The sequence below is a fragment of the Chenopodium album genome, chromosome 9 (assembly GCF_948465745.1).
Source record: "Chenopodium album chromosome 9, dcCheAlbu1.1, whole genome shotgun sequence".
In the NCBI taxonomy this organism is placed as follows: Eukaryota; Viridiplantae; Streptophyta; class Magnoliopsida; order Caryophyllales; family Amaranthaceae; genus Chenopodium; species Chenopodium album.
In genome coordinates, this window is record NC_137842.1 from 3,744,772 (window position 1) to 3,816,860 (window position 72,089).

At 36.5% G+C, this 72,089-nt stretch overlaps 4 protein-coding genes across 8 annotated transcripts; 2 read left to right on the plus strand and 2 right to left on the minus strand.

The window, feature by feature from the left end:
* Positions 1–10,730: 10,730 nt before the first annotated feature.
* LOC145558278 (uncharacterized) lies at positions 10,731–15,071 on the plus strand. Its single transcript, XM_081619472.1, has 7 exons — positions 10,731–11,929; positions 13,108–13,224; positions 13,565–13,743; positions 13,835–13,928; positions 14,024–14,101; positions 14,254–14,355; positions 14,746–15,071. The coding sequence occupies exons 1-7, from the start codon at positions 11,453–11,455 to the stop codon at positions 14,872–14,874; spliced, it is 1,176 nt and encodes a 391-aa protein (XP_081475598.1). The 5' UTR covers positions 10,731–11,452; the 3' UTR covers positions 14,875–15,071.
* A 153-nt stretch (positions 15,072–15,224) lies between these two features.
* LOC145558277 (protein ENHANCED DOWNY MILDEW 2-like) lies at positions 15,225–31,134 on the minus strand. 4 transcript variants are annotated; one of them, XM_081619470.1, is made up of 20 exons: positions 31,008–31,134; positions 29,909–30,367; positions 29,697–29,793; positions 26,371–26,424; positions 26,155–26,291; positions 24,145–24,238; positions 23,957–24,055; positions 23,214–23,461; positions 23,049–23,138; positions 22,438–22,956; positions 22,223–22,367; positions 22,011–22,112; positions 20,657–20,749; positions 17,745–17,786; positions 17,374–17,484; positions 16,298–16,369; positions 16,095–16,213; positions 15,940–16,015; positions 15,628–15,844; positions 15,225–15,523 (listed from the first exon to the last, which is right to left on the minus strand). In XM_081619470.1, exons 2-20 carry the CDS (start codon positions 30,316–30,318, stop codon positions 15,492–15,494), a joined length of 2,757 nt encoding a protein of 918 aa, XP_081475596.1. In that variant the 5' UTR covers positions 30,319–30,367; positions 31,008–31,134; the 3' UTR covers positions 15,225–15,491. The 4 variants fall into 4 exon arrangements, with proteins under 4 accessions (XP_081475596.1, XP_081475595.1, XP_081475593.1 ...); XM_081619469.1 differs by having other exon boundaries at positions 15,225–15,528; XM_081619467.1 differs by having other exon boundaries at positions 15,225–15,844.
* A 2,672-nt stretch (positions 31,135–33,806) lies between these two features.
* Positions 33,807–40,735, plus strand: LOC145559411 (BTB/POZ domain-containing protein At2g04740-like). The gene is made up of 5 exons (XM_081620835.1): positions 33,807–34,467; positions 36,826–37,585; positions 37,958–37,994; positions 38,081–38,214; positions 40,155–40,735. Exons 1-5 carry the CDS (start codon positions 34,005–34,007, stop codon positions 40,486–40,488), a joined length of 1,728 nt encoding a protein of 575 aa, XP_081476961.1. The 5' UTR covers positions 33,807–34,004; the 3' UTR covers positions 40,489–40,735.
* Positions 40,736–48,424: 7,689 nt separating this feature from the next.
* On the minus strand, positions 48,425–56,617 carry LOC145559412 (fimbrin-4-like). Of its 2 annotated transcripts, XM_081620837.1 has the most exons (15): positions 56,564–56,617; positions 55,875–56,021; positions 55,564–55,734; positions 55,106–55,344; positions 54,823–54,994; positions 54,697–54,735; positions 54,504–54,572; positions 54,301–54,417; positions 52,734–52,945; positions 51,801–51,962; positions 51,530–51,729; positions 50,226–50,383; positions 49,986–50,082; positions 49,768–49,859; positions 48,425–49,217 (listed from the first exon to the last, which is right to left on the minus strand). In XM_081620837.1, the coding sequence occupies exons 2-15, from the start codon at positions 55,959–55,961 to the stop codon at positions 48,834–48,836; spliced, it is 2,199 nt and encodes a 732-aa protein (XP_081476963.1). In that variant the 5' UTR covers positions 55,962–56,021; positions 56,564–56,617; the 3' UTR covers positions 48,425–48,833. The 2 variants fall into 2 exon arrangements, with proteins under 2 accessions (XP_081476963.1, XP_081476964.1); XM_081620838.1 differs by having other exon boundaries at positions 55,875–56,575.
* Positions 56,618–72,089: the final 15,472 nt, after the last annotated feature.

Sequence of the window (72,089 nt, forward strand, 5' to 3'; positions counted from 1 at the left end):
ATGGAGGCAGTTCAGAGGTATTATATGTTGACTCGACCAAACTCGAAAGTGACCCCATTTAGAATTCGATATTTACATGGGTATAATAATTTACATGACTCAAATATGTACTGGACTCGATCCGTGTCAGGCCGACTAGTCCCAATCCAAACCTCAAACAATGACCTAAATTGATCCTTCTTATTATAAAATTGGATAGAATATATACATCGTAGGGCTTGTTCACATTTACTTAATTTCAGTTCAATTCAACTTCAATCAGTTCAGTTCAGTTTCTAATTTCCCTCTCTCATAAAATATTCATTTCAGCTCAGTTCAGTTCAGTTCAGCTCCATTCAGTTTAGTTCAGCTCAGTTCAATAAATGTGAACATGACCGTAATCTATCAATATAATAATAACACTAATCGATGCAAAAACCTTATCATGCAAAATACGTTAGGAGTATTACATAATTCAATAAGGAGTAGTGATATATTAACCCTAAAATAAGCATGAATATATTTCTTAAAAGGGAAAAGATATATGCAGCCCTAAGGACTGCATATAAGAAGATAAAATTGGAAAGAATTAACATAAAATTAACATTTATTTTGCTAATTTATTGGTGAATTGTTGATAAACTCCCAACTTAATGCTAAAAAAGGAAATATATTAAATGCTTATATGTACCCTTCTAAAATGATATTTCCTCTGTTCTTTTTTACTTGACCTGTTTCTTTTATCACGCTTGCCAATGCAAAACTTTAACGGTTAATAACTTCAATTCTCCATAATTAAAAAAATATAAAAGTTATATATTATGATAGTAGTTATTGAGACGAATTCAAAATGATCCAATATAAATATGTTTTTCCTTACATATTATTCACAAAACACGGTCAAAGGAGGGGTGAAAAATAGTGTAAAAGTCAAAGCGGGTCAAGTAAAAAAGAACGGAGGAAGTATAAGCTAAGTATAAAGTTTTTTTTTTTTTTTTTTAAGATCAAGGTGATCAAACATTGGGCCGAGATGGGCCTAGGTAAAAATTTTCACCCCCAACCCGTTGCGGGCTTTTAAAGCTATTTTGAGACTGGACTGATAGTTCAGCCTGACACCCCTAAATTTTATACAAAAATACTTGTCGATTGATATACTCCCTCCGTTTTTAAATATTTGTTCCATTTCTCTTGGACACGCATGCCGATGCTAATCTTTGATCACTAATATATTTAATTACCAATAAGTATAAATTTTAACAATTGAAAAATAATAATCTATTCATTGAGATGATTCTAACAAGTACCCACAAGACTATATTTTTTTTCTTATGTATAAATAATAAACATTAGTCAAAGTAGGACAAATAAATAGTGCAAAAAATAGAAATGGAGCAAGTACTACCTCCGTTAATAGTTATTTACAACAAAGGGGGGTAGCACGGACTCCTAGGCAAAACTTTTAAAGCATGATTATTGAAAATCAAGGGCTCTTGGTTAAGTATTAATCCTACTTTTTTTTTAAAAAAGTAAAAATAAATAAAAACCATAACCACCAAAACCCAGAACCAGAACCACCAGCAACACCACCGACAACCACCAGAATCACCTAACCCACCGATACTTAGAACCCAAAACCACCACCAAAACCACCGAAACACAACCACGAACCCAGCCAAAACCCCCGACACCCCACCACGAACCTAACAAACCACCCACGAACCCAACAAACCACCACAACCCACCCAAAACCACCACGAACCAAACAAATCCACCACGAACCCAACTAATTAACCAACACGAAACTCAGGCCACTCCACACGAACCAGATCTGAAACTCACGAAACCCTTACAACCACCCCCACGAAACTCAGACCACCCCCACAAACCAGATCTGAAACTAACTAACTCACGCAACCCCCACAAATCCACGACCAAAACCTAAACCCAAACCCACGAACTCGAACCCAAACCCACGAACTTTAACCCACGACCAGACCCATGAACTTGGACCCACGACCAGACCCACGAGGCCACGAACTCGGACCCAAACCCACGAACTCAAACCCACGACCAGACAAACCCAAATCGCAAGAGGAGAGAGAAGGGGGAAGATGAACAAAAAAGTAGAATTAGGAATTAAATTCTGTAGATTTCAATTGAAGAAGAGGTAGGGAGATGAATGGTTTTGATGAAGATGTATGATTTTTGGTGAAATTGATTATAATAATAAGATTCATTAGGTAAAGAATTAAATCAGGTTAGTAATTTAATTAGATGTCTAAGTTGTTTAAGTAAGGGTAATATGGTCATTTTGTTGGCAAAAAATTACTAAAAATGGAAAGAAAAAAAATTGTTGCACATAATAGATAACAACTGAAAATGACAAATGTTGTAAATAACCGTTAACGGAGGTAGTATTTAAAAACGGAGGGAGTATGTGTTAGCTTAGGTTTGCATTTATCACTAGATTATTACTACTCAAAAGAAAGTAGAAATAAAAAAATAAATAAATAAAAATAATAAAAAGTCATGAGATTTAGTGTAGATGGTAGTAATATTTGTATGGATCCGGTACATAGATGGGTCCACAAACGTTGAAAGGAACAAATAAGAATCAAAAAAAACTTTTTTTGGGACTACGTTGCTCCCTCAAATCAAGGCTAGTTTTCTTCATAGTACGTGAAAACCCATTAAATTATAATTAAGATTATTAATTACAAGTGTATAAAAAAACCATATAGTTGATTCATTTCATATGGGGTCATTTAATCACCCCTTTAAAATCATTGACTCTTTTGCTTAAATAAAAAATAATATATGTGAGAGAAAATTAAACAACATACAAAGCAAGTAGTACGTGTGAAACAAAAAGTCCTTCTTCTTCAATTTTTTCCTTACATTCATGCTTAGGAAACAACAATAATACCAACATTAACGGGAAAACTTTCGTCTTCATCTTCTTGGGAAACACCTTTTCATCTTCTAAATATTAATTACATCTTCTTTGTCTTAATTCTTTCTTATTTTATTATTTATATATGTAATAATAATAACTCATTCAAGTTATTTCTTTTTTCGACTTTTCAAGGATTCCTTTATATCTTATGTAAAGAGTGTATAGCACAAACAAATTTTTATAGGGTATGTGGTGTTGATATTATTAATTATGAAGATGAAGAAAAAGAAGGAAAAGAAGGAAAAGGTCGAACTGGAGAGGATCCTGATCCGTTTTTATGCACACACGCAATGCGTGTGTGCATGTTAAAGGAGGGCATGGTGGCTCGTAAATTGGTGGAGATTATTGTTGCTTTTCATCCTACGGAAACTTGATCGTTTTTTTGAGTTTCGGCCGCGGCGGCGTACATGGGAAAGCCAGGCATTGCTCTTCATGTTCTCCTTTGTTTCTAATTTTTTTCAAACTTTTTTCCTTATCCATCTATCATGTAGTTTATTTTGCAAAAAAATTTAAATGTATTTTTTCTATGGTTGATTTTGATTTATATTTTTCTTATCCATCTATCATGTAGATTTTTATTTTTTTTTAATAATTATATTTTTGTTAAGAAATAGTATTGGTTTTTTAAAAAATGATGTTCTTCTTAAGAAGTAGGTACATTTTTTTTTTTTTTTTTTTTTTTTTTGGATTAGGAAATAGGACAATAGTATTAGTTGTAACTTGTAACATTGGTCGGATACCGACGCTTTTTTTTTTTTTTTTTTTTTTTTTTTTTTTTTTTAAAAAAAAAATTAACACAATGTTTATTATTGAAATAAAGACATTGCTGGTTTTCCCTACTTTCAATTATTTTGTAACAATTGTACCTTATTATTTCATTCAATTCTTCCTTTCCAATAATGTTTTTGCATTGGTATGAATTGTACAATCATTCGATTTTTTTCTTCTTTTCATAGTATATCGTTTAGTGAGCATAAAGAGTATCTATGCTGAGTTGTTGACGAGATTCAATCTTAGGTAGTGTTTGTTAAATTGTTATAATAACTCAAAATTTTAGCCAACTAAAATACTGACGACTATGGTAATAACTAATAAGGATCCTTTTGCTAAAGATTGTTAATTTTTTTTCCTTTTATGGAAAAATAAGCATCTGGGTAGAGTTTGGCCATGGAGGAATTGAACCTTAGATAGAAAATGACCATTATCAAGTTTTTTAAATATTTTGCTAATATTGAGATCTGATTTAATGCTCATTAATTTTGCACTTGTATTCTTTACCTTAAAAAAATAATATTCGAGTATTATTTATCACAACTTGAATTTAGCTACCGTGTATGGCAGATTGGCAGGTAGGGCAAGTACTAAGGAAAAAAAGAAAAGACACCTTAACCACCTGAAGAACATTTTCATTGTTGTTGCAAATTGAGAATAGGATTTTATTTCTTCATGTTTGGTACAAATGTAGAAATGCAAAACATTGATGATTTTATATTATTATTCTTATCTAGATTGAATATATATTCAGGTCAATATATATAAATATGAAAGAAAAGTACTTTATCATTATTCATTAGAGGTGTTTATGGGTGGTTAACCGTACTGAAAGTATTTGGTCTTTTTGTAAATCATAATTAGGTCCTTACAGTTTTTTAATCCAATATTTACGGGTTAAATAGGAGTTGAGAAGGTTTATTTACTACAAAAATCCCCAATCACCGAGAAACTTACCAAGTGAGCTAACACTTTGTTGGTTTGACATAATGACGTGTGAGTGTATGAAATTTTTTATATTTTTATTTATTTTTTGGGTAAGGATAAAGACCCTGACCGTACCTCAACCCTCACGGTTTTTTTGATTCGGTATTTACGGGTTAGACACTTTGAGAGTGAGAGGGAAGGATAAAGGATCCCTATTCTCAAAGTGTTTTTAGTGGGAATTGAACCCCCAACCTTAAGATTAGAAGGTGATAATTTTAACTTGGTTTTATTTTTAGACACCTTTGCAAAAGACCTAAAAAAAAAAGGTGAGTGTATGAAAATGGGTTGATACAAATTGCAAAGAGTACGAAAATGAATCCATTATTGAGTAGTTTCTAACTTCCTACTTTTGACTTTGCTGCTTAATTGTATTGGGCTAATTGGCTATAAAGTACGACCTATTTCTTTAGTCTCTTGGGCCAGTCCAAAACAATAAATTTAAGACTTATTAAATCTGTTAATTAACATACAAACTATAGTGCCTCTTGAGGTCATATCCCATAATGATTAACCAGCTTGAATATTGAATATAAAATACTACCCCCGTTTTTTATTATGTGCAATAAAGAAATATTTTATAATCCCTTCGTTCTTATTTGTTAGTCACTTATTTTATTTTGGTGTTCCAAAATGTTAAAAGTTAGTCACATTTGCTTTTTTCAAGTACCATTGATATTAATTTTTTTTACCAAAATTCTCTCAAATTTGCTAAAAACCAAAAATATTTGTGCAAATTTAACTTTTCCATGTAAATTTTGCTTTACCATGTAGTTTAATTACTTTCTCTCTACTTTTATGCATACCCAATGTAATTTTATTTTTTCAATGTACTGTTGCTACTTCTTATTCATGTTTATTAATTCCCGTAAAATTGCCCAAAAGTGACTATCAAATAGGGACAGAGGGAGTATCTAACAAATAATACCCCTTTGTTGCACATAATAAGAAACGGATGTAATATATTTTTCAGGTTTTCCGTTAGTTAATTTTTAATTTTTGTCAAATAGTGTGTGTAAAAAAAAATAAAAAAATAAAAAAAATCCCTCCGTTTTTAAATACTTGCTCCACTTTTCTTTTTTTTTTTTTCCGCCGTTTTTAAATACTTGCTCCACTTTTTTTTTTTTTTTTTTTTCCGGCCGTTTTTAAATACTTACTCCATTTTCTTGTTTGGAAATCTTTTACAATATTTAATTAATTTTTCTCACCTAGTGGACCCAGCATATTATACTCCGTATTCTATTAATTTCATATTTTCTATACTCCAATTCTCTCAACTACTTTGATTCATTTTTCTCGTGGACCCAACATAAATCATACTTCGTATTATATTAATTTCATTTTTTTTAATACTCCAATTCTCTCAACTACTTTTGCTTTTTATAATTTTTTATTCTTCCCCTTACCCCAATACCTCCATTTTTTATTACTTTCTCCAAATTAACCTAAAAATCCGCTCATGGAGAAATGAAGCAAGTATTTAAAAACAGTTGAAAAAAGAAAAATAGAGCAAGTATTTAAAAACGAAGGAAGTATTATCTTTTTTCACTTTCTTGGTACCTGCAAAATCAACCCAAAAGAGTCGTTCTTTCAGGGACGGAGGAAGTATAATATAATCCCTCGATATCGAATTAGGTTAGACACTTTGAGAGGCAAGTTTAGCAGTTTAGGAGATAAATTTCCTAATAATTAAATCTCATTTGCTACCCATTTAACTTATCACCTAGCTTATTGGCATAATTTTAGTATTCTTTTTGTCAAGTATAACCCAAAACATATTTTCCATCTTTATTGCTCTTCAAAGTTTTGTTGAAAATAAAAGTTGTTCCTTTCCTTCAACCAAGCATGTCTAACACTTCCACTAAACTCCACTAAGTTATTGCCAAAAATAACGCATGAAAACACCAAATTTCACATGTCAATGCCCAATTCAACTTCACCTAATCATATCGAATCTTCTCATCATTCTTTCTTAGATTGTGTAATTTTCAAGTCTTTTTCTTGCCTTAATTTCTTTAGGGTGTTCATTTCAATTTAGTCGATATATGATAGTTGTGGTAGTGTGCCGATGAAGAGGCTTTGATAGCTAGCATTGATTACTAATAGTACTTCATGGAATGATGGAAACTTAGGATGATAGTAAGTTAGTAACAAAATCTATCATTTATCAACTTTTTTGCACATGTGGGATATGCATGGCGATATTGGAAAATTGTGAATTGACATTGCTTCAAAGCTATACATAGTTGGAATAAAGTAGGAATCTGCCAACAATTTCTAGACGTGTTATGTTCTTGAGTTAATATATCACAATTTTCAAGAAGGGTTTATAATTACAAGTGTTACTTAAATTGACTTATGTCGTAGTAGGTGATACAAAGTATTTAGTGCATGTTTGGCCTAGCTTCTACAAGTGCTTCTCAGCCAAAGAATCTAAAATTGGGCCAAACAGGGGTTCAAGGACAGCTAATTTCTGTTTCTCTAGAAGCCCAAAACAGCTCTTAAAGAGCTTAGAAACAGAAGCTCCAAATCCAAGCTTCTACTTTCAGTTTCTCGGGGAGCTGTTTATACCCATTTAATGAAACTTTTATTGGACGATAATACCCTCAAAAATTGTTAAAAGGACCTTATATCCTCTCTAAAAATAGGCCCTTTTGATTCTCTCTCTCCTCTGTCGTTTGTCTCCATAGATTTATCCACAAGTACCTTCTCTACAGCTGCTGCTAAAACCCCGAAGCATTACTGCTCGTCGGCCAGAAATTGGTGGTGGGTGGCGAAATTGAAGATTGTGGTGGCGAAATTGGTGCACAAGCAAAGAAATGGAGGAAGAGAGGAAGGACTGATGAAACAAATGAAACTCATGAAAGTTTAGATATTTTTAGGGTTGAACTTTAACAAGTGATAGACTTAAGAACAGCATTAGAGATCTCCATTAGTAATGGTGTCGTGGTGGTGGGAGGTATTAATGGCTCAAAGTAGCAGAGCACAAGCAGGGCTAAAGTTGAGAAATGTGAGAAAAAAAAATGGGTCTTTTATAATTTATGTTTTTAAAAAAAGATTAACATGAGTACTCATTTCATATTCCAATTAAAATTATTCTTCAATTGTTATTAATCTTCATTTATTAGATAAAAAATAATTTTTTTAAAAATTAAAAAACGTTAATCTTATTTCATAAAATAAACATTATTCTTCTTGAAAATAAACATTACTCTTCATTTTTTTGTCCATACTATGACATTTTTCAATAGGCCAAACAATGTAAAATTGTTTCTATTTCTCAAAAAGTCAAAAGCACTTCTAAAATTTTGTGGCCATACAAGTATGTTTCCCACAAGTGTTTCTTTTGAAACAGTTTCTAGAGAACTACTTCTAAGAAACAGAAAATGTTTTAAAGAAGCTTGGCCAAACAAACCCTTATTGTGAATTATTTATCCGAATTATTCCTTGCCAGTTAAGCTAGTGGTACTTCTAAATGGAAAACTTTGATAAGTTGATGGTTGCCATTTGCATGATGCAAAGGCTCAAAGCTAAGATGAGCATCTTGGTTTTAGATGAAAAATGTATGACCACAATGTTGATAAAGTTTATGACCATAAACTTTGATAAGGATCTAATGAATAATTATAATGCATAGACATCGTATGCAATTCTTTTTGGCATTCTCCTTTTACATTATGCTTAATTATTCTAAGATCTTTATGATATATTTGTGAAATCTTGGACCAAGTCCAAGAAAATACTTAAATAATTACAAGTAGATTGCAGTATTCCCAAGCTTTGTCTTGGTTGTACCAAGATACAGACGACGTAAGAGGAAGTAGTCTTACTTTAATTTATCCTTTTTTAATTATTATTTTTATTATTATTATTGTGAAATGGTCTAACTTTGCCACCAACTCGTGGGTTTTGCTTAATTAAAGTCATATGTTTCTTTTTAAAAAAAAAAAAAAAAAAAATGTTTTCATAGATATTTATAACAACTATATTTTTTCTTGGATTGAAGAATAAATAACAAATTCATTTTCCGATATCTCATATCTCTAACAATTTGTTAAAGTAGGAAAATAAATAATAATTTTGATTGAAGAATGGAAGTGTGAAGCATGGATGAAGACCATGTATGAAGTTGTTTATTATTGAAGTTTTTGTGCTCTGTTTGAATGCTATTGTTTCAAAATTGACTGATTTTGCATTGTTTAAGTGCAACACGAGTATTATGTCATGTGTAGAATGAAATTTTTCGTAATTTATTGATTGTTTTGGTATAGACTATAGAATAAGTACTTCCTCCGTTCTGTTAATATTGCAAGAAAGAGGAAATTACGCATCCCAAAACACATTTTATATGATAAATATCTATAATTGTGTACGAGTAAAAATTATAAAAAGTTGATATTGTGAAAGTATTAAATTAGACGAATCCAACAAGATCCCACTTGACTATATTTTGGTTAACGTATAACTCATATTATATGGTCAAACAAGAGCGATGAATAGTGCAAAAAGTCCATTGTTGCAATATTAATAGAACGGAGGAAGTATTACTTTAAATATATTAGTAAAAAAATAAATAAATAAAAAAAACCATTATTATTTTTAAGAATATTTTTTTTTTGGTAGGTACACTACAAGTTCATTGTGTTGTAGGCCAACGTAAATAATTAAGAGGTATGTAATATGTCTTTTTTCATAAAAATTATAACAAGAGATTTGATCTTGTTTTTTAGACATGTGCAATATATATGCTCTAAACTAACGACTAATTAAAAAAACCCTTTCTCATCCTTACATGTTACATATTGCTATGAAGATTGCTATGGATAGGAGTATGTTTTTTTTAAAAAAAAAAAAAAAAATTATTTATGAGTTTTAGTCTAAGCCTCTTAGCTAACATAAAAAATACAAAATAAGTTACGGAGTAAAAATAGGGGGGTTAAATTAAATTTCCTAAAATAATTAAACTAACTCATCTCAACAACACAATCACCTTGATGATGAAATTTTTGAAAATCACATCCTCTAATAATTAAGTTTTCAATGACACTAATAATACTCGTTACGTTGGTATAAAGTATATTAAATGGCATCGTTTAAATATCAACAAAAAACTGTGTTGATACCAACACAACTTATATTTCATGTAATTAAGAAGTACTTTACTAGCTACCAGTGATATCATCTAAGCACAATCTAATACCAATAAGCATTATTAGAGCGAGTTATAAGAGATTCAAGTTATTACATTAGTTGATGAGAATTTCTTGAAATATCTGATGTTAAATGATGAAAACATTAATTTATTGCTTATATCAGTTGTATACTACTTCACTACTTGTATGTAGAGGTGGCCATTGAGGTGGATTAATTTAGCCTACCCCATGTTTACTAGCTGACAGAGCTTGAAGCAACTCTGACTTGGAAGCAATCAATTTGATCCACCTAATTGGCTAATTGGGTGGAGTCATAGGTTGAACTTGCTATTCGCCAACTTGGTTCAAATTGGCTTATATTCATACCCGCTTAAGAGCTTTTATTTATTTTTTTCAAAAAGTAGTCTTAACCGATCCAAATCAAGTTAAAAACCGACATTGTTTCAGCTTATGTTAAAGACTAACCTAATTCATACAATAGCCACCATCCTTAGGGCCTGTTCACATTGACTGAACTCAGCTGAACTGAATTGAACTAAGCTCAGTTGAACTGAAAATAAACGTATGGGAACAGACCCTTAGTTACACAAAAGTCATATAAAAAAAAAAACAGTAAAATAACACATAAATTGTGACATTGGCTTAAGAAAATCATTTACCTTACTAGTAAAACTTTAACATAATTATGTTTTGGCCAAATCTCATTAAAATCATATATTTTGTATCCTGTTAAAAATTATAATTAGTCCTCATTTCAAAAATACTAATGATGTCATCAAATAGCTCCCCCACCAAAAAATTCAAGCTTTCTCAAATCTCAACGTTTGAAATTCTTGTCCTAACATAAATTTTAATAAAAAATTATCATAATTTATCTATTAAAAAAAAAAAAAAAAAAAAAAGGAAAAAAAGTAGTGAGCTGAAGGCTCCTCTAACAAGGGTGGTTGTCAAGAAAGATCGAAGCTGAATCTCCGTCGTGTACTCCTCACCTCTCTTTCTCTCTCCTCTCAATTCCCCGCATACTCCGCAGATTATCCTCTTCTTCTTATTATTACCCCCATTTTGCTCTTTTTCCTCTCAATTTTCTAGATTACCCAAGGAAAAAAAATTAATAAAAATCCCACCTTTTTTCCTTGTTTAGTTCTATTATCATCTTTTTTTAATTACCCTTAATTAATTCCCCATTTTCTTGGGATTATTTTGAATAAATTCCCTTTATTTTGTTGTTGATATTTATTGCTGAATTTTTTTGTCTTTATTTGTTTTGTTTTTGTTAGAAGGCTGTTCATTTCATATCCAATCATTTGAAATTGTGGATATAAAGGAAAGAATTGTACAGTAAATTTATTTTTTGGGGTCAATTTATCTGTTGTTAGATTGAATTTTTGCCCATTTTTGTGTGTGATTAGATCTTCTAGGAACATTCTTCTTCAATTTTGAATTTTTATCAAGTTTTAAGGGACCAAGTTTAGGGGTTTTTTCTTATCTGGGTATTGGAAATTCAAGCATTTTAGCTCAAAATTTGAACCCTTTTATCAAATCTAAACATTTGTATCCTTGAATTTGAACATCTTTGATCAATTCAGAAAACCCCAGAAAGAAAAAAAAAATGTATGCTACAGAAAGCAAAAGAAATATGTCATTTGAGTACCAGGCACAAATAATCAATTATAGGCCTAGTCTTCATACAAGGAGGGCAAATTTGACAGTAAAATTTCAAGATATTTATGGGTTTTCAGTTGAAGGGAATGTTGATGATGTGAATGTGTTGAATGAGGTGAGAGAAAAAGTGAGGGAACAAGGAAGGGTTTGGTGGGCATTGGAAGCTAGCAAAGGTGCTAATTGGTACCTTCATACTCAAGTCTCATCAACCCTAAAAGCATCCCTTAAATTATCAGCTTTAGCTAATGCAATCACATTAAAAAGGTTGATTAGGAAAGGGATTCCACCAGTTTTGAGGCCTAAGATCTGGTTTGCATTATCTGGTGCTGCTAAGAAGAAATCGACCGTGCCTGAGAGTTATTATGATGATCTTATTAAGGCGACCGAGGGCAAGGCCACGGCCGCTACCAAACAGATTGATCATGTGAGTTGAATTGGTTCTTTTTGGGCTGTGTTGATCAGTCTTACAGTTGGATTTTTTTTATTGTTATTGTTTATTTGCAGGGTGGATTTATTTTCTGTACATTGTAATCAAAATGAGTTGTTTTCTGTTGACTTTGATTTTGATTTTGATGTTAATATGTGTATTTAACTTTTTTAAGCATTATGCATTGTTCATAGCTGATTCTTTTAGTAAGGTTTTCTTATTTTTAATTTACAATCAACGTCAAATTAATGGACTAGTTGCTGGATGAGAACATGTGATTTCTTTGTATGGTATAATAGGTTAACTGTAGAATTTGCCTTATCGAGGTTTCTTTGTTTTGCACTTTGTCAAAGAAGACATGGACCAATCCATCTCCTTTCTCTTTTGTGTGTACTTCATGGTAATTGATGCCATGATGCATAGCATTCATTTGGTAAGATTTGTGTGATGATGTATCTTCACCCTAGTTATGTGTGATGAGCCATGGAAGGGGTAGTGGCATTCCATTGTGGTGAGGCATTCCTGTCATAGTTGGTGGTCATGAGGTTTTGTATGAGTTCTAGCTTGGTGAAGCTATAGATAGAATTTGATAGTCATGTTTATGGCATCACGCTATCACTTTAGTAATTTGCCTACAGGTCTCAAATTTGGAGCTCAGTGTATTTTTGTTGATATCGCTTTACTATAGTTGCAGTCTTGCGGTTCTGTCAGAGCAATTCAACTGATATAGAAGTGAAAGACAAGGGAACGGTTATCCTTGTGAACCCTTTTAATCCTCCAAATGCGTGCAAATCATGTACTAGTAGTTTGTAAATATGGTGGTGTAATTTTAGAGAAAATTAGTAACATCATTTTACAATTGTGATTTCATACATATATGTTGTTCACTCCCTCTAATAAGGGACAATATGAACTTAAAGTGCAGAGCCAAATAGTGTGGCTAGTAACTGGGTTGACAGCTTTCCTGTATGCACACATTACAAATTCATTGCATAACGGCGAATGAATTAGTATAGCAATTTAATTTTTTATATTTAATATCTCCTTGGCCATATATATGTCCATCGTCCATGGCATGAAAATGGGAAATGTGGCTATGCATTTTGATTTGAGTATATGTTGGAATATGTGTAAATACTTTTGCAGAATTCATGAAGTCTCCTATATATTTGCAGGACTTGCCTCGGACTTTTCCTGGCCACCCTTGGTTGGATACACCTGAGGGCCATGCAGCACTCCGGCGTGTTCTTGTTGGGTACTCTTTTCGTGATTCTTATGTTGGTTACTGTCAGGTGATTCTATTATCTCGTTTAATGTTGCAAAATAAGGGAATTGACATTGTTAGTGCTGGTACACTTCATGTTTCTCTCATTTTCGTATCATTCAATGATTCTTCAATTGAAGAATTTAGGCTGATTTTAATATTGTTTGTATGATTGTATCAATCGTCATGATTCTTCAATTGAAGCATTGATGCTGATTTTAATATTGTTTGTATTATTGTATTAATTGTCATAAACACACAACATTCATTTCTACTCCCTCCACTCCTTTATATGACAGAAAGGTGTCTTGTACTTGTAGAACCGTACTCCTGCTCCACATATTAACCTAGTTCATTTGGTGTTTCAGGGTTTGAACTATGTTGCAGCATTACTATTACTCGTTATGAAAACAGAGGAAGATGCCTTTTGGATGCTAGCTGTCCTGTTGGAAAATGTGTTAGTCAGTGACTGTTACTCAAATAACTTATCTGGGTGCCATGTTGAGCAAAGAGTATTTCAGGATTTACTCACTCAAAAGTATCCGAGGTACTATTGTATTTCCATTAGAAATTGATTGCCCTATGATATCAACTGTTTTGATTGTTTTCATAAAAAAATTTGAAACAAAAAATTGCAGGATAGCTACTCATTTGGAAGCCTTAGAATTTGATGTCTCCCTTGTTGCCACTGAATGGTTCTTGTGCCTCTTTTCAAAAAGCTTACCTTCAGAGGTTTGATCAAATAATTTTATCTTGTCTATCTGTTTTTCAATATTTAAAGTTTGTTCCCCCTCATAACTGCTACTCTTCTGGAGTCCATTCCACAGACAACTATGCGGGTGTGGGATGTTCTATTTTACGAGGGAGCTAAAGTTTTGTTCCACGTAGCTTTGGCTATATTTAAGGTGAGTCTGTCTTTACTTATCCTCTGTTCTATTAATATCTTAGTCTTCCAATTTTTGTTTGGAGGTCAAATCTCTATGAATTAGACATGGTTAGAGTGAGTTTGCGACGATATGATGAACAGATTCTTATACAGTATACTATTTACTTGCAGATGAAAGAGGATGAGTTGCTTCTGAGCCATCATGTTGGTGATGTAATAAGCATATTGCATAAAACTACTCACCACATGTTTGACCCTGATGATTTATTGACGGTAAGCTGAAGTTCGTACTGAATTTGCTTTTTGGAGTTGGCCATATCAGTTTTTAGCTTAAAATACTATGCTACTTAGATTCTTTCATTTTACCTTAACCTGTGTTGGATCTTCAACACTCCAACATATGCATTGCCACTCTCATTTGGGACCAAAAGATAACAGGGAAATCTTACATAAAATAGGGATGACACTTTCTTGACTCGAGTACAAGAGTCCATGCAAATTAGTCACTTGTTCATCCTGGAGTGAGTTGTCAATTAATCTGCAATCCCCGGGGCTTTCACTTCGACACGTCGACCTTAGTCTTGGGCTGTGCCAACACCATAAACCTAATTTTGAACCCTTTTTATCAATTTTGGATCCTGATTACTGGGCTACTTTGTGCAGGTGGCTTTTGATAAAATTGGTTCTATGACCAACACAATATCAAAGCAGAGGAAAAAGCAGGAACCTGCTGTCATGAAAGAACTTGATCAGAGATTTAGACGGCTGAATTCCCTTAACGATGCAAGTTAACTATCCAGTTGGCCTGTAGACCTAAAGTGTAATTGTACATGCCCCAGGCATAACTGCAAGTGCAACTATGACCGGAGGCATTTTGATGTTTGTAATATACAGCGTACATTTTCTGCAGAATTGTAGTTACATATTTTGTAAATTAACAGGTTGTAACAAAAAACTAATTACATCCCTAAAGAGGGCTGCTTCTAATATATGCCCCTTATTGGCTTGTTCATTTCTCACTAAGAGCAGCAAAGACATTGGGAAACAAGATGGAAACATTTTTTGTTCAACCACTTCAAATCCAGTTCTCTAGTTTGTCAAATGATGATTAAAAGAAAATCGTGTGCTTTTACGTAGCAAGTAACCAAGATGCTTGATATACTTGAAAAGACAACTTTAGCTTTACAAAATCGCCGTGGCCATACACAATGAATATTGATCGCAAAATAGGGTATAAGTGTGCATAGTTAGCAGAGTTGACAGACTTCACAGCTTATATAGTAGTTCGATAAATATGACATTTTCGCCAACTTTTTTTTACAAGGATCTAAGGGATTTACAAGTCAGCGAGTCAAGAGATGAAGTAACTTGGAGAATTGGTGGGAGAGATATCCATGTCCTCCAGATTGTCAACAGGAGTAACGCACACATTGGCTTCCAGCTGTCCTGCCACATTTGTTATCATTGGGTTATGATTATGTTCCGGAACATCATCTAACATGCGGGGAAGATCACCATACATATTCATCAGATGGGAGAAATCACCGTAACAATCTTGCTGCTCTTCGAGTATATAGTTCCAAGTAGGTGGGCGAGAGCATGGTATTTGACCAGAAATCTGAGAGTGTCCGCACCTGTAGGCAATTTCCCTGTGCTTTCTAGTCCAGTCAGGATGGCTCCAGAGATAAAGGGGAGGAGTAACATTGTTCCATTGTGATAGTTGCTTTTCACGAGTATCACAAGATCCAGGAAGGTAGAATGCCTGACAGCAAACAAATCAATTGCATACCACATACCTCAAAAGTCAAATCTAATAATGAATTAAGGAAAGAAATTAGACTACTTCAAACCACATACCTCGCCAGAGAGTAGATATGAATCCTCCCATATCAAATCATACCTTGTGCGGGTCGGGCCTTTCCCAGAATCAAGCCTACAATGACAATTTACTTTGACAGGGGAAAAAATGGAGTAAAGAAGAGATTCAGTAACAAGAAAACGCATGCCCATACCTCCGAGTTTCTGGTGGGACAATAAAAATGAGAAGCTTTGGGTTAAATTGAAGAGCCTTATCGATGAACTGGTTAGCCAGTGATGCCTTAACTCCGAAAGGAGGATTCAGCCCCATTATCTAGCCAACAGAAAAAGAATAAAGGCACAAGTTCAATGAACAATGAAAGAGTAAATAATATCAAGTCTGAGCCAGGCATTTCACCAGTCGAGAGCCTTCTGCCAGTTCTCCAGATTGAACACTAAACCAATCCCTTCGCTCAAAATTGAAATCATTCTGCAGTACGTTGAATAACAATAAGTCAACACAAAACAGTATCCATATTACAATTTTAATCATGCATAGTACTGACAGAAAAATAAAAATGGCCTCTGGATCAAGAACAGAGTGAATAAATCTTATGTGCATTCTGTTTCCTAAACCAGGTAACCTAGTAGAACAAAGAAAACAAAGAAACAGCTGATCTCATTCTTAATTAACATCTAACACAATATATACAAGACCCAGCCAATGATATTCTCATTCTTACCAGATTTTCCAGCTTACAAACAAAGCCCATGATTGATTAAACCTTAAGAAATAAGCCACGGTTAAAAAATTTCAACAACCCATATAACACAGCATTGTCAATTAGTCCAACCTTCCTAATAATGGCTTTACCACTGGAATTTAATCAACACCATAGAATTCTGGTCTTAAATCCAAATCCTAGGGAGAGGGGAATCGAGACAGTTCTCATTATCTTATCAGTATCATACTATTCAACCACTCAAAGGTCTGATATGGACAATTTTCCTTTATTTCACTTCATAGAGACATTTCTCTTTCAATTTCATTAATTCTATGATAAATTACAATTACTAAGGCTTTTGGAGCTAGGCACATTCCAAGCAACAATTTAAGCCATTTATACAAGCAGGCTAGCATCTACTAAACAATTATACATATAGAGGCTTCTACACTGGATACAAAATGCTGATTTTATTATTCCTCCCAGGCAAGCCATAAATAGTAAATGGGGGTGATAGGAGTCATAGGACGGCTGACATGTTTAATCTAGTATTATGAGCAGCTGTACTATTACCAAATGTGCAGATTATGTGAGAGAGTGGTGGTTTGTGGACTTTCTATGATATCATATTATGTACCAGAAAAGCAGTGTCTTGGCAACTATGTCTAGCTAGTCAAGACTGGAACTAATGACAATGGTCAGAGTACCAAATATCAACAGTATCAAGATGCCAATTATTAATTTATAAGTAATGGTAATGATTCCCCACCTTTGATGGAAAGAGATCGAAATTTTTGAAATAGCACTTCTTCCCAACATCATCCAGCTTCTTTTTCATCAAACAGCTGAATTCATTAGCACCACAGCAGAAGTCCACTATCTACAACACCATAGGCAATTCAAATTACATCAGCAACTCAGTGATGATACCAATAATCATATTAGGATCTACCATCTGACTAGCTAGACTGCTATAATGTTGCCTCAACTAGCTTTGCTTTGACTTTTAACCCTCTTCGCAATATTGACACCGCATATATACACAAGAGGTGCTGCTACATTTTTTTTTTTGTAGATTTTTTCAATGCTTGGAACTTGAGTACTAAATAAAGAAGGTGAGATTAAGGAAAGTATTCTCACCATATCACCGTCTTGGACATACCAATGTAGCCTTTCAACAATCTGGAAAAGTAATTAAAAAAAAAATGATTATGAGTAAGGGAATTTTTTTTATTTTTGGTACAGGGAGGAGGAGAGGGGGGGGGGGGGGGGGGGAGGGATGCTTTTATGTGATTTACAATACCATTAACAACCACATGGAAGCTGCAAGGGAGCAAAAGATGTGCTAATCAGAAATCAGGCATCAACGATAACATTTGTAGGTTCCAGCAGTAAAAGATCAAGGGGAGCCCTGCATGGATTTCTCCCCAATTTCAAATGAGCACAACAGATAGTGCATAAACTTAATACTCCAAACCTCATGTTTTATTTCAAATACGTTAACCACTCCCCTACACACAGATTGCCATCATCGTTATAAAAGACTATGCTCATGAATATGCAGCTATATGGGTAGTATAAACAGGAATCAATCTAACAAGGACAGGAAAACAGTAAGCCCTCAACATGTACTTTGCAGTGAAGACTTTGGTCTTAAGTTATATAAGGGGTCAAGGATCTTAAGGAAACCATCTGTCACAACAATGCTATAACAGCCACATTATATTTTATACACCTGAAGACTGAACCCACCAAAGTCTAACATTAAAACAGCCTTCACAAAAGGCACTTTACAACAGTATGGTGTGATCTGGAAAGAAAATTAATTCAAATATCATCATGGCTAGCCAATTAAAGCAGTTGTAATATATTTGTACACGTGTGTACATCATAGTCATGATGTCACATCAACAGCTAAAGTTAGTGCAGTGTATGAAGTTAATGTTTGTTAAGTCCAATGACAGCATATAAACCACTGCAGCCAGAATAAATATACACAAAAGGTGGACCAAGATACAAACAACTGACATGAAAAAATCAAGGAATTTTTTTAGAATGGCAAGAGAGGAAACTTTACGAGCTATTTTCTCACAAAAAACCTGCTGAGGTTAAGCTAATGGTTTCAGAAGCAGTTTTAATGTAAAAAGAATAAAGAAATTCATGAGATATATTCGAACAGCACAAAGGTGAAGCTGCTAAAACACAAACTCTATTTAACCTCATGCCACTCACTATACTTCTATGTTGTCCATCGCGAACGCAGAGAACAATGTGTTATAAAATTGTTAAATGTTGCCAAATTGTTAAAATCCCACCTCCTTTAGATATTTCAAGTGCTTTCCTAGACTATCATATAATTTTCCTAGGCCTTAGATTACCTTGTCATAATTATATCAATTCATTGTTCACAAGGAAAGCAATGTAAGTCCAAAAAGTTCTTTAGGGAGCAGTGAATAAGCTTCCTACTCAAAGTAGTGTTGCTTAATTATTTGTGTTGCATTGTAGACCTTTATAGATTATGTATTGCCAGACTTCGCCACTTGTTTAAAGCAAACACCCCCAGATTTCCCAAGAGTCCTAAAATAAATAAGTATTTGTTGTCGACTTGTGCCTTCCTTGACATGCTCGCCTTCACGACCCTCATCTCCGCTCTTTTCACCAATAGAAAATTAACTCAACACTTGCTTGTGTTGCCATGTGTTCACAAAATCCCTTTCAGCATTCAGTTTATGCCCTTGTCGCCAAATGTACATGAACACGCGTCAGTCAAAAGACTCAAAACACACTAAGACCATGTGACCACATGCAAGAACACTTGAGACCCAGAGGCAACCTCTTTTTAGCAGCTACCATCAGACACCACCGTCCTCACAAACAGACACACACGCACACAAATTATTTCCATGATTTCAGAAAAACAAAAACATACGAACCATAAGTTTCTACCTCAAAATTGTTCATTAATAAGGATAACATTTCAACGTAACACTGTAGCTGATGTAGATCTAAGTGATACAACAAGGCAACGACTTTAATTGTCAAGCTGATCTCACCAAAGAAAGAAAGTTCAGAAAACAATCTTAAGCAACTGAAAATATTCATAGACATCCACCCTTCAACTGGGTGTAGCAGTAAGTATTTATTAAAAAAATAAAAAAATAAAAATAAAAAACATGCAATCCCTATGAGCTCAAAAGACTAAGAAACCTAAGGACTTAAAGCTCACAAGCGCAAGGCCACACGCCAACTACAGATTAAAAAGGCTAACTAAAAGACAGGCCAAAATGTACAACCCATAATTTAAGATATATGATAAAACCATGTTAGCAAATAATCAAAAGAAAACAATAACAACAGATGAAAGCTCACAATTGCAAGCTCACATGCCTCTCTAAGCCTTGATCCAAACTTCCCAAGAGATTACAATCCAAAGCCCAATGTATTTAAGATCTCAAATGGCTCATTAGAAGGAACATAATTATAAATTGTGCTGATAAACCCTTCCACTTCTAGGAACTCTTGAAGCTTCTTGGTTCTCATCAGTAGCAAGCTTTCTAAAAATCTACTAGTAGTAACAAAAACACAAGTTCTACAAGAAAACAATCGTAGCAATACTATAATCTTTTCATTTAAAAGGTAAAAACACAGTCAAGGAAGGCCCTATAAACTGTTTCCAGACTTTCCACAGTTTCCCAAAATTATCAAAGTCATAGTAGTCATATATTCTAATTTGGTCAATGTGCTTCCAGAATAATGCACTACTGCAGTAAAGCATATTTATAACACATCTTGTACAAGTTCATTAAGTAATTAATGTAACAGTTTTAAAAAAATAAAATTAAAAAAAAAATTCTCATAAAATTTATACACAAAATTTATAACATTCCCTAATAAATTTCTCACAAAATTATACACAAAATCAGTATTATTCCTTCAATCATGACATTTGCAGTAAAATAGCAATTAGTTCACCTATATTCAGTTGTTTGTGAAAGTTAAAGTAGAAGAATCATCATAAAAGAGTTTTCTACTCTGGTAATAGAAGAACTTGCCTCTTGAAGCTTATCCGGTTTCGTGAAGTGTCGTCCATAGGATGAATAGGACATGCCATGTATAAAAGGTGCAAGATACACATTAAGCCTTTTCTGCAACCATATAGCCAATATATGTGCTTCAATTAGCATAAAATAGTTTACTTGAAATCAATCCCATTTAGACATTGTTCCTTTCGCCTTATTTATTACTCTGTTAAAATCAGACTAAATCAAACTAGTCTTACAAAATTCAGATCAAACCAAAACTTTGTATTTCCATTTGCATATTGTCATATACCTTTAATTACATACTTGCAAAAATTATATAAATAAGATTTTTGAAAAATACACATTGAGACGAATCTAACAATATCCCAATTGATAATGATGTTCTTATACATTCACATACAACTAAGGTCAAAGTTCAGGCAAATCAGACCAAACCAAAACAATTCAGATAACAGACCAGATCAGAATTTAAAAATTCTGTTCAAAACACATTTTTAGGTAAAGAGAACAAAGCCTTAGTCCCTTAAGCCATCATCTTACACTTGCCAAAGGAAATGAAGGTGCATGCAGATTAATAAGTCAGCGAGCAGAATGCCAACCTAATAATCAGGAGCAAGTTGGTGTAAACCTAGAGCAATATGGCAAGAGATTAAGATGCAAGGGTGATTTTCACAATGTCCATCTCAATTTATAACATAGAAACTTACACACTATCCATTGTAGATGGAATGCTACAGATGCACAATTGCAACTTGCAAGTTAGTTGAAGTCATTACCACACTTATTCATTCTAGTATACTAAAATCTGAAATGTAAAAAAATAAAAAGTGAAATCTAAATCAAATAAAGTTGTTTCAAGCAAAAGAAGGGGATGCTACAAAATTTCATGCAGTAGAAAAGTTTTTAAACATTCATTTTATCATCACCTTTACAAGGCGATTTCAGCAATATATAAATCACGATAAATGGGTAAGACACAGGCAGCAAGCTGGCATAAAAAAGCGTAGCCCGTAATTACCTGCATGTGAAAAAATATTTGATATTCACATCCCCACTTTACCCATCAGTTTTTGCCCAAAGTTTCCACATGGTAAGGGTACAAAGCAACAATAACACAAACCCATCCCCAAAGTCAAAACTTCACTCCAAGTTTATATTATTGTTGGTTGTTATTAAACAGATTTTTCATTTACATTGAATACTTTTGATTCCCAAAATAAGCAAAAGGTTATATCAGAGATTTACCGTAGCATCTACACATCAAATGTCATTTTGGCCTATAGTCCATTAACAAATACTAGTATCCCGGTAACAATATGCACAAACATGATTACTGAAAGGAAAGTTCATTAACAGTCCAAACCTTCCATATTGGGAGTTGGCAAAGCAATCCTGCGCTACAGTGGGTCTTTGCATCTTCAATAGTGCCGCCATCTTCAAGCTTCTTTAGGGCTGTTCGAATGGCCTGCAACATTTAAAAGGGGAAAAGAAAATTCAAAATGCCAGCAGACATCTTGACAGTTAAAAACAGGATCAGCAAACACTTTCAAGTTTCAACAGGTTCAGAAAATTTACCTTAACCGTGACCTCTACTTTCACCTTCGACAGAGTCTTATCTATAGGAATTTGAGAGGCCTTGTAATTGGAAGGAACAACCTGCTGCTTCTTGAATTCATCCTCATTAAAAGAAGTGTTGACATTTTCCATCAGAGCATTTATTCTACAGTAAAAATGACGTAAGTTTTTGAAGTACCAAAATTACATAGTAGCGTTAAGAACCAACCCTTCACCTTTTCTCTATTTGAATGTCAACAGGATTTGAGACGCATTGTTTCTCTAGCAGGGGCTTAGCTGAATGAACGGTATTGAGTTTCCTCCCAAATTTGTTAGCATTGCCAAGCTTCATCACATTTGGCTTCAGACTTTTCTCATAAATAAATTTATTTGTATCACGCACTGTTTTGCTTGTAGTTAATGTTGGCAAAAATTTAACTTGACGTCTTGAAGCAGAAGTCAGATTACTGAAGGTTGAATTCTTCTGTGCATCAGAACTAGGTTTGATACTACCTTTTCCGACTTGCCTAGTTGCATCACTCTCTTTAAAACTAGAACAATAAGCCTTATCAGCTTGTTTTCCATTCTTACGTTCAACAGTTTCAATAGAAGAATGGTACGGAATCAGTTTCCTTTTCTTAGGCAGGACATTCACTTTAGGCAAACAATTCTCTGATACACGTTTTCTCTCTTTACCAGGAAATAATATATGGTTCCTCAATGGGGTGCCAAGTGTTGGATCAATGTCATGGTCCCTGTCCAAAGTTTGGAGCAAATCAAAACACATACACAGAAACCACAGTTCAAATCTCAAATTTTGCACTAGAAAAAACAATAAATAACCTACATGCAATACATCAAAATACGTTTTAGCAAAAGACCATCCCAAGCTCTTTGTGGGATTCCATTCTCATCATCATCTTGAAAAGAAATTTCTCTGAAAAAAGCAAAATAAAGTTAAGTAATTATAAATCAAATTTTATACATAAAATAATCATTCAAAAATGAATACCTTGGTAAGCATTTCCTATGATATGATTTAGGACAACGTCTACAAACTGCAAATTGTAGGTCATCAATTTCTCTATCCTCTATGTGCTTACAAACAAAACATTTATGTACAGGACAAGCAAACGACTCTCCTGCAGCTATTTTTTTCTCAAGATCATCATCCTGGGTATCATTTCTCTTTTGTAGTTCTTTAGCAACACAACTAGGATGATAAAACCGGCCACAATTAGCAGCAATACAGGGGACAACCTGAAAGAAGTCGTGTTAGATGAACTAGGCTGTAAAGCTCAAAGTCGTGCCACACAAATAAAGATAAATTCAGTACTGTATATGCCCATTTTATTTATACGACAAGGTCATTACTCATTATAATACTAATGCACCCTAACAGGCTAATTTGAGGGCTGCAAGCCAGCAATAACACTACTATCCACCCTGTCTTCACCAAAGTACCAGATAACTTCAGAGCAGAGCGCCCAAAAAAATTAGATAAATAGGGTAGTTTATCAAATTTACATGAAAAGGGAAGAGAAAACTATAAAAATTTGAGTTGCATGCTATTAGTATTTAATCATATACATCTGTTTGACTAGTCACTCAACAAATTCTTGATACAGAGTCTTCAAAAACAAAATCCATGCTTTAAACAATTACAAGGCTGTTCATTTGACTTTACAACGACATTGCAGTATTATACCAAAGAACGAAAAAGAGAAGTCTAGTTAAAATTCCATAAAGACATACCTCTGGATTACAAGATAAATCAGATGAGCCTAACTTTCCACAAATAAAACATTGATGTTGCTGATATCGACAGTTTTTGCATTTAAATACAGGAATAGCCTGCAAAAAGAAACCAATTATAAAATATGCAAAATGATATTGCTAGTAGTTGGTCCATATAAGACCTTGAGTAGCAGAAAGTTGCCTACATTAACTTGTGCCATTGACAGACCAAGACTTTCACATAATCCCTCTCCAGAATCCTCGGTTGCATGGAAGGATCTCATACATCTCCCTTCACAGCTGTTAAAATGAAAAAAAAAAAAAAGAATTAAAAAAAAGAATACAACTGTCTGTTCTTCAGGAATTAAAAGCAATCATATGGCTTGAAGGATAAATATGAATAATTACTGAGTACCCTAGTAATTTATTTTTCTCATCTTAGATGAGGCAGATTTTCCAGGAAGAAGAGGAATGCATGACCCTATTTAACGGACAAAGTTTTGATTGATAACACCACAAATTACATACTTCATCCGTTTTATATTAGTTGACACGTTTAATTTTGGCACACAAACTTAGGAGAGGTGATACAAAAATACCCTGTTTATCTTACCCACCCCACAACTCCACCTGCCTATCCCCTTCATTTCAACTACCGTATCCTCAACTGAAGAACACCAACCACCAAGCCCACCACTACATCCTCTCTATTTTGCCCCTCCCTTCAATTTGCAACCACAAGACCCCACAGTCATTGAACCTTTTTTTCTGTAAAGGAAAAGTGAACCCAAGCCACAAATTAAAGTATTCGAACTTCATCTTCCTTAAACTTGTGGTGATAGTGGTGGTGATCGATGAGGGTTCCGATGCGTGGAGTTGAATGAGAATTTGATGATTGGGGTTTTAGCGATGGAGGTGGTGGTACGATAGAGCGACGCAGGGAGGAGAGTGAAGGTAGGATCCTTGCTGTCATCATTGGTTTTTTGCCATTTTAGTGTTAAAAGTTTAAATTACTCCTTGTTTGAGGAATCGAAGGAGCTAAATACTTGTGTGAATAGGACATAGAAGAAGAGAGGCGGCAACATGACTGGGATGATGGTGGTTGTGACTTTGTTAGGGAGGAGAGGGAAAACAGAGTAGTATTAACCTTATGATTGAGAGGAAGGAGAGAGAGTGTCAGCATTTAGTAAGGTGAAGGGAGAAGAGAGAATAAAAGCAATGGTATATTTGACATTATATCACACAAAACTTGCCCAAAATAAAAACATATCCACTAATTGCAAACTTCCCAAAGAAGAATATGTGTCACTGTGTCAACTAATAAAAAAACGGAGATAGTAGAAAATAGCGGAGTATGAAACAATTGTTTTCCAGATTGAGGAAAAAAACACATCATCATTCCAAAACCATGTGAATTTTACTCCACCAAGAAAATGATTTTGAATTTTGAATATTAAATCTTACATCTACCTAACCCCCCTCCTCACCTTCTTACCATCACTTAATCTCTACTAGTAGGTTCTCGTTCAGCCTTTTTTTATAAAAAAATCATTTTATCCGCTAAAATATGAGTTTTGACGAACTTATACAAGTGTATTTCAAATCAAAGACCTACACTTCCTCCGTAACAGAGGTAGGCCTAAAATAGAATGAAACAAAGTGAGTAGAACAACACAGAAAGGACGAAAATGGAAAGTGAATAAAACCAAAAAGAATGGAGATAGAGAAAGAGGTGAGAGATAGAGAGGAATAAATATTGCAACATGAGGTAGGGGAATGTATTTTAAGAAGAGGTGAGAGATCGAGAGGAATAAAGGAAGGGACCCATGTAATGATGAGAGAGAAAGAAAAGAGGAGCAAATAAAGAATTGTTGCAATATTTGTGAAACATCCTAAAATGGTAATTGTTGCAATATTTGTGGAACAAAGGAAGTATATTCTTTTGATATAAATTCAAAACTTGGACTCTTTCAAAACGTGTTAGCGGATCCTTAAATTTATAAATATTCCAAGTCTGACACCCGTACCTAAGTCCGACCATCCTAGTGGCCTAGCCTAAAGTGGTGAACATCATTATTAGCTGGGGATCAAAATGATAATTAGTCAAAACAGCATAAAATTAACAAAGTACACTCCAAAAATTGGAGTGAAAGTAGACGAGGCAAAGCAATAGTCAACATATACAAAATTATAGTCAGCAGTAAAGATATAAATACCTAAGAATATCCCCACCATTGTCACAAAGGGAGCAACATGTATCAAAGAAGTCATCGTAGTGAATTGAGTCATCAACCTCAAAAGGGTCATCCTCTTCATCAACAATAAAATCAGTCCTCTTCACAGGCAAGCCTTCCTAGTTAGACAAAGATAGATGTCATCATGTGTTAGATATACACATATAATAGAGTTTAAATTCAATATCTTGCACTGACCATTTGAAGCACTTTCCCCTTCTTAGGCTTTTCCAAAAGAATCCCAAGCATGTACTGTACAAGGAATTCATCACATAGGTTAAAGATATTTTCATCTTAAAAGAAATAAAGAAAAGGCAATTATGTCATCTAAAAAGAAATAAAGAAAAGGCAATTATGTCATCTTAGCAATTGTACAGTATTCAATCAGAAATGAAAGCATCTCTCAAAAATCCATAAAGACTGCAGCAGCACAATTTTCAGCAAATACAAGCACAAATTTCAAGACATCAAATGTTTAATTCTTTTGGCAAGCTTTATTCCTCTTGCAGAATTTACAGCAAATGCAAGCACAAATTTTATGATATCAAGTGTTTAACTCTTTAGACAAGCTTTTTCCTCTTCCAGAATTCACCTATTTTGAATTAATAGAAAGTTTCTTAGGGGTGTAAATGAATTTCAAAGCCTAATTAACTTAAAAACACCATCTCATTTTAATAGAGTGATAAAATAGAAAGAGAGAAACACAAGCTAGAATTTTGAAGTTTGATACTTAGAAGATACAATCCAATACAAGGACAAGCTTCCACTGATAGAATGCTAACCAGCAGAATTATCTTCACAATTCCTTTTTAAATAATCCCAAATATATACTCACCAAACACTTTCATTTTGGGTTGAAGACAACAATTCCAATAAGTTTTTTTACTCTTCTCTCCATCACATTAATCCTTTTTCACTCCACTCTAATACTTCCACTTACTTTTTTCACTTTATTACTTTCACAAATTTTGCAGCTCTATTTAGGGTTGTCAAAAGCTAACACGACATGACAACCCGATACAAACCCAACACGAAATAAGCGGGTTTGGGTCAAGAATTCTCGACCCGTTTAAATAATTGGGTCGACACGAACCCGGCACGTAATTAAATGGGTTAGGTTTGGGTTGAAATTTTCAACCCGAAACCGACACGCATAACCCGATTATGTAAATGGGTTGAACAACAACCCGTTAACACAAACCCGACACACTTAAACCGATTATTAAGTAGTAAAAGATACCTGATTTTTTATTCTAAACTTCTACTGTACTGATTTTGTAGAAAGCATTGGCGCTATTCTTAAATTTTGGTAATTGTTTGGCGGTTTAATTTGGCGGTCAAATAATTTTTTTTAACTTTTTTACATTTCCCTTTTTCACTTTAGAGGATTCTAGATAGGCTTACCCGTACTCAGTTATTCGAAGTGGAGCAGCAAGCACGGTTAAAACAAACTTAATCATATATGTAATCCATGAAATTAAGTACTGATGCATGTTTTAGAAGTTGTCATTTTGAAGGTTGGGACTTGGGACAACTCTTAGTATTGGTTGCGTTGCTAAAACCACTAGCTTTATATTCTTGTAGTATCTTTTGCCAAAATTAGTAACTTTAAGCTCTTGTAGTATCGTTAATGATGTATGTCTTTTTAATTACTATGTTGAATATTAATTAATTTATTATATATTATGTGGGTTAAAAGGTTACGCGAGTAACCCGTTTAATAAACGGGTTAGGTTTGAGTCAAGGGTTTTTTCAACCCGTTTAATAAATGGGTTAGGTGTTTAATATTGACACAATCACGAACACGACACGTTTGACAGCCCTAGCTCTATTCATGCTAAACAGTCTAGGCCGCACCCGCCATAGTCCACTTTATAAGTCCAAGATGGAAACCATGTGGCAATGAAGAGTAGCCCCTTAGCCTTATAGAGTAGACATAATTATCTTGTTTCAATGTGGGATACACATCCCAACACTTTTTACAGACTTTCAATGTGGAAACACTTCCACCCATATGGATTAGTTCATGAGCACAAAACTCCCGTACATGTGAGTTGTCCATAATGGCTAGATACCAACCCAACCCTACCTTAGCTCTAATACTATGTTAAACGAGTGTGGTCCACAACCACCACTATGTGTCCACTTTATAAGTCTAACATATATCCACCTCAAAACCTTATGGCAATGAGAGGAGTAATGCCTTAGCCTTATAAAATGGACACAGCTTTCTTCTTTCTTCAAAATGGGATACACCATACACATCATTAACACTTTTACACTCTTTCTATGTGGGAAAACACTTCCACTCAGATGTGGTTTGTTCATTGGCCCAACAATTCACTTAAACAAATGTTGTTTTAGAATATTAACTACTCCTAAAATCCTAATCTCCCTATTTACTTGAAAAAATATTGGAGACAAAAACGATTAACCCATCTCCACTGATTTGGCAATTCTTCCTATATATGGTCTAGAAGTGACAAGGCTCCTAGCATTGCATAATTTTCCCTTGGTTTAGAAAATCCCCACTAAAACAATAATCATCTTCAAAGATTATCAAGTCTTACTTTCTATCCATAAGTATGACACGACAAAAGCTACTCAAATTTATCAAATTAGATGCCATAAATGGGTTTCATATAGAAATCAACCTGCTGCAGATTAAAAGACAACTTGTTGAGGAGACAAGCACTAGATTTCAAAGTTGCTATCCCCTCCCAATGAAATTCCCAGCCTCAAAATGCCAAAACCAACTTCATAATGACTAAAAAACCCTGAATTGCCAAGCTCAAACAAGTCCACAAGCAAGAGACATCACAAGTAATTTTCTTTATGTAAAGAACTTTGAAATTCAAATAAAGCAACTCTATTTAACCTGGTTTCCCAAAATACTTGTCCTTGGACGAGAGCTTATACAAAATTCTTTTATCACACTGCCCATAAGGCTTTTGATCATTATGACAATGGTTAGAATTATATAAACCACCTAAAAAAAATCTAAAGCACTAATTAGATTGAGAGTAATGTGTTACTAGGGTAATAAAAGTCAAACAAAACAAAATGAATGTAAATATAAGGGAGGAGGAAAAAGTGATAGAGTGATTACAAGGAGTTTTATGTAATGGTGGTGTGGTGATACGTGAAGATAGAGGAACTATTACTTTCATTTTGGGGGTAATGGTTACACTAGGGGGAGGGTGGGTAATTATTATCCTCATTATGAGGTTAATGATTCCTCCACCTCTCTCTTTTCCTCATGCCACAAATACCTTACTTCATTTACAAACACCTTATATCCCTACAACACCACCTCTAAACTTATGTTTTTCAAAGCTTGACTTTTAATATCCCCTTTATTTATTACCCCCAATCCAAGCATGGCCTATATCTAAGTACAAAAGCTTTTAAAAGACAATCACTTAATCTAATGGCACAACTTATACACACAAATCCAAAGTCACTTGATATTGAACATGCAAGCAACTCAACATATACTAAAATAAGATTCAGATGAAGTATACCTCATTATCCAATAAGGTCTTATCACGTTCGGAGGCAAATCTTATTAGTGAAATATGATTCATACAGTCGTCTTCTGAAGGGGCAACCTCATACGTGCTGCAATACATGGCGATAAATATTATTTCTTGGGAATACATGATAATGAACACAATGGATATAATGAATACATGTTGCAAAAAGAAAGCTATAAAACCAAAGAAATCCCACAAACCTGAACACTTTTGACAAGTGGCACCATATAGAGTTTTCAGTAGCCTTTACATTATGTTTAACAAAATGAAGGCAATGGACCGTGATTAGTAGTGACCTAATTGTAGGCTCAAACAGCTTTTTTGGCTTCAGAAGTTTTACCCAAAAGTCACCCTTGCAAAAAACCGCAATCTCAGGCTGTACATAGGAAAGCTCGTATCTCCACGCTACAACTTGTTTAAAAACCTTTCTGAGGCCATCATCAGAAACACCAGTTAAGAACATCTGGAGATTCACAGTATCAACAGGCTTTTCCTTGGGCCAAAGAAGGGGCAAAAATGCAAATGAAACAAGTTCATTTTCCTGGTTTATGAATTGATAATCAGTCACACTCTCTGGGAAAATCTCACCCTCTTCATCCGAAGATTCCATCAAGAAAAATATATATAAGCTCCACTGTCTACTTCAAACAGGCCCGTCCCTGCGCCAAATTTGACTTCATAGCTAAATCAATAAATCCTAACATTTAAGGGTTCTGCAATACATTAGCAACCAAATTTGATTCAATTATCAAATAAGGCTCATACTATTAGGGATCTTTGATTCAATTATCAATTTCTTTTCTAACAACATAATCACTGATTATGATCTTTCATAATTTTAGTAATTAGAACCAATAGTTCACATTTTCGAACCCTCAACTTACTACACTGACAATTAGATTAAATCAAAGATAAACCCTAGACTATAAATGATGAGAAAAAACAGGAACAAAAAAATTCTTGAACAAATAAATTATTCATATTTTATAAAAAGGCGAAATTGATCATAACACTTAAAAAAAATGCAAAAAAATTACAGAGCATTACAGCAACAAAAACAAAGCAAAATCATGTAATATGCAACAATAAAAAATGGTGAAAGAACACAGAGATGGAATTGCTTGAAAATGAAACACATTGCACATAATCAACAAAAAAAAAAAAAAGGAAGCAGATGAAAATGCAGGAAATTACGAAGCACTTAAAAAAGAAACATAATTATGTGTGATCAAAAGCAAATATAGAAATTTAGAAAATTATAATCATCATAAGAAGTAAAAATAGGGAAGAGATTCATACTGAAGTTGAAAAATCGCAGAAAATTTGCAGCGGAAACCCTAGAAGAGAGAATGTGAAGAAGAAGTGAAGAATTCTGGAAAAATGAAATTGAACGTGGAATGACGAAGGAGTGGGAAGTTTAAGCAGGCTTTTGGTGTCATATTTCAGTGGCGTTGTACACGTGTACGAAGTAGTAAGTATAGTACGTACCAATTTTAAAATAAAATAAAATAAATTTTGCGTTGTTTTTTTAGTTTTCAGTTTTTTTTTTTTAAAAAAAAAAAAATCAAAAATAAGAAGTAAGAAAAAGGTTTTCTATTATCGATTTTTATAGCATACTAGATGTAAGCCCGTGCGGTGCACGGTTTTTAAACATTTCATTTTGTATACTTTTTTTTTGTAATTTCTTAATTTTTGTTTTTATTTTCTATTATATTATTTTAACATTAATTTAAGGTAAAATATTTTGTTAAGTTTTATAAATTGAAATAAATATTATCTCATTCATCGGATAGTTAGATAAAATCATTAAATTAAAATATAATAAAAAAGATAATTTTTGTTTTTTTTCATAATTTAAATCTTAAATTACTTTTTTTTGTTTTCAATTCTCAAATTTCATTTGTTAATTTTTTCTTAAATGGCGACTGAAAATTAAAATTCTTAACTAATATATAAATCTAATTTTTCATTGCTCGAAATATTACTTTTGCTTATGTGGCGCTCTCAATGCTCTCCAAAAATGCCTACTTTATTTATATATATTAGATTAGATTATTCATATGATTTTAAAAAACAAAATACCACAATAATGTGATGCCAAACAAAAAACCCAAATGCTTAACTCGTTTTTGGCCTCGAGGTTTTGGCACTTGCCCATTTTAGTATTTTACTGCGAGTACGAAATCAGATATATGAAATAGATTTGTGATTTAGAAAATTTTATTGATTGTGATTCAAGTGTAATTGCAATTCAAATTTTTTAATTTTTTTTTTAAAAATTAATCTATCTATATAAGTAAATTTGAAAACAAAGTTTTATTGAAACCAAAGTTTGTAAAAAAAAAAAAAATAAACAAAATTATACAATACATCGTAATATACAATGTATTAATACCCTAGTACCCATAACGTACATGTACATGTCATGTGCTCGGTATGGATACTATTGTCCAGTGAAATACTCGTTAAACTTGTTTTTGGACTATTGCTTCCATAGTTCCATGTTCTCCTAAAAAAAATGTTGTGTCTTTGTAATTCAAAATTTCAAAGTCAAAAACATTCAAGTTTTACATTCTACCCTCACTAAAATAAGTTTCGTCCTCAAAACTCAAAATCTAAAAAATTTTAGACCTAAATGGTTTGACTTACGATGGATTTTTCAAGCCTAACTTTTAGACCTATAGGAAAAATTAGCCTAAATATTCGAGATTCTTAGGCTAAAGGACCGATTTGGGATGTGGTTTTGAGTTAAACTTCGAGCGGGGCTCCAAAAAATGGTTTATTTATCACCTCTAATTTGACTTTGCAAAGTTAGATTAATTTGATATGTGAGAGGTTTCAATTTTATAAAGTGCTTCTTCTTACTAAAAGAAAAATAATAACAATAGATGTATTTGTGGTATTTTCTCTCATAAATAATGTGTGAATCCGAACGAATTTTGATACTAATATAAGTTAATGAACAGTTTATATAAATTATTGAACATATTTACTTTTGAAATTTAGATATAAGTTTTTTGACATTTCATATAAGTTTATGAAAATTCCATACAATTTATTAGCTACATCGGTTTTTGGGTGGGTGGATTCACAGTTGAAACAGACTCACCCAATACTTTATGTTTTCACTTTATGAATGAGAATCTCAAGGGGGGGATCAATGTGAAAAGGAAGGGAAATGAAATACATTAGAGAGAGAAAGCAAATTAACTATAAATTCTGATCCTTAAATGTGATGCTAGAAGTGTAATGGAAAAAAAGAGTTTTACAAAATCCAAGTTTCAATTTCCTTTAAAAAAATAAAAATTTAAGACATTTGTATTTTCTCAAGATTTGAAATTCATTTCAATTTGAATTGATTAAATTTTTAACACTAATTTTGTTTTTCGTTGACATTGTAGCATATGTATGTATGAGGAAAATTTTACTGTAGTAATTTTGAGATGATTGCATGTGTGGTCTTCCTAAGTTAAGCACCGTTTGAGTCTTATTGAAAATTATTTCACACAATTTTTGCCGATAAAACACTATGGCCATATATATGAGCTATATATATGCACTTATTAATTTTAAACACAAATTGATCGAGATATATATTAGTTAATTTAAATAGGAGTGAGTATCATAGTATATTAATTCAATTTAGTTTACAAAAAAAATAAAGGACCACTAAGGGCTTATTCATATTTACTGAACTGAATTGAACTGATTGGAGCTGAACTAAACTGAATAGAGCTGAAATAAATATTTTATGAGAGAAGAAAATTAGGAGTTGAACTAAACGTAACTTAACTGATAGGAGCTGAACTTAACTGAACTGAACTAATTGGAGTTGAACTGAAATTAAGCTGAAGTGAACAGGCCTTAAGACGGGGTTTCGCTAGCTGCCGCCGTTATTGATGGTGGTGGTTGATCAAATTGGTGGTGTTGGCTGACAACAATGGTCGTGGTGGTGGTATAAGGCGTAGGGCGCGAGAAGAAATGGGAGAGAATATAATCAGGGTGTAATGGTCCATTCACACCAAAATAACGACAGAGTTTGATTAATTTTGTGGGTGACGTTTAGCGATTCACTTTTGTTATCAAAAATCACAAATTCACAACAAACTACAATACTAAAATTCAATAAACCCCTGCATTTTGCCAGCTTCCTGCAACCATCATCCAAACCCAGAAAAACCCCACCATTTTCATCACTCTGCAAAATCCTCATCATCTTCTTCCCCTTAAACCCCTCAAAAACCCCACAATTTCATCTCTTACAAAACCCCATTTCAATCCAAAAACCCCATTTCAATGTCAAAACCAACCCCTCAAAGCAATGATCTCTCAAACATAGACCTAAGTCCAGAAGATTTCAATTCATCCCTTCCCATAAAGAAAGTCCCATATGGAGACGTATTCGAGGCGGCTCGAGCCGGAGACGTCGACCGCCTTCGATATCTCCTTGAATCTGGTGTTAATGTCAATGCCAGAGATCAGTGGGATTCAGTGGCACTTTACTATGCTTGTTTAGCTGGTCATCTTGAAGCTGCTCGTATGCTTCTTGAAAATGGCGCCATTTGTGATGAACATACTTTTGATGGTGATCGTTGTCATTATGCTGCCCTTAACTTGAAGGTTAGGAAGCTTCTTAAGGCGTTCGAGGCTCGCCCGCCTCCCCTTGGACCGCTTCAGGCCGCTTTGAGGGAGACTTTTCTTGGGTGTACCGCGAACCGGGATAATTTGGAACTGTCTGATAGTCAGCTTCAGTTTTCTGGTCAGTTTTTGTTTATCTGCTTTTGAATTGTGATTTTTATGAGTTTTTTTGCTTGATGTTTTTAGATTTTTTTTGATAAATTTATCAATGTTTTGCCTTTTTTGAGAATTATAGGAGTACGTGATTTGGATAAGATGATATATGATACAATATTAGTTGTTGGTTTGTTTGTGAAAAGCATGGTATGTTAAGATGTCAAATGAAGGACAATAACTTTAATCGACCCAAAATGGATTGTAAAAGATTGGGTGCTAAATTGTTGGTACTTTGGCAGTGGAAAGCTAGTTTCGTGGTGATACTATGCTTATCATATCCATTTGTTTGCCCATCTGATCAACAATTATTAGGGGAATGATACCTAGTTGAGGAGCCAAATAATGGGTTGGTTGTCTCACTAGTGCATACATATGAAGGTGTTGCCAATAAGTGAGAAAACTTTAGGAATGGATTTATTTGACTATGAACTATGAAAGCTTGGCATGAATAAAGTGGCAGCTGAATTTAGAATTTGATTGCAAACTTCAGTTCATGACATTCCATTCTTGGAGTTTTGCTGGAGAAACTAGTTATAGCTTTTCTATTCGTAGTACTTCCTTCGTTTCTTTTTAGTTGACAGGTTTCTTTAGTCACGTTTGCCAATGCACTTATTCAATCATTAATATCTTTAATTATTGATAAGCAAAAATTATGAAAAGTTGATATTTTGAAAGTATATAACGTGACGAATCTAACAAGATCCCACATGACTATATTTTTCTCATTACGTATAAAGCACAAAACACGGTCAAAGGGAGGTGTGTGAATAGTGTTAAAGTCAAAATGTGTCAACTAAATAAAAACGGAGGTAGTATTATAGAAGTGATACTTCCTCCATTCTTTTTTAATTGCAATGGTGGAGTTTTACACTTGCCAATGCACATTTTCTACCGTTACTAATTAAGTTAAAGTTATATAAAAGGCGATACTTGGAAAGTATATATCGAGAAAAATCAAACAAGTTCCACATTACTATGTTTCTTCTAACGTATAATTCACAAAAGACAGTCTAAGGAATTTATGTGAATAGTGTAAATATCCAAGTTCCAATTTTGTGATTAAAAAAGGAGGTAGTATCAGGTATTTTCTTGTGGTGCATCTGTACTTGGAAATGGCTGACTTCCTATGAACAGAATTGACAAATATGTTGATGTATTTTATAAGCAAGTAATTACATGGTTTCATCATTCTGTTGGAGAGGTGAGCAGAGGATGGGAAAGGTGATATTTGTTTAATAATATGAGTAATTAAGGCCAGGAATTGCTCTGTTTGCATACATTTTTCTGTGGACAACCAGACCTTGGGGAGTCAAACCTGTTTCCTAATTTAATTACAGTACTCCACATTTCTAATTCCATCAGGACAATTAAGTTATTACAGTTCAGGACTGGACGTACAGGGTGTGGTAAGGTTGTGGAGGGACCAAGGGAGGGTGGAATGATGTTTATTTTTCTCTTTCAAATTATAGTATTGATGAAGGTAATAGCCTGTGGAGGTCACAGTCCTTAACGCCTGAGCATCAGAACCTTTACTTGTAGAGATAAAATCAAAATTCTCATATTAAAAAAAATTACAGCTTTAATATGAACAAGAGAGAGAAAATTCTGGAATTTTGCACCTAAGATTCTTTTGCTCAGTTTGTGGATATTTTAAGGGTTTTTCTGAGGTCCTTGGTTCGACTATATGACCTATGGACTTGTCATAGATGTTTCCTGTAAAAACTATAAGGTATATTTTTGAAGAGATCTGTGCTCATTAGTTTTTGGTATTACACCTGGTTCCAGCCACCATCCTCTCCCAGAGCTCTCAGAGATAAAGAATGAGTAATCCCTCTGTTTCGTATTGATCGCAAATAATAGGGTGTTCACAAAGTTTAAGAAAATAGGGTGGGAGCCCAAAATAGGATTTTTTTTTTTTATAATATAAAGTATTGTTATTAGGAGAGAGAAATAATAACAAAAGTAGTGTAAGTGGGGTTGGTAGGAAAGAGAAATAGTAAATATTTGTGAAAGTGGGTTTAGTGGGAGAGAGAAATTATAAAATAATGGTGGGTCCTTTCCAAATATAGAAGTGTTGCAATTAATATGAAACGGATGTAAAAGGAAAGTGTTACAATTAATACGAAACGGAGGGAGTAATATTCAAATTAAATTTCTCCTTGATGTTCATGAATTGAAATACCATTTTCTCCCCAATACTCATTGCATCCTTGCTATTTGAACGCTTGTGGATGTTTTTGGTCATAAATTCTTCATGAAGTTGTATGCCATCTAACTTTTAGAATTAGGGTATTTGACATTCTGTTTATCTTTTGCTCTGCAGGCTCTTCGATGCTGGATGGACCCAATTACAATCACTTTCCTCCAGATATTGTATTTTATGTGCATGGTAGGCCCATAGAAGCTCATAGAGTAATTTTAAGTGCCCGGTCACCATACTTCAAAAAAAAATTTGAGACTGTTTGGAAGGATCGAAGAGAAGTACGATTCTCAAAGGAAAAACTATCTCACCCTGCTCTCTACAGCCTTCTCCACTTCTTTTATTCTGACCGGCTAGAGGTTGCAGTAGATGACATGGAAGACTTAGTCAGAATTTGCAGTGTGTGTCATTGTGAAGCATTACGGAGAGTAATTGAGAAAGAACTAAATCATCAAAGATTCACAGACTTCAAGGCTTTGCGAGAAGTAGACAGTTCTCAGAGACGTTTTATATTGCAGGGTTTGTCCCTTCCCGAGGAAGACCGTCTTCCTGCTGCTTTACATCATATTCTTCTACTCTCCTTGACCAATTCCTCTATGGAACAGGATTTTGATAATGTTGCTGATAGCTTAGTAACTTCTGTTGGTAGATTACAAATCCATGAGCATGAAGATGATCTTGCTGATATAACCGTTCGAGTTGATGGACGGGTTTTCCGTTGTCATCAAGTCATATTGGCTTCCAGATCAGAGTATTTCAAAACAAGAATATCCAGGATGGATGATTTCCTGGAGGTCAATGATGACTTGCTTAGTCATGCCCTTCCCTGTCTCGAAGAGCATGATCTAAGCCATGAGGCATTTGAGAAAATGATAGAATATATGTATGTGCTTTTTCTCCCATTTCTGCATTTTGCTGCACGTATACTTTGTTTAGTACTAATTGTGGTGAATTGCTTATTAGCGATCTAACTTATTGTAGGTTCGTGAAGGCTGTTACTAATTTCTTTGTACATACTACATATCACATGGTTGATTATGGTTATATGGTTTACTATTCATGTACTGGTAGTCGTTATTTTAGGGTGGGATTCGTATGCTGCTACATTAGACTTCTTGGATCCTTCTCTAATTTTAGTATGGTTGCATTTGACCGTTAGTCTACACAAGCATGGTCTGATTTGGCGAGTCCTGTTACGCACATTTCTTATCCTCTTTGGCATATGCTAATTTTGTACTCATCTCATTGGTTCAAGGTACACTGATGGTTTAAAAAATGTGGAACCTCGACAGGTAAGACCGTAAGATGCTTAAATTTTGAAACTTTTGTGTGTAGATTTTTTCCCTTTTCTGTAATTCTTGACATTTCATCTTATCAGGCTGAGGAATTATTTGATGCTGCTTCAAGATATCTGTTATTTCCCCTAAAGCGTGCTGTAGCTGATGCACTACTCCCACACCTAGAAATGGCCTCACCTTCGGAACTATGCCATTGGCTGCTATTAGCAGATATGTAAGTACTTCATTGTTAAAGTATCTCATATTCTTATCTTCACTAAGTACACCAGATGCATCAGCTCAAGTTTCATGCCTTGTTCCTTTGTCTGCCTGCAAGTTTTATTTATTTATTAGAATAAAGTATCGCAAAATGTATTATTAATGTGATTTGCATAGGGGATACTCATGGTTTACTAGAGATATAGTTATGACTTCCAGTTCAGATACTAGGTTGAACATTCACGCTAGACAATTGATGTCATGTGTGCCTAATGTGTCCTACATGGATACACTAAGCACACACAAGTATGTGTTTGATATGTTGATAAAAAAAATATGATCTTTTTTTGACAGGCTTGAAGGCGTGTTAATTATTACTATGTTTATTCCCCATAATGACTCGTGGACAATTCAAAGAATAAACCTATGGATTATGCTTTTATCACATGGCCAAGGCTGCCGCCTATCATAGTGTCTTGTTATTGTGATTTTGCAGATTTTAAAAAAACACATATAATACTATAGACTACTGTTGGTACTTGGTAGTAAGGTCATTTTGGGTTAATTAGGCTCTATTCTAATCGACTTATTATGTCTGAATTATTTTACTTGTAGTTAACTTATTTGAACTTATCTTGTCTAGTTGTCTGAAATAATTCAAAAAAATTCGAACAGATTAGGGCCTTAGGCTCATCTCAGGCAGTTCCAAATTTGTTACTTTTGGTTAAAATATCTTCATTTTGACCGTGCCAGGAAAAAAAAAAAAGTCTTTACTGTATTAATATAATAAAAAACTTTTGTATACATCCGGTTTACACTAATATTAGTGTACATCGAGCAGTATAGGGGTAACTTTAAGCCAATTTAGGGCAACTTTTTGCCTTTTTTTGGGTAACTTTGAACATAATATGATTTTTTTTATAAATCAAACAAGAAAAGTTTTATAAAGGTGATAAAATTACTTTCAATCACTAATAATTAAATTTTAGTCATTTAAAATGTGATTCTTTACCAATAAAACGTAGATTATTTTTATTTGTATTGGGTTACTTTTATACATATTAGGGTAACTTTTATTCATTTTAGGGGTAACTTTTGATCACTTTAAGAGAGATTTAAAATGGATGTACAATAATTATTGTACACCCGATTTTTTTAAAAGTTTGTGTAATATAATTCTTATCATCATTATTTATTGGATCTGATCTCAGGCCCCCTCCCACAAAACTTACTATTTCTTACTCGAAAGTACACTATTTGATTTGAGTTCGAATTATATTGAATTGGTATATTATCTTTTCTTGTCATACAGACATCAGTATGCATTATGTATCCATGTTATTTAGTTGAGATGTCTTGGTGGGTACTGCTACATGAACTGAGTTGAGTGATTCAATTTGTTGTTGTTCTGATATCTGACTAGCACGACAACCATGTAATCATAGATGTATCAGACATGGATACCTTTTTATGTTCCCTTTGAGAACCTGTGTAGTATTCTAAATGAAGAGAAATTCTCATAATTGGCTGTGGACATTGTATGAAAATTCAGTTATTCCTTGTAACATCCTTTCATGAACTTGAATCTCCATGTTCCTTTCTGTAACAAATCACAGCTAGGATGTCCTTGCGTCATATAACTTTTGCTCACTGCAATGTCTTCTCATCTTCCCTTCATTTGGGAAGGACATGCCTAGGCCTGGATCTGGGTTTGGGTTTTACCTTTGTCTGAGTTTGGTGGGTTTTAGAGCTAAGATTTCACTTTTCACTTTGTATTACTCTTTTTTCTGGTTTCTGTTGCAATTTAAAGGGTGATTAGTCTGTAGCTTCTTCACTAAGCTCTGCCTTATAAAAAGGAACCAAGAAAGGAAATTCTGGACGAATCTTTTTCACGTAGTATTAAACTAGCAGCTCAGTATCTATCTTGCTAACTTGGCTGCCTGCCTGCCTATACAGGTATGGTGTCCTGAAGATTAGGGAATACTGTCTGGATGCAATGGCATGTAACTTTGAGACATTTGCTGATACACGAGAATTCCGAGCCATGCTTTTGACTCTTCCTCCACCATCAGGAGACTCCTCCCTCCGAACCACTGCTCCTAGTGCCCCAGGAGCAGGAGGACACAGTGACCAGGGTAATATTCTTGATGATTTGCGAGAGAAGTGGCTTGAGATTGAAGCTGCCGAGCTGGATGAAAGAGATGAGAGTGCCTTGCTTTTTGACAAGCGACTTGAGATGCTGATGCAAACTGCGGAACAAGAACAAGAGATGTCTGATTCCATCGACTAGACAATAGATTGCTCAATGATGGTGTAATAGAAGTTTGTTATAATATTTCTTAACATGCAATTGTGAATACATAAATTGTTATCATAGTAATAGAAATCCCATCTGAGTGATGTTCAGGTGCACTCATAAGGCCGAAAGCTGCAGTGTCAGTAAGTAGTTATACTATGGCCAAAGTTAGGTTTAGTGACTTGTGCTTGTATACTCTCATCATTCTTTTTACCACGATACATGAAATGGAATATCTTAAGTTTATGCCGTTGCTTTTGATGAACAGAACCTGTATACACTCATGTCATCTCCCTCATTCTTCCATCCTCCATCAAAGGGAACTCCAATTTGTTCTAAAATTCTGTTTTTTTGAACATACAGAATATGGATGACAAAGTTTGAAGTTTTCATAGCTGTGTATTAATTATTACCTCGATTCCTTTTTGTTTGTACTAGAAGAATTTTTACCTTGAGAATTTATGATACATTATCAGAAATAATGTACGGAGTATTTGTTTGGTTTTGTCAACTTTTGTAGTATGGATTACCTCAGTTGAAGATAATAAAACCCAAGTATGTGCATCAAAAAGTGTGCAAAAGTCAAATGGGACAAAATCACAAATAAAAAGATATGAAAAGAGATCTTTTTTTTTTTTTTTGGTGTAAAGGAGTAATACTTTTTTTTTTTTTTTGATAAAAAAGGAGTAATACTTTTAAGTCTTCATAAATACTTTTATTGTTATAATTTATATATATATAGAGAGAGAGCAAAGGAAGTATTTTACTATCTGTAATATTATTGCACTACAGATGAAAATGAGAAAATGGGGTGAATTTACAAATGCATTTCACCGTGTATTTATAGTAGAAACATGCTACTTCTACTAGCTATACACAAGTCATACATAAATTACTAGGTTTGGAAAATATTGCCTATGCATTTAATGGTGTTGTCTAAAAGATCAATAATTGTGTGGCATTCACACAATGACACAAGTTATTTCATAACACTCCTCCTTGAATGTCCACACAAAGTTGAGTAAATGTTGTCTTATTAAAATCTTGCTAGGGAAAAGAAAAACAGTATTCTATTATATGCTGTAGTGTACTGCCTCATTAAAATCCTTGTCAGGAAAAACCCATTGGGATAAAAACCTGATCGAAGGGAAAAAGAGTGCAGTGCATATAATACTCTCCCTGATTTTAATGTAACTTATGAAGATGACGCATTCCAATCTTGTGAACCAACCGCTCAAAACTCTTTGAAGGTAAGGACTTTGTAAACAAGTCTGCAAAATTATCACATGATTGGATCTGTTGGACATTTATCTTCCCTTCCTTCTGTAAATCGTGTGTAAAGAACAATTTTGGTGATAGATGCTTTGTCCTATCACCTTTGATGTACCCGTCAATCACTTGCGCGATGCATGCAGTATTGTCTTCGTAAATGATGATTGGATTTTCAGTTACTTCTTTCATCCCACATTCTTCTTGAATATTGCCGATCATTGATCTTAGCCATACACACTCACGTCCTGCTTCATAAATGATTTGATGATGTCGCAGTCAAGGTTTGCTTTGTTGATTTCCAAGAAATTGCAGTTCCACCATAGGTGAACAGATATCCAGTTTGTGACTTGACATTTTGTGGGTCTGATAGATATCCAACATCTGCATATCCGATGAGGGTGGCATCTTGCCTTGATTGATAAAACAAACTAAGATCTTTCGTTCCTCGTAGATATCGCAATAAGTGTTTTACTCCTTTCCAGTGTCTCTTCGTTGGTGCGTTGCTAAACCTGGCTAACAAATTCACAGAAAAAGCTATGTCTGGTCTAGTATTGTTAGGTAGATACATTAGAGCCCCAATTGCACTTAGATATGGTACTTCAAGACCAAGGACATCCTCGTTTTCTTCTCGAGGTCTAAATGGATCATATTTCATATTCACAGACCGAACAATCATCAGGGTGTTTGTTGAGGTCGCTTTGTCCATGAAAAAACGTTTTAACACTCTTTCAGTGTAGTTAGACAGATGGACAAAAATACCATTATTTAAGTGCTCAATTTGCAATCCAAGACAAAATTTAGTTTGTCCAAGGTCTTTCATCTCAAATTCTTTCATCAAGTATTTTGTAGTTCTTTCAAGTTCATTTGGAGTTCCAATGATATTCAAGTCATCAACATAAACTGCAACAATTGCAAACCCTGATTGTGATCTCTTAATGAAAACACAAGGACTGATTTGATTATTCTTGAACTCTTCTTTCATAAGGTATTCACTAAGACGATTATACCACATCCTTCCAGACTGTTTTAATCCATAAAGTGACCTTTTTAATTTTATGGAAAGCAAATGTCTAGGCTTGTGGTTTTCTGGTAATTTTAGTCCATATGGGACTTTCATATAAATGTCTGTATCGAGTGACCCATATAAATATGCGGTCACTACATCCATTAATCGCATCTTTAGTCCTTCTGAGACTGTCAAGCTTACCAAAAATCTTAACGTAGTTGCATCAACTACGGGAGAATATGTCTCCTCATAATCAATCCCTGGAATTTGAGAAAAACCTTGGGCCACAAGTCTTGCCTTGTACCTAACAATTTCATTTTTCTCATTTCGTTTTCTCACAAATACCCATTTGTATCCAACTGGCTTTACACCTTCTGGTGTAAGGGTTATTTTGCCAAATACTTCTCATTTTTCGAGTGATCTTAACTCTGTCTGCATTGCCTCTTTCCACTTTGGCCAATCATGCCTGCAACGACATTCTTCCACTGTTCTTGGTTCACTATCATTTTCGTCAGATGTCATTTCAATTGCAATGGAATATGCAAATATATCATTTACGATAACATCATTTCTATTCCAATAATTCCTGGTAGAAACAAAATTTATTGAAGTTTCATTGTTATCGATGTCTTGGTCATCTTGTTCATCCCCTTTCGGATCATCATCTTTTTCTTTATTCTCATCTATATTTTGTCTTTCTTGATCTTCCGTAAGGGGAATATTGTTGATCTCATCAGATCTTTTAAGTTTTCTTGGTTTAGTGTCTTTTGAACCAAGTGGTCTTCCACGCTTTTAGCGTGCTAGAGATTCATTTTTCAGTGATCTTATCACCGGATGGAATTTCGATTCGTGCAGGGGCATTTTCAGCTGGTATATGTGATTTTGTCACTTTCTTTGTATCTATAAATGCATCAGGCAGCTGATTTGCAATGCTTTGTAAATGAACAATTTTCTAAACTTCTTGTTCACACATATTTTTTGGTGGATCAAACATTGACAATTGTGTTGCATTCCAAATGAGTTCTATTTCTTTCTTTCGTGGGTCCACTTTCTCTCCCCCTAAGGCCGGGAATATTGTCTAATTGAAATGACAATCGGCAAATCAAGCCGTAAATAAATCACCGGTCATTGGTTCAAGATATTTAATTATGGAGGGTGATTCAAACCCAACATAAATTCCCAGCCTTCTTTGTGGACCCATCTTCGTTCGTTGGGGTGGAGCAATAGGAACATACACCGCACAACCAAAAATTTTTAGATGTGAGACATTAGGTTCTCGACCAAAAACTAATTGTAGTGGTGAGAACTTATGATAAGCAGTTGGTCTCAATCTAATAAGAGTTGTCGCATGTATTATGGCATGACGCCAAGCAGATGAAGGCAATTTTGATCTCATCAATAATGGCCTTGTAATCAATTGTAGCCTCTTAATTAATGACTCAGCAAGGCCATTTTGTGTATGAACATGAGCTACTGGATGTTCTACAACAATTCCAATTGACATACAATAATCATTAAATGTTTGGGATATGATGTAAATTCCCCAACATTGTCAAGCCTTATTCTTTTTATTGTATGGTCTGGAAATTGTGTCCTTAATTTAATAATTTGAGCAAGAAGTTTTACAAAAGCAACATTTCAAATGGACAAGAGACTTACATGTGACCATCGAGTTGAGGCATTAATTAATACCATAAAATATCGGAATGGTCCACATGCAGGATTAATTGGTCCACAAATGTCTCCTTAAATCCTCTCTAAAAATGTTGGAGATTCAGTAGCAATTTTGTTCATAGATGGCCTTATTATTAATTTGCCAAGTGAACATGCAGAGCATGTTAATTCATCTGATCGAGGGATTTTGACATTCCTAATTGAATGTCCTACTGAATTTGCTATTATCTTGTGCATCATTCCTGTACCAGGATGACCCAAACGATCATGCCATAAAGTTAGCAGATTCTTATTATCTAACTTCTGGTTAGATATCGAATTTATTTCAACTGGTCGTATATCTATATGATATAACCCTGAAGAATATGCTGGCAATTTCTCATACACATGTTTCTTGCCATGTTTTTCTGCCGTGAGGCATAAATATTCCTTTTGATCCACTATCATTGTTTCTAAATGAAAACCATTTTGACGCACATCTTTAAATCTTATAAGATTTCTTCGAGATTTACTCGAATATAAAGCGTCATTAATGATTAATTTTGTTCCATTTGGGAGTATTATGCAAGCTTTTCCAGAACCTTCTATTAGCTTGGCTGACCAAGAAATGGTATTAACATTTGCTTGAAACAACTTTAACTTAGAAAAATATTTTCTATCCTTCAGAATAATGTGTGTTGTTCCACTGTCCAAAAGGCATTGAAATTTGGAACCAACTTTGGGCAGATCCATATCTTCATAAAATAATAAGTATAAGATTAGTTTAAGATAATTAAACTGGACAACCTTTATTAATAATGAAAAGTTAAAAGTACATAACTCGAACATGAAAAACATAAAAGAAAAGTACATAAATAAAACATAATACATATCATAGTAATTGATGAATTATCTAAACATGATTATTCTCTCCAAAGGTAAATTCACCACCAGCTTCACCATTGTCTATGAGGAAATCAGACACATCAAGGCTAGTTCCAGGGACATTTTCTTCATTAACGTAATTTGCTTCGGCATGTTTTTCTTTCCCTTTAATAGAAGCCTGGTAAAGTTCTACCAAATGTTTGACCGTACGACAAGTACGTCCCCAATGTCCAGTCATGCCACATCTATAACATGTGTCCTTTCCTTTTGTGGTGGCTTGATTTTTGTTTCCTTGTTGATGCCCCTTTGAGTGTTGTTTCTAGGGGAGAAATGGCCTCTACCACGGCCATGACCACGTCCACGGCCACGTCCGCGGAAATTTCCACGACCTCTGCCACGGTTATTATATTTTCCACGTCCACCTCTATGAGCAACATTTGTCTCGGGTGGATTTGAGCTTTCTACAACATATGTTTCATTGAATGCTTGAGACCCAGTTGGTCTTAGGTTGTGATTCTTCAACAGAAGATCATTATTCTTTTCAGCAACCAATAATGTAGAAATAAGCTTTGAATATTTTACAAAACCTCTTTCACGGTATTGATGTTGCAATACAATGTTGTTAGCATGGAATGTAGAGAGTGTTTTCTCTATCATTTACACTTCAGTGACTGGTTGATCACAATATCTCAATATTGATACAATTTAATATAGTGATGAATTATAATCACTGACAGATTTAAAATCCTGAAATCTCAGGTTTGTCCACTCAAACTGTGCTGAAGGAAGTAGTACCCTTTTGTGGTGGTCATATCTTCCTTTCAGGCTATCCCATAGTTCTTTGGAATTTTCCACCATTAAATACTCAGTTTTTAAACTGTTATGTAAATGATGCCTTAAGAGAACTATAGCTTTTGCTTTTTCTTGATCAGTAGGAACTTTAACCTGAGTAGGGGCATGTTTTTCGTTTTCTGGGATGGTAATTTCTTTGATTGTATGTTCCAATCCCTGAGCCTTTAAATTCATTTGGGCATCAACTGTCCATTCAAGATAATTATGGCCGGACAAGTCTAATACGTCAAATTGTCTTTTCATCAAGTCTCCCATTTTAACTACAATCAAATCGATAATTATTATTAAGCCAATTAAGCAAGTGATAATTAGAGTAATTATAATAATAATAAGCCATTTAAAACATATTTTGCTTCTCCCCCTTGGGTTAGTATTATGATTTACATAAAATTAAGCTAAAATAAAGCATGATAATTACGTTAGTTAAACAACAACAACAATAATAACAACAATAAAGATAATATTAACAATAAATACTACTACTATTCCTACCTCACAGACAACAATAACGACAACAATAATAATAATAATAATAATAATAATAATAATAATAATAATAATAATAACAATAACTACTACTATTCCTGCTGCAACTCATTTTTTTTACTAGGGTAGGCTTTGCTATAGCTAGAGGAGTGGGGGCCCAGATTGTATCTCGGCTTCCCACTAATTTATTGTAGGTTGTATGACTTTTTGTTTTTGAGATGATAATAATAATAATAATAATTAAAAAAAATAATAAATAATAATAATAATAATAATAATAATAATAATAATAATAATAATAATAATAATAATAATAATAATAATAATAATAATAATAATAATAATAATAATAATAATAATAACATACATTAATGATAAGACAAAAGGAACATTTATTATAACAAAATGCACTTATAATCTACCTAGAAGACAAAAAAACTTGAAGTACTACGGAGATTACATGCATTAATTCCCTTTGTCGAAAAAAACCGAGCGCTACTTATGTAAAATGATGAAAATCATCATTGCCATTAATAAAACTACTAGGGCCATAATTAAAACTAAGTATAGCTTTAATTTCCTTAAATCTTCTTCAAAGGTAATGGGGTGTGGTGGTTGTCGGTTGTCGATGGGGAACATGGTGCGTGGCCGGAGTGAATGTAGGAAGAAGAAGAGGAAATAATTTGGGTAAAGTTTAAGGAGGGGATAAGGTTTGTATGGTGAAATAAGGGGGTTGTAATCCGCTTTTATAGGGGGGTGAATTATCCATTGTAGTTTTACACAACTGTAAAAATATCACACAATGTTCTAATAGACTGGTAAAATAATTGTAATCAAACTATTAATATTTATAAACGGAAATAAGTATCACACTGGGATGCAAGCCGTAGTGGTCCCAGAACCCTAATCTATTCATGAGGTCAAGGGTTCGAAACTGAAAAAAACATAAAAAGTGTGTAATCTAAAATTAAATAAATATAAAGATGTGAGTGTGTAATCTAAAATTAAATAAATATAAAGATGTGAGTTTCTGGTATAGAGGATCCCATATGGGCAACTATAGAGCATACTCCTCAAAATATATTTTGTGAAAGAAATTGAAATCTTTCTAAAATTGGATAATCGGTATAAGTATACCTGATTGAAGATGGTGCTGATAACATGTTATAATTTATATATATAGAGAGAGAGCAAAGGAAGTATTTTACTATCTGTAATATTATTGCACTACAGATGAAAATAAGAAAATGGGGTGAATTTGCAAATGCATTTCACTGTGTATCTATAGTAGAAGCATGCTACTTCTACTAGCTATACACAAGTCATACATAGATTACTAGGTTTGGAAAATATTGCCTATTCATTTAATGGTGTTGTCTAAAAGATCAATAATTGTATGACATTCACACAATGACACAAGTTACTTCATAACATTTATGATTTTTTTTTTTTTACACATTATAGAGTAATAAATTTAAGTTCTACTCACTTATTATAGACACGCAATTTAAGAAATTGTTGAAGAATGTGAGTGAGTGTAAGATAAAGTAAGAGGGAAAATGTAAAAAGGTGAGTTTGTGTAAGACAAAGGTGAATAAAGTAAGAAAGTGTGAAAATGTACAATTATTATGGCATTTGAAGGGTATAAGATGGTATCATGGTAAAAGGGGTATAAAAGAAAACAGTAAAGTGAGTAGAGCTTAAAAAAAGGGCCTAAAATGAAAAGTGAGTAGAACAAAAAAGATTGAATGGGAGTACATCGTCATCATACTTCTCCGACTGTTTAAGTTCTTAAAAATTTTACTACAAAAATCTAAGTGAAAGATAAAACGATATCACATGAAATGTTTTCCTAGTATAAACTTTATGCATATAATTAATACAATAATTGTAGCCACGATGTATATTTTTATCTAATCCACAAAGCTTCTTTCAAAAAAAATTAAAATAAATCTAATTCACAAAGCTTTCAAGTTTACATGAGCAAATACCCTTCTTTTCTATTGTTTACAAGCATTGTGAAAAACAAGTGTGTATTTTTCCTATATCCAAAACAAAATTTGATTTTCTTTTTTTCAGATACTTTTCCTTTTCTAAAATTTGTTTAATTTTATATTTTACGTTCAATTAAGCCCAGAAAAGACAAAAATCGAGGCAGACACAAAAAATATTTTCTGCACTAACTTCATTTCTCCTTTGGCTGGTCCACTACTGATTGGGATGCCTCAGCAGAGTCTATTGAACCTTCAGCAGCAGAAGGGGAAGCCTGAGTAGGATAGGTTGAATCTTCAACAGCAGCAGGGGAAGCTGGGTCGGTTGAATCTTCAACAGCAGTTGGGGAAGCCTCAGCAGGGCCAGTCAAATCATCAACAGCGGTAGGGGAGGCATCTTCAGGGTCGATTGAATCTTCAGCAGCGGTAGGGGAAACATCTTCCAGGTCAATTGAATCTTCAGCAGCTGTAGGGGATGCATCTTCAGTTTCTTCGAGAACAGCCAGCTGCCCTGGTTTTTTCTGAAGGCTCCAGTACATGATGCTTGCTGTTAAGGTGAGTATCATCTTCTGATTTACCTGTCAAAGAAATGCATTGCATAGTAAGATAACATCTGATTCTGAAGCTACAAATTTTTGTTATTTCTGGCTACCTAACGAAAGACCAAATTGAGAGAAATGAGGATTGAAGCACACAATTCCAGCATACGCACGAAAAGAGAAAAATTCTAAATAGGATGAATTAGTACTGAATATAAATTAAAAAATTAAAAAAATAAAAAACTTCCGAGTTTCTGACAGAATCAGCTTAAAACAAAGAAACTGAAATGGACTGGCTATATCGACCAGGGTACTCCATCCAAGCACAGTTTGTCAAAGACAACGATGTTCCTGAAACTAGGTAATCAGGATTTGGCCTAAATCAAAATTGACATGACCTGAAAAGTAATATGGCGGAGATTGGTTGAATCCCCTATCTAAAATAATAGACAATAAATATGATCATGACCCAAACCGAACTTGATCCGGATGGCCTGCTCGTCACCATTAAACAAAACTATAATCATAAGGTTAAATTGATGAGAAGTAACAAAAAGTTAGCGCCAAGTTAATGGACTCCAGCTCTCACCTCTACGATATCCTCAGGCAACAAAAATATAGAGCATCCAAGCTTTCTGGCAACACTGATTATGTAAGAAGCATTCAGCTTCTTATCCTCATCTGCAGTCACAGAAAATTTATTCAATAGCATTAAATTTTGTACCTCTTTCAAAAACACAAAACTATGCATAGAATCATATTTTAAAGAATAGCATTGAACATCAGTCCACATAGAGACAAAAGTACCATTTTCGCCTTTGGTTACAACTGTCCAATCAACCACTCTTGGCTCCACTGCACTAAGAAGTTCCAGGAAAAATATCCCACTAGATAGACTTTTATCCTGAATAAAAAATTCAGATTCGAGTGTAAAAGATCAATTCATCTCAGTTGTATGTCATTCAACTTCTAATTAGTTTGGTTACCAAAAAAAAAATGATATATGAAGTATAATCTTGTAACCAAAAACCACTGTAGCATACGTACTTTGAAGCTATCTATCTGAGAAGATTTCCCTGAACTCTTGACCTTTTTGTTTGCCCATTCAAGAATATGTGCATCTGTAATCTCTCTCCCTTGTGAGAAAGATCTCAAATTTTTCAGTAGTTGGAGCATTGTAAACCTCATCAACTGCCAGAGAAAAGCTGAAAAATATAACATTTGTATAGGTTAGTTGCTAGGTTTCAAAGATCCAAACTAATGCATTATGATGTAGTGTGTCATTTTGTGGTTATCAAGCTTAGAAATATGCAATAAAATCTCACACAACTACTTGGCTTCATTAAAAGCTAAGGAAACAGTATTTTTTGTTAGTCAATCAACAAGAAAAAGAGATATTATGGGTTATGAACAGCTTGACATCAGTTCTGTCATACACTCACACCATCTTTGCAATTATGAAATGGTTCCTTTATCCCAAATCAAAGTACTCAATTATAGACATCTATATCTTTCCCACAGAAAATTAAGGGTATAAAACCACAAGTCATACACGGAAAGATATAGAGAGAGAACCAGCAAGTACTCCAATTATACACATCTATATCTTTCTACAAATTTTCATGTTTTTCTCATGATGCAGCATACAAGAGAGAATCTTTTAAAGAATGGTAGAATAATTGCTTCGCACAAGTATACTGTCCAAACCAGAGAGAAACAGACTACAATTAAATCAATAGGTCAAGGTTTAAAGATAGCAGGATACGAAATAGCATCATATGCAGTGCACCAGTAAAATGAGCAAAAGCAGAGCTTTGCCCCCCCCCCCCCCCCCCCCCCCCCTCCAAAAAAAAAAAAAAAAAAAAAAAGGGAGAGTAGGCCTTTGGTTTTTTACAAGTTAAATTAGCTCAGAACAAACTTTTAAAGCAGCTATTAATTCACTCTCTTCACTTTGGTTAGATGAGTAAAAGAGGTTCCACTTCAATACCAAAATTTCTAGTATCAGTGCAGAGTTTCTAATCAGCAATATCTTTTCATTTACTGGAAAGCCATAAGAACTGGTGGGTAAGGCACTAAGGCCTCTACTAGAGACAGCATAAGGTACTATCAGTTTTAGAAAGTAAACAAAAAGTTAGAATGTACTCCATGTCTCCATCTCCAAAAACTCAAAACAAAGATAAGAAAAAAATCTATTGAATCCAAAAGCCTATACCAAAGCCCTCAAGACAGTATTCCATATGATCAACAAGATACATGCTGAAGCGTTAAAGTTGACAGTATGGCTGCAACCATCTCCAAGAACTCATATTCTAATCAAAAGGATATGGAGAAAATGGTAAATGCAAGCTAACCTATAATGAGCTTTTTATTTCCTTGTACAATATCATTTCCAGCAACGTTAACTAGGGAGAAGTTCAATCTTTTTCCAATATCAATAACTTGATTGCAATTTTCAACTTTCTTGAATGGCATCTTGATAGGAGGTTTATTAGCATGTCTCCAGTTGACTGATCCTGGGAAAACTTTATCCAATACTTCCAAAAGCACCCATCTGCAAAGGAGGATAAAATATCAGCCTAGTCATACTATTTTATATACGACAGCACAAGACAAGAAGCTTACCCTTGTCTAACGTCCTCAAACAAATTATTGACATATGATGAAACTCCAAGACTATTAATCCAGAGTCGAAAGCATCTCTCTTCCCTCGAAGTTTCCAAGTCATCATCTAAAACATTAGTGAGGGAGATCTTCTCTGTATCAACCTCAGCAGTCAGACCATTTCTGCAAAGCCAAGTCACAACCTCTTAACAAGCATTCAACAATTGCATTTGCAAAACTGAGTCATGGCACAGACTCACAGAGTAAAGAAAGAAGAGAGAGAGAGAGAGAGAGAAGAAATTGAAAAGATCCTTGCATCCAATTTTCCATTTTCTACACGTAAGACTGTGCAATGATGATGAATGTCAAAAAGCTCTAAGGTATCTATGATAAGGCTTTCTTTTCCAAATGCAAACGAAACCAACTCTCTCCTCTCCTCCTTTAAATCACCAAAACGAAAGTAATAACATTTTGCCAAATAATAATAAAAAAGAATATGCCATTAAACTAAACCTGGTGATATACCAGTTCAACTTCCATTTGGCACATCAACTATGAAAACCATGTCAAAGCCATGATTTACTTCATTGTGGTTTTTGAGTGAAAAAAAAAACATCGACTTCAGTGTTCAGTCTCTAAGAATATACTCCAATTTTGGGAAACCAGGTTACATTAAGAGACAACAAAGTAGCTTTATATGTAGTGATGGACATAGTATTTCCAAACAGTTTGGAAATATGAAAAACTGCTTACCAACAAATGAGATGAAATTTTAAAATAGTACCTATGACCTGATTTCAACTACTTAAAGCTTGGTGCAAAATATTATTATAGACATAAGTACAAAAGTTGGTTGGGGCTAAACTGAAATAAGCTAAGAGGAGAAAGTGGACACAAATAATTACACGTGCTAAACTAAACTATTCAAAGAAAGATAGTGGGCAAAACAATTACCTGTGTTGGAAAATTTGAGCAACAAATGTAAGATTTAAATTGGTTGATCCCTCTACAATATCCTTTGGACTGATATATCTATTACAATCCAATTTCCCTGCTTGTTCCACGATCAGTTTTGCTCTTTGAGTAGGATCTTTAGTTTCCAAAGTAGAGTTGGTTTTGTGTTCAGGTGCAAGTACATTTAGTAAATGAGCATAAGCTTCACCATCCTGGACAAGTAAAATTTGTTTGACCATTTAGTGTGTTAAACAATTATTATAATATTGCTGCTCATCTAGTCTGAGATAACTATAAGATGCAGCTTCATATATACCCATCAACTGTATATATGATACATCTTTATAATTTCATGTAGCATTGCTTCAGTTCCTTCCAACTGACATATAATTAAATTTGACATTCCAAGGAAAAATGCAAATATCAAAATTTTAGCTTAGGTCAGGGAATATTGCAATAAAGAAATATAACAGATTGATTGCACAAGATTTCAAAACTGGCTTTCCCCAGATGCAACAACTCGTTGATGTTTCATGATGCATAAGAATCTCTGCCAATCATTAATACACAGAAGAAAACCCCTTCCAATCTCAGTTTGCACCATGTTATTAACTCATTACCCAATGCCTGTAACAAGGCTTCTACCTCAGGCAGGGCACAAAGGAATTAAAATGTACTGTACATGACCTTCTACCTGCAACTGCAGCTAAGTAGCTTCCTTCCAATCTCAAAACAATTACTGAACATTCTATCACCTTTAGCAACAGGACACATAACCAGACAAGCAGCCCAGTAATTTTGATGAAATATTTTAGTTACATTTCTAGGCTGAGTCATATTACGAATAATTTCCACGCTTCCACATTATGCTCCAGAAAATTTTCCAATACTATAAATGATAATCCGAAATTCCGAACTGCACACTATGTCCTTAAGGAACATGATGAAGTGTATGTCCATCAGATCATCACATACTAAGCAATGAGAAGTTTGAATAAGCTGTTTCTCCTAGACTATACATGATAGTGCTTAACATAATTGCAGCACAAATTAACAACAAACGAAAAGTAGTACATTGGAAAAAGTATTTCAACAGTTAGCCCCAGATGCCACTCATCCCACTAGTCACCGGTCTATAATAAGGGTTACCAGATTTCACTACAGGAAAGGGTAAAGAATCTTAATGAATAAAAAAGGGTAATTTCTCCTCGAGAAATACAGAATGGGCAGCCTATACTTTTTAGTTCAAAGATCTAACTCCCATAAGGAACTAGATTTATCACCGGGTAGTTGAAAGTTAATGAAAAGCTTGTAAAATAGTTTCTTTCATGCACCTAGTTTGTAAATATTTCATGTTTCCAGAAATAACCTACTCTTCCCCGACCTTCCCCTTGATTTTACAGATTATCCTACTAACTTATTAACCACCATAAAGTCTAGGAAGCTAGATTGAACCATCCTCAGGTAAACAACATAAACTACTGACTAATTTACTATAAAGCAAAAATAACAGATATTTAAGTTCTGTCAAATAGAAAATCACTTTCAGGGTCATTAAAGAGCTCACCTTTAAATCAGTGGAGAAATTTGTCACCTCCTTTTTGTATCCTGATTTCTTCAGCTGGAAGTTCATCCATTTCAACAAGACCTTATCTGGTGGCAAATTCATGAGCTCCTCCACATCCTGCAAAACAGTTTACGCAATCATAAACCTGATGGCTAGATGCAAATATATAACCACTGTTTGAAGATGTCAAAGAAGCTTCAGACCTGATTATCCTCCACCAACTCCACAAGTTGAGGCGTCTTCTTCAAATTAAGGTCAGCTAGCAATTGAATCTGATTCCCAAAAAAATTTATGAGCATTGCATTAATCGAGCAATACTATAGTAAGCTAATCCTAGTTTGTGAGACATAATTCCAATGAGTATGAAGTAAGAGAGGCTAAAGACCTTAATAATACCTTAATAATTTGAGAAATCAATCCCATAACCAGATGACGCTACATGATGACAATTAAATGTATCAGCATCGGTAAATTTTATTCAAATGTACCAAGAAATGCAACAACAAATTGTTAAGAACTTACTCGTCCCTCCACCAAGTCCTGCGTGCCAATGTTAACAACAGTGCAGCCTATAGCCTTTGCGGAATTAAGACAAAGTGTGTGGTTCTCATTTCTCTCCCAAGGATTTTGCGTTTTTTTGGTGTTTATTGCTCTTTCATCTATCGTCCCAGGCACAGCAAGATTAATCAACTTACTGCAGAAAGACGTAACGTTTTAAAGCTTTCCAACAAATAATAACAAAGATTACAAACTAAAATCAGCTATAAACTGATGCAAAGAACATCCAGGAGCCATGAGTGTATACCAAAGAAGAACTCCATCTTTGACAAGTTCAAATAGCTGGTTTGTTTTTGGGTCTATAGGAAGATATTTCTTCAAGAAGGGATCCTCCGCCAGATGATTGTTAATGTGTGTAACATATGATTCCTTCTCTGACTCACTAATGACATGGAAATGGGTGGTGGTTGATTGTCTGAGTATGGAAGTAGCTCGTTTATAACCAGTACCTTTCCCACTAGCTCGGCCTTGAAAACCAAGATATTCCTGCTCAATGCCACAGAAACTTCAAATGATTTTAACTCCTTACATATAATGGCATTGCAATTGATTAACCAACTAAGAAAAAACACATAAACAACAGAATGTCATTCCATATAACGATTTGTAGTCATAGTAACTAACTAACTACCATAGAAAAAAATGACAAATATTTGTCTATGGAAAATTCTGCAATACAGCATGATTACATACAAGGGAACTTACCCTTAGGAAAGATTCGAAATCAATCTCGTGTGTCAAGTCGGGATATGAATCCTCCAATGCAGCTCTCACTTCATTCTCCGTATACATCCCATTAATACCCTTAAGTTTTGCAAAAACTGGTGGCAAATCCGACACCGTAACATGACCAGATTGCAACTTTAACGCAGAAAACTGAAACCAAACCCACAATATTAATGTCATCAATCAAGCAAACATATCATCTACATTAATTAATCAAATAACAACATCTTATACTACAACAACATCAACGATGATCAAATTAACAACAGTCAAGTCAAAGAATTCAAAACCTTAGACTTGAGGCTGCGAAGCTCCACTTGGGTAAATTGACTTTGTAACCGAGGATCAGAAACAAGTACACCCTCAAACCCAGACATCTTTGAAATGTGCCAACTTTTTACTCTTTTATTGTTCAATCGTCAATTATATCATCAAAACTGTAATTAACCCACCATTCTTCATCATCATCACAATTACAATAAATGCATAAAATCAAATGCAAGAAATCAAAATCAAAGAATTATACGGAGTATAATCAATAAAAACCCATTTGTGAAGTAAATTTTATAAACTGACAAATTACATTATATCTCATTATAAACCATATTCAATCATCATCAAAACTGCAAATAGCCCACCATCATCAAAAACACAATAAATGTAACCACAATTAAATGCAAACACTTTAGAAAATCAAATTCAAAGAATAAAAAAAATTAAAAATAATAATCACCCATTAAAAAAAAAAAAAAAAAAAAAAGGCAAATTACCCATTTCAAAATTTCAATACCCATATAAACAAATTGATGATTCATCTTACGAAAAAAAACAAAAACAACCCAATGAAGAAAATTGAAGAAGTTTAGAGAGAGAAAATAAAAAAACAAACCTTGTCATTCAGAATGCAATGCTAGAAATGGAGGAGAGAGAAAGAAAAGAAGAGATAAAAACGTAAGAATAAGGACTATAAAAAGCTCACCATTTTTGTTCCTTGGAGATTAAGGACTCTGTTGATTTCGCATGACAAGGAATTTAATTAATTTATTTAATTATATATTAACTAGACCAATTCAAGATGAGGTTCCATGGTGTATGCTGTTCGCAGATGATATCGTTTTGGTGGATGAGACTAAGGATGGGGTTAATGTCAAGTTGGAGCAATGGAGGCAAAGGTTGGAATCTAGAGGGTTTAAGCTAAGTCGGAGTAAGACTGAATATTTGGTATGTCGTTTTGGCACTCAGAGGGGGACAAGCAATGAAGTAGTGAGTTTGGATGGAAAGGATTTGACCATGAGTGAATGTTTTAAGTACCTAGGGTCGATCATCCAGAAGAATGGTGACATTGATCAAGACGTGACCCACAGGATTAAGTCAGGGTGGCTTAAATGGAGAGCGGCCACGGGAGTGCTATGCGACCGCAGCATTCCCTTAAAGTTGAAGGGAAAATTCTACAGGACTGCCATAAGACCAGTGTTGCTCTATGGTACAGAATGTTGGGCTTCTAAGAAAGAGCATATTAAAAAGATGGAGGTTACGGAAATGCGCATGTTAAGGTGGATGTGTGGAAACACTTTAAGAGATAGAATCAGAAATGAGGTTATTCGCAAGAAAGTAGGTGTGGCGGGCATTGTAGATAAATTAAGGGAAAATCGTCTGCGTTGGTTTGGACATGTAAGACGGAGACCCGAGGGTGCACCGGTGCGAAGAGTGGAAGAGTGGGACCATGGAGGGATTAAACGAGGAAGAGGGAGACCAAAGATGACTTGGTTGGAAGGAGTGAGGAAGGATATGAAGTGCATGGATTTACGTGAGGATGAAGTTTTGGATCGTAAGGGATGGAGGAGAAAGATTTATGTTGATGACTACACGGAATAATCAAATTTGGTTCATGTTAGCCGACCCCACTTTTGGGATTAAGGCTTTGATTGATTGATTGATTGATATTTAATTATATATTATATAAAAATTATAGTTTGATGCTTCCAAGTTATTTTGGGAAGAAAATTTGAATAAATGTTTGACAAATTAAAACAAAAAAATGTTGGTTTTTTTTGTTTTTGGGAACGTCTTTCCTACATGTGTGGACGGTGGGGGCGTGGGGTGATGTGGTGTGGTGTGGTGGGCCGTGCATTTTTATTTTTTTTTAATTCGGTTGGACGTGTTTAGATGTTCTATGTTGTTTCCAAACCATTTTCTTCTTTCATTTCTAATGTTTTTGTCTATTTTTTTTTTTTTTTTTTTTGAACGGATGTTTTTGTCTATATAATTGTGTTGTTAAAGGTTTATCAATATGAAGTCTTTTAATCACTCAAAGGAGAAGTAAAGAAGAAGTAAAAATGGGATGAGTAAATTGTAGTATTGCATCGGCAACATGGCTTATATAGCCAAGAGCTTTACATATAATGTCATACAAGTTCACAAGTCTTTGGACTTGTGTGAACATTGTGAAATCAAATCAAATAATAGGCATTCACATTTATCTTCTAACACTCCCCCTTGAATGCCCATACTTATTATACAGAAAAAGTATATGTTGTCTCATTAAAAACCTTGCTAGGTAAAACTCTAAGGGATAAAAACCATAGCTAGGGAAAAAGAGTACAACGATAGTGTATTATATGTTTTGGTATACTGCCTCGTTAAAAACCTTGTCAGGAAAAACCCAGTGGGATAAAAACCTGATCGAAGAGAAAAAGAGTGCAGTACATATAATACTCCCCCTGATTTCAGCATAGTTCACGAAGATGTCGCATTCCGATTTTGTGAACTAATTGCTCAAATTTCTTCGAAGGAAGTGATTTGGTGAACAGGTCGGCAAGATTGTTACAAGACTGAATTTGCTGGATATTTATTTCCTCGTCCTTTTGCAGATCATGTGTGAAGAACAGTTTTGGGGCAATATGTTTCGTTTTATCTCCCTTAATATATCCTTCAGTTACTTGAGCGATACATGTTGTATTGTCTTCAAAGATGATGGTTGGATTTCCTGTTATTGCGTTCATTCCACACTCCTTTTGGATATTACCGAACATCGACCTCAGCCATACACATTCTCGTCCTGCTTCATAAAGAGCTATTAAATCTGCATGATTTGATGATGTCGCGGTCAATGTCTGCTTTGTTGATTTCCATGATATTGCAGTGCCGCCATAAGTGAACACATATCCATTTTGTGACTTGGCGTTTTGAGGATCTGATAAGTATCCAGCGTCTGCATACCCAATGAGAGCAGTATCTTGTTTTGGTTGGTAATATAAACCAAGGTCTTGTGTCCCTCGTAGGTAGCGGAGTAAGTGTCGAACTCCCTTCCAATGCCTATATGTTGGTGCATTGCTGTGCCTGGCTAACAAGTTCACAGAGAAAGCTATGTCGGGTCTAGTATTGTTAGCTAAGTACATTAAGGCTCCAATTGCACTTAAGTATGGTACTTTTGGACCCAGAATCTCTTCATTTTCTTCTCGGGGTCTGAATGGATCATTTTTCATATTCAAAGAACGAACAATCATTGGGAAGTTGGTTGGAGTTGCTTTGTCCATGAAGAATCTTTTCAAAACTCTTTCTGTATAGTTTGATTGATGGACAAAAATACCATGACTCAAGTGCTCAATTTGCAGTCCAAGGCAAAATTTAGTTTTCCCAAGGTCTTTCATCTCAAATTCTTTCATCAAGTATTTTGCAGTTTTCTCGAGTTCATTTGGGGTTCCGATGATATTTAAATCATCAACATAAACTGCAATGATAGTGAATCCTGATTGTGATCGCTTTATGAAAACACAGGGACTAACTTGGTTGTTTTAGAATCCTTCTCTCATAAGGTATTCACTCAGACGGTTATACCACATCCTTCCAGATTGTTTTAATCCATAAAGTGACCTTTTTAGTTTTATGGAAAGCAATTGTTTAGGCTTGTGGTTTTCTGGTAGTTTTAGTCCTTCGGGGACTTTCATGTAAATGTCCGTATCGAGTGACCCATACAAATACGCAGTCACTACATCCATTAATCGCATTTGCAGTCCTTTTGTGACTGTCAAACTTACCAGAAATCTTAATGTGGTTGCATCAACCACTGGAGAATATGTTTCTTCATAATCAATCCCTGGAATTTGAGAAAATCCTTGGGCTACAAGTCTTGCCTTGTATCTAACTATTTCATTTTTCTCATTACGTTTTCTCACAAATACCCATTTGTATCCAACGGGTTTTACACTTGCTGGTGTAAGGATTATATTTCCAAAAACTTCTCGTTTTTCAAGTGACTTTAACTCAGCCAGCATTGCCTCCTTCCACTTTGGCCAATCACTCCTACGTCGACATTCTTCTACTGTTCTTGGTTCAACATCATTTTCATCAGACACAATGTCGATTGCGATGGAATTTGCAAATGTTTCATCCACGATAACATCTTTCCTATTCCATTGAGTCTTGGTAGAGACGTAATTCATTGAAATCTCATTGTTATCGATGTTTTGAACATCTTGTTCATTTCTTGTAGGGTTGTCTTCTTGTTCGTCCCCTTTTGAATTATCATCATTTTCTTTACTTTCATCCACATTTGGTCTTTCTTGACCTTCTGGCGGGGGAACATCATTAGTCTCATTTTCTATTCCATCCAATCTTTTCAATTTTCTTGGCTAAGAATCTTTTGAACCAAGTGGTCTACCACGCTTTCTGCGTGCTTGAGATTCACTTTCTATGGCCTTATTACCAGTTGGAATTTCGATACGTGCAGGGGCATTTTCTGCTGGTATATGTGATTTTGTCACCTTCTTTGTGTCTACAAATGCATCATGCAATTGATTTGCAACACTTTGTAAATGAACAATTTTCTTGACTTCTTGTTCACACATATTTGTTCGTGGGTCTAACATCAACAGTTGTGTTACATTCCAAATAAGTTCTATTTTTTTCTCACGTGGGTCCACTTTCTCTCCCCCTAAGGCTGGGAATACTGTTTCATTAAAGTGACAGTCCGCAAATCTAGCCGTAAATAAGTCACCAGTCAATGGTTCAAGATATTTAATTATAGAAGGGGATTCAAATCCGACATAAATTCCCAGTCTTCTTTGTGGACCCATTTTTGTTCGTTGGGGTGGAGCAATGGGAACATATACAGCACAACCAAAGATTTTTAGATGTGAGATACTTGGTTCTCGACCACAAACAAGTTGTAGTGGTGAGAATTTATGATAAGCTGTAGGTCTCAATCTAATTAGTGCTGCTGCATGTATTATAGCATGTCCCCAAGCAGATGATGGCAATTTTGACCTCATTAATAATGGCCTTGCAATCAATTGTAATCTCTTAATTAGTGATTCAGCTAGACCATTTTGTGTATGAACATGAGCTACTGGGTGTTCAACATCAATTCCAATTGACATACAATAATCATTAAATGTTTGGGATGTAAATTCTCCAGCATTGTCAAGTCTTATTTTCTTTATTGTATGATCTGGGAATTGTGCTCTTAATTTGATGATTTGGGCAAGTAATTTTGCAAAGGCAACATTTCTACTTGAAAGTAGACTAACATGTGACCATCGTGTAGAAGCATCAATTAAAACCATGAAATATCGAAATGGTCCACATGTTGGATTAATTGGCCCACATATATCTCCCTGAATTCTTTCCAAGAATTTTGGAGATTCAGTAGCAATTTTGTTCATAGATGGCCTTATTATTAATTTGCCAAGTGAACATGCAGAGCATGTTAATTCATCTGATCGGGGAATTTTGACATTTCTTATTGAATGTCCAACTGAATGTGCTATTATTCTTTGCATCATCCCATTTGCTGGATGTCCCAAACGATCATGCCATAAAATAATCAAATGTTTGTTACCTAACTTCTGGTTAGATACTGTTTAGGGTATTTATACCCTAGACACGTGGACCAATGAGAGGACGCCACGTGTCGAGGTCAGGATGGCCCACGTGGCTCAACATCCTCTTGACACTTGGCGCCCTCAGATATGCCTCTGAAATGGCGGCCTTCAAGGGCCCAAATCCCTAGGAGCGCCGTAAAACGGCGCAGCCCACTAAAATCTAGGTCAAGTGACCTTGATAGGGGCACATTCTCCAACGACCCTATAAATAGGGAGATATTCCCCCATTTTGGGGAGACATTCAATCATTTATTACACCTGCATTCTCTTACATCAGAGAAAGACCTGAGCTTGGAATCCGAGCAGATACCCACCTAAATTTCCGTTTTCTTTATTCCGTTTCAAGTTACTAACTTGACCGTCGGAGGCGGAGCTCCAACCACCCGGAGTCTCCGTTATTTTGCAGGTACAGCTCAGTCGGATCAGACTTCGTGACGTAACTCTCCCAAGGGACAAAAACACCCAAAACATTTGGCGCCGTCTGTGGGGAGAGTACCTCGAAGATGGTTCAAGAGTCTGTGCCACCCCCAACCGTCTGGGCGAAGACCCAGAAGTCTTTACAGACCATGAGGATGAAGATCCTCAGGTCGAAACCTTTACAGCCGAAGACGACTCACTCAGAATCAAGCGCATCCGGCCCAGAGACACTCTGGAGCGGGGTGCCTCCCAGGCGGGTCCAAGCCGACCCTCTGGGCAGCCGGAAGGGGAAACCCAAACGGCCGCTGGATCAACCCCTGTCACCCGAGACGAACTCATGAGAGTCATGACAAGTTTCAAGGGTGAAATTAAAGAGCTGATCACCAAAAGCCGGGCTGGCCCAAGTAAAGGTCAGTCGGCGAAGAAGACTCCTACAGAGAAGGGGAAGTCAGTCAGAGACCGGCAGCCCACTCCTCATCCAAAGGAGAAGGCAGTCGGGACCATTGATTGGTAAAAAATTCTCCTTCCTAAGAGGAACAACAACAACACCCGCCGGACTCAACAGCCGGTGGGAAGCAAAAAAGCAACTCTTGATGCCCGGGAGATCATCAACCGGAAGAGAAACCAATCGCTGTCTGAGTCGGCTTCAACGTCGAACTTTCCAGACAGCTTCAACAACATTTCTGCAGGGAGTGCACCCTCCATGCATGAGAGCCAGACAGGCGGTAATACCTTTCATTCTGGCCCCCACATGATTGGAGCTGTACCGTATGTGCCTACTCAGGTTTACGGCCAGTATCCTCCTCACTTCATGCAGCCGGCTCTCTTTGGAGGTCAGGTGGCATATCCAAATGTCCAGCCATTGGACTGGCAACTTCGTCTGCTGCGCCTGGGTGAACAGCCTTCTGCGTTCACCCGGGAGATAACCAAGGCAGCCCAGCCGCCCAAGGTTAAGAATGTATTGGTTGGTACCTATGATGGTACCACCAATCCGGAAGACCACCTCATGGCTTACACCAACCTCATGTATCTGCAGGGGTTGGATGATGCCACTTGGTGTCGGTGTTTCCCGGCTACATTGAAGGGCATTGCCCAACAATGGTTTGGTAATCTGCCAGCCTGGTCCATCGATAGCTTTAGGAAGCTAGCCTTCCTGTTTGCTTCCAACTTCTCAATGAACATCCCTGCTAAGAAAACAAGCCTTGATTTGAGCACTATTAAGCAGGGAGAGAGAGAAGGGTTGCGCTCATATGTCAGGCGGTTCAATCTGATCAGAATTCAGATTCAGGGACTGTCTGATGAGGTAGCTTTTACAGACTTTTTCAAAGGTCTGAGAGACGGGTCGACCTTTAAGTTCGACCTAGTCAGAAAAGGGGCTTTCACCTTACAGGCGGCCCTGAGGGAGGCGGAGAGCTACATTCAAGCTACCGACCTCTGCTCGCCTGGCAGCTAGTCGGATTCTAAGAAGTCCGATAAGCAGAAAGACAACCGGCCTGCTCAGCCGGCTAAAAAGAAAGAAGAGAGCAAAAAGAGAAAAGAAATCTGGCGGTTAGTGATTCTGACCAGCCGTCCCAGAAGAAGAAGAAAGAGTTTAAACCGTACGTCCCCAAGTACGAGTTTAACAAGGACTGCAATTCCATCCTCATGGAAATTAAGGACCGGCTGTCCCTAGAGAAGCCGAATCCAATGAAAAGTTCCATTCAATCAAGGAACAAAAATAAATTTTGCCAATACCATGAGGAAGTTGGCCATGACACAAACGACTGTTTCAGTCTTCAAAGGGCGTTGGACCGTCTGGCTGACAAAGGAATGCTGAAGTCCTATATTTCTAAGTCCCCAGCCGGGGCAAAGAAGAAGAATAAGGGCCAGTCCTCTAAGACTACCCCCAGCCTGCTAGTAGCTCGGATACCGACAAGGAGCCGGTCTACACAATAGCAGGCGGGTTCTCTTGTGGTGGCCCTACCATCCGGGGCACCAAGAGCCATCTTCGAAAGATGGACAAGGATGATGATGAGCAGGCGTCTGCAAGCACCTCCTTCCCAGACGTCTTGATCACTAAGAAGGACAGGGGCAGCGTCCGCCGTCCGCATGATGACCCGGTTGTCATTGAATGTAAGGTTGCCAACCAACTGGTAGGAAGAATCCTTATTGACACCGACATCTCATCAGACATCATCAGCCTCCGGTGCTTGCAAAAGCTGAAATACAATGTCAGCAGCATGCATCCGGTCACCCACCCCTTGGTTGGTTTTGGGGGTGGGATGGTCTACCCAGCCGGAAGAATTAACTTACCCATCCGGCTGGGAGAGAAGGGCCAAGGACGACATATTGTCGTCAGATTCTTGGTCGTTGAGGAGTTGACCGCCTACAACATTATCCTTGGCCGGCCAACCCTCAACGTAGCCAAGGCAGTAATCATCCCATCTCTCATGCTCATCAAGTATGAGAGGGATGACGGCGCTGTTGGTTCCTTGAATGGGGATCAGAAGACGGCCCGGGAGTGCTATCTCTCAACCGTCAAAGATATCGTGGCCCCAGGCGTCCAGGAGCCAATAGACCTTGACAATGTCAAGGAGGCCGATCCATCACCAGCCCCACCAGCAGCCGGAAAGAAAAGAAAGGCACCTATGCTGGTGGAGGTGAAGAAGGAGAAAAAATAGCAATCACTGACCGGTGAGCGGTCAGATGAGCTCCGTCCCCAACCGGCTGGTGAACATATTGACATACCTCTGGACGACAGCCGTCCGGAGCGTACCGTGAAGGTTGGGACGGTTGCCTTTGCTAAGTTAGGTGCAGACTTGCACCTTCTGCTGAAAGAATTCAAAGACATTTTTGCCTTTGAAGTGGAAGAGATGCCAGGCGTCAGCCCGGATCTTGCTGTCCACAAACTCGCTGTGGACCCTAAAAAGAAGCCCATCCGGCAAAAGAAAAGAAATCACGGCGAGGAAAGAAGTCAGGTCGATTCAACAGCCGGGCATGCCTTGATGAGCTTTATGGATGCCTATTCCGGCTTCCATCAGATACCCCTGTGGAAGAAAGATCGAGAAAAGACGACCTTCGTCACTGATCAGGGCTATTCTGTTACACGGTGATGCCGTTTGGTTTGAAAAATTGCGCCTGCTACGTTCCAACGGATGATTAATACTGTCTTTATTAATCAAATTGGGAGGAATGTAGAGGCATACATTGATGACATGATAGTCAAATCCAAACAGCAGGCAGATCACCTTGCTGATCTCCGAGAAACCTTCACCACACTCAGGCGGCATAAGGTCATGTTGAATCCTAAGAAATGCGTCTTTGGTGTTGAGTCTGGGAAGTTTCTCGGATTCCTGATTGATCAAAGGGGGATAGAGGCTAACCCTGAGAAGATACAGGCGGTGATTGACATGAAGTCACCCCGCACTGTCAAGGAAGCATAGAGACTAACCGGTTGCTTGGCTGCCCTGGGGAGATTCCTCAGCCGGTCAAGTGATAAATGCCTTTACTTCTTCCAAGCAATCAGGAAGAAGACCAGATTTGAATAGAGGGATGAGGCTGAGGCGGCCTTGCAACGGCTGAAAGAATACCTCCACTCTTTGCCAAGACTTGTTAGTCCACTGCCTAGGGAGGTGTTATACATGTACTTAGCCGTCTCAGATCATGCCCTCAGTGCCGTTCTCCTTGCTGAGAGAGACGGTGTTCAGCTTTCGGTCTATTTCATTAGCCATGTCTTAAAAAATGCTGAGCTCCGGTACCCCATGGTAGAAAAATTTGGCCTTGCCCTGTATATGGCTTTCAAGAAATTGGAACCGTATTTCCTGGCTCATCCGGTGGTAATCTACACCGACCAGCCCCTCAAGCGGCCTATGTCTACTTTGGAGTCATCCGACAGAATGTTGAAATGGGCTATTGAAATGCAAAGTCTAGAAATCACTTTTGAACCTAGAAAAGCAGTGAAAGGTCAGGCATTTGCCGACTTCATTGTTGAAATGACACGACCGGTGCAACCGGATAATGTTGACCAGGTTTGGAAAGTGTATGTAGACGAAAGCTCAACGAAGAACGGCTGCGGTGCAGGAATTATATATAAGTCCCCTGAGGGGGACAAATTTGAATATGCACTGCGGTTTAAGTTTCAAGCCTCAAATAACGAGGCGGAATATGAAGCCCTGCTAGCCGGAATCCGCATGTGTAAGGCAGCAGGGGCAACTAAAATTGATGCATATTCTGATTCACAGTTGGTCGTCAGCTAGTATGAGGGAGCATATGAGGCTACTCATCCGGCTATGATCAAATATCTTCAAGCAGTCAAAGAAGAGACTGGGACACTTGAGGAATTCCGCCTGAATCAAGTGCCCAGGTCAGATAACAACCAGGCGGATGCGTTGTCTAAATTGGCTTCTTCCGCCGGCTGTGATACTCCTCGGTCGGTCTTTTGGGAAGTTCTTGAAAAAAGAAGCATACATGAAAAGCCCATTGGAACCTTAGACCGAAGCTCTACCTGGATGGATGGCATCCGGGCATATTTAGCAGACGGCAAGCTTCCTGATTCATCACAGGAGGCAGCCGTCCTGAAAAAGCGAGCAGCAAACTTCGAGTTGAGAAATGGAGAACTCTTCAAGGCAGGTTTCCTCAAACCTTTATTGAAGTGTGTTACCCTAGAAAAGGGGAAAGAAATTCTCGAAGAATTGCATGCCGGATACCCCAAGCAAACGGCCAAGTTGAAGCCTTCAACAAACTCATCTCAGACGGCATAAAAAAGAAAATTGAAAGAGCCGGTGATTTATGGGCAAAGGAATTAATTCATGTCCTGTGGGCCATCCGGACTACTGCTAAAGGGGCAACCGGAGAAACCCCATTTCTTATGGTATACGGTGCTGAAGCCGTCTTGCCCATTGAGCATTATGAGCCGACTCTCAGAGTTATGCTCTATGATGAAGAGGCAAATTGGGAGGCCATGCGGCTGGCATTGGACTCCCTCCCGGAACGCAGGGGCAACGCTGCCCTGCGCCATGAGATATACCGTCTGAGAATGACCAGGGCTTATAACAAGAAAGTGCACAAGCGTCCCCTGAAAGTGGATGACTTCGTGTTACGAAAAATGGAGGCAACCGGTAGGGCCAATGAGGCTGGGAAGCTAACCCCTAATTGGGAAGGCCCCTACCGGATTTATGAAGAAGTCAGGAACGGCACCTACCGTCTAGAAACTCCGGACGGTCGCCGCCTGCCTAGAACTTGGAATGTAGACAATCTAAAAAAGTACTACTTCTGAGAATGTATAATTTTTGTAAACAGTAAGTCAATTAATGAAAATTCAGGCTTTGTTTGCAAAATTATTTTTTCCATTTTTATTGTTCGTCCGCCGGGGTAATACCCAGACGGACCCTGTGTTTAACTTACTAAGTTTGATACTTAGTTTAGTTGAATATTATAACTGCAGTCCGCCTGGGTAAGACCCAGACGGACTCTTTATTTATTTAATTACGTTTGATAGTGTAATTTAATAATTGCTGGACCGCCTGGGTAATACTCAGACGGACTATTCGTTCAACAAACTAAGTTCGATATTTAGTGTAAATCCAATGTTGTAATTATGCTCGGCCAATGATCCGATTAAAAAACTAAGCACAAAAACGCTTAGTAGCTATACAACCGGTCTCAAACAAGACCAAAGGCCAATATGGCCGGATGGTTGCTTATTTTATAAAACCGCCTGTCCCAACATGGACAAAGGCGTCCGGCGACACCCCTCCGGGTGTAATCGTCGCAGAGAACAGACTATTTGTCGGTTCTACGTACCCATGCAGACGACCAAAATTGAACGACCAAATTGGTCAACTCATAGTCGTCTGACCAGAATAATCTATGAAGAACGATTAACTGAGTATCGGATGCTCTGAGGCATCAGTCGGTCATCGGTTGAAATTCTTACTTGGGTTATTTATTCCAAAGTTGCACTCATTTCCCCTATTGGGGCAAAAGATTGTGTAATGGCTACGCGTTAACCCCAGACGGAATATAACCGCCTAGGTAAGAAGCTCAAAGAACCCACTTTTATGGTCGGCTGTGCACTTGGTTTGGGGCAATCACCATTGTGATTGATTGGCCTAAAAACACTCCATACTTCTCCTAGTATCAAGTGTTTTCAAGCCAGTCAATCAGCTTGAAATAAAACCAACCACACAGCCGCCCAGGGGCAAGAGCACCCGGATTGCAAATTGCCGTATGCTTTTTTAAGTTAGGAAAAATATTAAAGAATTGCAAATAGATGCAAAATTCAAATTGAAAAACTCAAACACAAACATATATAAACACCGACTGAGTCGGAATACTTCATTAAATATTAAGAATGGCACAAAGGCCAGAATAAATGTTAGCCGGAATCACATCCGGTGAAGAAACCAAAAATCAATTGTTGACCCAACCCCATGGTTGGTAAAGATACAAGATTACACGGCATACAAGCCGGTAGAGAAAATGGTTGGCATACTGCCGCAGAAGTTGGGGAGGCCCGCCTAAGGCTGAGGTTGATGCTGCTCCGGCTGAGTCTGGCTGTCTTGGCCTTCGTTATGATCATCCGCCGCCGGCTCCTCGTCATCAGAGACTTCATATCCCTGCTCAGCAGCCCAGTCTTTGAAGCGAGGCGGTGGAGCATCACCCAGTTGCTGGGCATCATACACCGCAGTGGCGTAATCATACCTCAGCTTATAGACCTCAAAGTCTATTTCTGGGTAAAGGAGGCTCCAGGTGATCTTCAGTCGGGCCAAGTTGTCCCGCTCATTCTCCTCAGTCAGCCGGGTCTGCTCTTGGGCCAGCTCGTCCGACTGCTTGTTGAGCAGATTGATGAGCTCGACCCTCAGGCGGTTATTATCTGTTCGGAGTTGGGCATTCTCTTTGTCAGCATCTTCCAATGCCTTGAGATCTGATTTGGCATCTTTCAGCTTCTTATCAAGGTCATCAGCCCGGCTGTTAGCTTCATCGTTTGCAGCCGTCAAACTTCGGATCAGCTCCTCCTGTTTCAACTCTACTGCTTTAATCTTTAAATTACACATATAATCAGAATGTTCAGCAAAGTTGAGGTTTTCTAGGGCCCTCTGTTTGGCGTCATTTACCTCTTCTTGCTTCCGCCTTAAGGGGCCCCGTAGACTGTCCACTCTCACCATATCCCGAGACAATAACAGCCGGTTTATGAGTTACTTAGCCAAATTAAAGATAAAAGATATCAGGGTAGAAGGATTTTTTACCTCAGCCAGAGAACCCATTATCCGGTCGAAGTCCACGACCTGCAGATCAGGTATGGAGTTCTTCTCAGACCGGGTGAGGGTCCTCACCATCCGCTTTGCAAAGCTTGCAAGATCCGGCTCGTCAAAAGTCAGATCTGCATCAAAAGTAGCGCTTTGTGAGATAGAAGCAGCGTAGTCGGCATTCATCCGTTGCCGGCTGCTTACCGACCCTTTTGAAGGATCAACCTTGGTCTTGACTCTCATAAAATCAAGTGGCCAAGGTATTTCAGTTCGTTCCTTACCTTGGGCTTCCGGATGGGTCTCCGGCTTTTTCTCCTCCCCAGTGGTTGCCGCACCGCTTGCAACCTCAGGTGGCTCGCCACCCTTTGATTTCGTAGAGACATCCGGCGCTTTCTGTTGTGAGCGTTCTGAGCTTTCGCTCAGTTTCCTCAGTACAACAGGGGATTTGCCCCCAGTCGTTGGACGACCGAATTGGGCAGATGTTTGTTTCTGGGGGGATCCTTCCTGGCGGCTTTCGCAGCCGGAGTCTTCTCCAGATCATCTCCTTGCCTTTTGAGCATCTTGGAGAATGATCGTGGAATTCCCTTGACGGACTCCTGAGAGATAAACAAAGGGTAAGTATACCCAACCGGTAAAAAAAAAAATGCAAACACATAAGGTCAGGCGGTCTTACCCCGCCTTTCTTAGAATCCTTAGCCTCGACGACTGCTTTCTTGGCAAGTGCAGACTCTTTGCGCAGCAGCGCTGCAGACTTGGCTGGAGTTTTTGCCTGGTCAACCATCCTCAAGGCTTCGTCTGCAAGAACAAGAATCTAAAGTTAGAGAAAATTAAGGCAAGTACGCAATGAAAATAAAATAACAATCATTCCGGATGGGAAGTATTCTACCCCTTGGAAACATGGTACTTAGCCCGCAGGCGGACAAGAAGCACTCGTCCTTGAAGAAGTCCGGATGGGGAATCCAGTTTTTGGGTACAATAATATGAGTCCCATCCCCCATGGGCTCAGTTGTTGTTTCAAAGAATCCCGGCTCCATTATTTGCTCCCGGGCCTTAGTAGATAGTGCCGGGAGAGGGCATTTGCGTCCAAGGAGAGCCGGCTCAGTATTGTATAGGCGCAGTGTCCGGTTGTGTCTTAGGGTGGGGGAGGAAATCAAATAAAACTTCTCCTTCCACCCGGACCATTTGGACACTTTGTCCAAAGTCATTAAGTATTGGGGCAAGGTAGTCAGAGTATACCATGCCCCATGGCCGCCTGGAGCCTTGCTCAAATAGTGCATGTGAGCAAAGGCAGAGAAACTGGGGTTCAAGTTCTGAAACTCGCAGGCGGCGACGTAACTTAAGATATTCACCCACGAGTTAGGGGTGAGCTGCCAAACCCCCAGATCGTACCCCTTGAGGATTTTCCTAATCCCGGGGTGGAGGGGTAACCGGAGGCCGGCTTCGATAACCGCCTCGTAGCAGATGAAGTAATCATCTGCATGGTCAATGTCGTCACTCCAGGCCATTACAGCATCAGTCGGAGGGACAATAACCTCCCAACCCCTTCCAAAGGGATGTTTCTCTTTAAAGGCCCTGAACCCGCTATTAAGAAGGGCAATGTTACTCGGCAGCATCCGGGTCTTTTTGGGGTTGGGATTGTCAGCAACCTTGGGCGGCTGCTGATAGTCAGCCGCAAAATCACCCTGGTCGGAGCCGGAAGATTCGGCTCTTGATCCTTGGCCGGCCTCAGCACCGCCGGCTTCGTTAGAGGAGGCGGCTCCCTCGCCGTCTACCTCTCTTATCCTAAAGCTCCCGGAGGTAGAGGGAGCCTCTTCGTCAGATCCGCTCTCCTCCCAATCCCTCTGTTCCCCTTCCGGGAAGACCTCGTCGGCTGACACTCTCATAGTGCGCCGGCTCTTAGACCGCCTGGCCGTTTGTTTCGTTCTGGCCATTGTGTCCTGCACAGACACAGAGAGGGAGGAATTCGGAGATGAGCATATTGGTTCCGGCAGTCCAGAAGAGGCACCCCCTGTTCTAAACTCAGCCGTTCCTGGGGATCGGCTGAGTGTCCTAGGCAGTGCCGAGTGAGTGGATTGGGAACTCATTTATATTCTCTAAAAAGCCGGGTATACAGGCGGAAAAAATGGTATACAAATTGAAAGGGAGGAAAGCTAAAATGGTACAGGCGGTTACCTCGCTTTAACTCTGGAAAAATCTAAAAACCGCTACAGCCGGTGAACCGGGTGATGAACTGCTAGCACTCGGAAGCTTGAAATTTGCTGTGACGCAGACGGGAGCAGAGAAATCTCTCTCTTTTTCTCTCTCTAAAAAGTCAATGTGAACGTAAGGTGTGAAAAGGAGGGGGGTAACTTTCTATTTATAGAAAGTGAAAGTGGGGGGAAAATTTTTGATTTGAAATTCAAAAAATTTACCCGTTACTGTTTACCTATGAAAGGTGGACACGTGTCACAGGCCCCACGTGATATGCACGTGCGACCTGTGAGGGGCAAATGTTTAGGGTATTTATACCCTAGACACGTGGACCAATGAGAGGATGCCACATGTCGAGGTCAGGATGGCCCACGTGGCTCAACATCCTCTTGACACTTGGCGCCCTCAGATATGCCTCTGAAATGGCGGCCTTCAAGGGCCCAAATCCCTAGGAGCGCCGTAAAACGGCGCAGCCCACTAAAATCTAGGTCAAGTGACCTTGATAGGGGCACATTCTCCAACGACCCTATAAATAGGGAGATATTCCCCCATTTTGGGGAGACATTCAATCATTTATTACACCTGCATTCTCTTACATCAGAGAAAGACCTGAGCTTGGAATCCGAGCAGATACCCACCTAAATTTCCGTTTTCTTTATTCCGTTTCAAGTTACTAACTTGACCGTCGGAGGCGGAGCTCCAACCACCCGGAGTCTCCGTTATTTTGCAGGTACAGCTCAGTCGGATCAGACTTCATGACGTAACTCTCCCAAGGGACAAAAACACCCAA

Coding starts and splice junctions, on each gene's coding strand:
- LOC145558278 (XM_081619472.1), top strand. CDS start 11,453: ATGTATGCTACAGAAAGCAAAAGAAATATGTCATTTGAGTACCAGGCA. Junction 14,102..14,253: donor TAGCTTTGGCTATATTTAAG/GTGAGTCTGTCT, acceptor ATTTACTTGCAG/ATGAAAGAGGATGAGTTGCT. Junction 14,356..14,745: donor ACCCTGATGATTTATTGACG/GTAAGCTGAAGT, acceptor TACTTTGTGCAG/GTGGCTTTTGATAAAATTGG.
- LOC145558277 (XM_081619467.1), bottom strand. CDS start 30,318: ATGGAATCTTCGGATGAAGAGGGTGAGATTTTCCCAGAGAGTGTGACT. Junction 17,787..20,656: donor AACCGGATAAGCTTCAAGAG/GCAAGTTCTTCT, acceptor TTACTTTTCCAG/ATTGTTGAAAGGCTACATTG. Junction 15,845..15,939: donor CATATCTACTCTCTGGCGAG/GTATGTGGTTTG, acceptor GTTTGCTGTCAG/GCATTCTACCTTCCTGGATC.
- LOC145559411 (XM_081620835.1), top strand. CDS start 34,005: ATGTCAAAACCAACCCCTCAAAGCAATGATCTCTCAAACATAGACCTA. Junction 37,995..38,080: donor AAAATGTGGAACCTCGACAG/GTAAGACCGTAA, acceptor TCATCTTATCAG/GCTGAGGAATTATTTGATGC. Junction 38,215..40,154: donor TGGCTGCTATTAGCAGATAT/GTAAGTACTTCA, acceptor CTGCCTATACAG/GTATGGTGTCCTGAAGATTA.
- LOC145559412 (XM_081620837.1), bottom strand. CDS start 55,961: ATGTCTGGGTTTGAGGGTGTACTTGTTTCTGATCCTCGGTTACAAAGT. Junction 54,573..54,696: donor TGATTTCTCAAATTATTAAG/GTATTATTAAGG, acceptor TTTGGGAATCAG/ATTCAATTGCTAGCTGACCT. Junction 52,946..54,300: donor ATTTCTCCACTGATTTAAAG/GTGAGCTCTTTA, acceptor TTACTTGTCCAG/GATGGTGAAGCTTATGCTCA.